This window comes from Muscardinus avellanarius (assembly GCF_963383645.1).
Source record: "Muscardinus avellanarius genome assembly, chromosome: 1".
NCBI classification, from domain to species: domain Eukaryota; kingdom Metazoa; phylum Chordata; class Mammalia; order Rodentia; family Gliridae; genus Muscardinus; species Muscardinus avellanarius.
In genome coordinates this window covers 238756840-238825333 of record NC_137786.1, presented here as the reverse complement: position 1 = coordinate 238825333, position 68494 = coordinate 238756840, and the positions used below count along the sequence as shown (strand labels likewise).

At 62.0% G+C, this 68494-nt stretch overlaps 1 protein-coding gene across 1 annotated transcript; it reads left to right on the top strand.

Moving 5' to 3' along the window:
* Positions 1–14947: 14947 nt before the first annotated feature.
* BRSK2 (BR serine/threonine kinase 2) lies at positions 14948–66843 on the top strand (the record flags this gene model as incomplete). Its single annotated transcript, XM_080693883.1, has 19 exons — positions 14948–15041; positions 47536–47630; positions 49229–49314; positions 51082–51222; positions 51346–51462; positions 51878–51911; positions 52267–52335; positions 52406–52552; positions 55287–55318; positions 55541–55705; positions 55820–55917; positions 55990–56140; positions 60340–60400; positions 61044–61251; positions 61747–61795; positions 64885–65008; positions 66216–66396; positions 66469–66558; positions 66758–66843. The coding sequence occupies 19 exons, from the start codon at positions 14948–14950 to the stop codon at positions 66841–66843; spliced, it is 2028 nt and encodes a 675-aa protein (XP_080550009.1).
* Positions 66844–68494: the final 1651 nt, after the last annotated feature.

Below are 68494 nucleotides of genomic sequence, written 5' to 3'. Positions count from 1 at the left end.
CTGAGTTGCAAAGGGCTTCACTAAGTATCTGGGGCTGGCCACAAACTGCAATCCTCCAGTCTCAGCCTCCCAAATGCTGGGATGACAAGCGCGAGCTACCACTCCCAGCCTGGAAAAAACTTACTCTGCTTTTGAGGCATTCTCATGAAAATAGATGCATCCGACGACCTTTCTGGCTCCCTATCGCTGCTGGCGTGGACGGGCAGAAGCTTGCTACTTGTACATGTCGGGGCTGCCGGGTGGGGAACAGGCTGTGGGAGGCAGCCGTGCACACCAGCGGTCCCGCTGCATGTGGGGTGTGAGGTCAGCGGCAGTGCGGGGACTGGGGAGGCAGATGTCCACGTAGGGACGGGTTCCCTGGGCCCGGTGTCGGGGTGGGACGAGGTTGAAGGGGCGGGAGGAGCCGCAGTCAGTCAGCTGCCTAGAAAACACCCCAAAACCCAGAGCCTGGTGCGGCCCGCAGTGCACGCTGGGCTCCTAGGAGCTCAGTGCTGCAGCTCCAGACTGCGGCTGGGCGCCGCTGCTCCTGTGCCCTGCTGGAGAAATCTCCCAGGACCCATCCTCACGGTGAGCGCAGAGGCCCAAAGGCCTCCGGGGGACTGGCCACTCTGGACATCTCCAGGGAGGTCCAGCCTCTGACCGCCTCCAGCCCGGCGCCTGCTCCGGGAGGCACCTGTACAAGAGAAGAGTCTGGGCCCGGCTGCCCCAGCTGCAGGCCAGGGCCGAGGTCTGGGGAGGGTGGCGGGCCTGAACCAAGCACTGCTGGGCAGCAGGTGTGTTTCCTCAGGGCCCGGGATGGAGGTACCACAGGCCGGCTCCGCCTGAGGCCGCTCGCCTCCTGTCTTCTCTATGTCTTCACGTGGGTGTCTGCGCCCAATCTCCTCTCTCCCTCTCTCTCTCTCTCTCTCTCTCTCTCTCTCTCTCTCTCTCTCTCTCTCTCTCTCTGGTTCTAGGGATGGAACCCAGGGGCATTCTACCTCCAAGCTACACCTCCAGTCCTATTTATTTATTTATTTATTTATTTATTTATTTAGTACTGGTGATGTAACCCAGGGGTCTACCTCTGAGCTATACCCTCAGCCCTATTTTTTTTTATTTTGAAACAGGGTCTCGCTGAGTTGCAAAGGGCTTCACTAAGTAGCTGAGGCTGGCTACAAACTGCGATCCTCCTGTCTCGGCCTCCTGAGTGCTGGGATTACAAGTGTGTGCCAGCACGCCTGGCTTATTTTTTTATTTTGAAACAGGGTCACAGCTAAGTTGCTGAGGGCCTTGCTAAGTTGCTGAGGCTGGCCTCAAACCCGTGATCTTCCTGTCTCAGCCTCCCAAGTATTGGGATTGCAGGTGTGTGTCACCACATCTGGATCCTTAACCACCTCTCCAAAGGCCGATCTCCAAAGACAGTCATATGCTGAGCAATGGGGGTGGGGGGATCAGGGCCTCAGCACATGGGTTTGAGGACAGGGTTCAGCCCACAAGGTAGTCAGCGGGGCTGCGGTGCCCTTCCTGTTCTGCAGCTGTAGGGAAATGTAACAGTCTTCTGCTTGAGGCATCTGGGCCCCAGTACAACCTTCTCGGGGACTTTGTCCAGACAGTCATGGCCTTGACGAGCACCCCGTCCACACACTGAGGAGCGTCTACCTGGCCCCTAGTCTGCGAGTTCCCATAGCCACACCTGCCTCTCTCTGCTGTGCCAGCCTGGCTTGACCTTGTCCTGGTCTTTTCCTAGAAAGGCTGCACTTGCCCAACAGCGAGGGGCTGAAGTCCTCTTAGACCCCGCCCCTGCGCTGCTTACCCTGGCCTCATTTGCACCCTGCATCCCTTCCCCCGCCCCTTCTCTGAGTCTCTTGATAAGTCCCCTGCTTGGACCCAGGGTCCATCTCTGTGCCTGCGTCGTCGGCCTCCCCCCAGCCTGGCCGCAGATGCGTTCAGAATCAGGCTGCCCATCCCAGGACAGCAGGCCAGGGGCCCTAGCCGCCTGCGTCTGCATTTGCTCCCACCCCCGCTGGTGGCCCATTGGTCGCGGGTCCTGAGCAGGTGGAGGTAAGAGACCAGTGCTGGCATCAAGCCCCCAGCAGGCTGCACACTCGGAGGAGTTGGTGGCCCATGGGACCGGAGACGCAGAATGGCACGTGGCTGGGACAGAGGAGGGGCCTTGGGGGCCGAGGAAGCTCAGAGCGCAGAATGCAGAACGGGAGGGCAAGGGGAGGGAGCCGCAGCCACGGGAGCTGAGTGTGGGCAGCAGCTGGACCCCGGCTGCCCCTGGACACAGGGCCCTGTCCTCCAGCTCACACAGGCCGCGCTGAGTCCCAGAAGGTGTTGGGGTCTTCTCTGTTCTGTTCTGGCCACCAAGGAGGGGAGGAACTGCCGTGGCCTCCTCAAAGAGGAGGAAAGCCTCTGGGATCATGCATGGGGCCAGGTAACTGCACCCAAGCAGGAAAGGCGTTACTCAGGGCCCTGAGGAGGATCCTGACCTAATCCACATTCCACCGGCAGGCTCTCTCTAAGGCAAGTTCCTTCTGGAAGTGCAGGCCCCAGGACCACAGCAGGGCCACCTGTGATCCTGGGCCACAGCTCCATCCCAAGTCCCCCTCCTGGGCCCCGGGGAGGGTGTGGGAGGGTGGGATGCAGGACTTCTCCACAGAGGGGCTAGAGATCCACGGATGTGGGCTCTGGGGCCAGGGAGCTCTGTGAGCCTGTGTTGGAGCGGCAGAGGCACATCCCGTAACCATGACAACCACAGACGGTCCCACACCCACACACATCACTTGGGAAATGGGTCAGGACGAGACCAAGCGAGGCTGGCGGTGTTGAAGGGGTCCTCATCAAACCGAGGGAGAATCCCTCGTGAAAAGCAAGTTTCACGGGGAACGCTAACTTTGCAGAAACAGAAGCCTGCCCGCCATTTAGGTGTGGAAAGCTGACGTGCAGGGTTACCTAGTGACAGAACAGGCACATTTCAAGAAATATAGACTCAGTCCATTGCGTCGTATTAACTTTAATAATTAACACTCAACATCATCGTGAGAGGTTTCTCTTCCCTCGCATGGAGGAAAGCTCCGTCCCGCGCGTCGGAGGCGTGTGGGGGCGGAACAGTGCTTGATGTATTTCTCCTAATTCTGAAAAGCAAGCAGTAATGATAATAAAAACCAAATTGAAGCCATAAATAAGCGGTCTCATTACAGGCAGGAGCAGACAGGGCGGGAAGGCCGGGCGGGGGCGCCTCCCCGGGCTCGCAGCAGATCCGTGGTGGGACCTTGCCACCGCCTCCAAAGATGTCTCATTAAACAAGTAAATACAAAGACGGCCACGCTAAAAATTCACGGCATATTAAGCCACAACTCACCGGCGCACACACATAATTACGTCTCGGTGTTCCTGGTATCAATCAGCCGGGGAGACCACGCGGGTGCGTTCTGCTCAATTGCCTTGGACATAATTTCTTTCTGCGTCAGGTCTTTGTGGTTTGCTCCAGAAGGAGCCAGAGGGAAGAGGAACCTGCACCCGGCACGCACAATTGCAGGGCTGCATCTACTGCGATAGCTTTACACTGTGATTCCTAGCCCCCACTTTTCTCCTCCTCTGGGGTGGACCGAGCCTGCCCTCCGCTCTGCCAATCTCTGTGTGCACAAGGCAGGGCCCGGGTGGGGGAGTGCAGGGCTGTCTCTTAAGGAAGGTGTTGATTCTCCAGAATGATCTGGGAGCCCTTCAGAGACAGTGCCCTCCTCTGCTGCTCCTCCCCTCCGACTGAGCACTGGCCGTGGGGTCCCTGGCTGTGGGAGCACCAGGCTCCCTGCACCTCCCAAGCCCCAGCAAGCACTGGGGAAAGAAACCAACCTTTTGCTTTGTTGTTGATGTTAGATGAGGATTGACCCCAGGGGCATTCTTCCTTCAAGCTACGCCCCCAGCCCTTTATATTTGAAACGGGTTTCACTAAGTTGCTGAGTCTTGTAGGTTGCGGGGGCTGGTCTTGAACCTGTGGTCCTCCTATCTCAGCCTCCCAAGTACTGGGATGACAGGCGTGTGCCACCACGCTAGGCTCATGGTCCTGCTTTTAAGAATGAGATCCGTTGGGAGGCCGAGATAGGAAGATTGCAAGTTCGAGATTAGCGTGAGACTGTTTCAAAATAAAAAGTAGAAAATAAGGCTGGGGGTATAGCTCAGAGGCAGAATGCCCCTGAGTTTAATTGCCAGTACTGTCAGAAAGAGGAAGGAGGGAAAGAGAAAGAAGGGAAGGAAAAAAAGATATTTATCTTTTTCCTAGCCTGCTTTTTAAAAACTTTTTTTTCAGTATTGGGGATGGAACCCAGGGACATTCTACCTCCAAGCTACATCCCCAGCCCTATTTTTTATTCTTTATTTTGAAATAGGGTCTCACCAAGTTGTGGAGGGCCTCAAAGTAGCTGAGGCTGGCCGTGAACCCATAATCCTCCTGTCTCAGCCTCCCAAGTACTGGGATTACAAGTGTGCGCCACCACGTTCACCTTTTAAAAATGTTTAATTGTGGTAAAATATCACCAGCCTTCGGGTTTTGAGCGGGCGCTCCAGCCATGACGTCCACATTCATGCAGTTGCAGGCTGCTTCCTGGTGGCCTGGGTTGTTTCTCTACCCTCATGGTCTCCTGGTTTGAAAGCTAATGGCCTAACCAGGGTGGGAAATGTACAAAATGGACAGAGATGGAGCAAGCTCCCCTGGGCTCCTCTGGCTTGGCCCCAGCCTGAGGCCTGACTGTCCTATAAGCTTGAGGCCATTCCCTGGTCTGTCATTTGTCAGCCACAGAACCTCGGCCACGCTCCAAGGGGGGCCTCTCGACCTGTCACCGTGGCGGAAGTCCTGCTCGGCTGCCCAGGTCCTGCCCACGGCCACCGAGAGCTTCTCTCTCTTCCTGACCGCTGCCTGGTACCACTCTCCTGGGGTCACAGCCGCCCCACCACGGAGGGCGAGCCCCTAGAGACCAGATGGGTTTGGGTGGGGCTTGGGCTGTGGTGGGAGGGGCTTGGTGGCAGGTGGCCAAGCTGCAGGCTCAGGATGGAGCCACTGGGGCCGGCTGGGGGCGGCCTCAGCATCACCTCGGGGCTCCTCTGGACTCCTCCTCTGAGACTTCCAGCCTCCCACTCAGTGAGCTAAATAAAACTTTTTCTTTTTTTGGTGGTACTGGGGTTCCTGGAAGCCCTTCTCCCTCCAGGCTACACTCCCAGACCTTTTTTTATTTATTTGGAAACAAGGTCTCTTAAGCCAGCGAGGCTGACTTCGAACCTGCGCGATCCTCCTGTCTCCGCCTCCCAAGCGCGGGGATGACAAGCGCGCGCCACCACGCCTGGCAAGACTCTTTTCTTTGTATGTCCCCAGCCTTGGGTGCTTTGTTATAGCAACAGAAAAAAGACTAATGCAGTGCTGCCCAGCTTCAGATGGCTGCAGCTATGGAGCCACCAAGACAACGGCGCGAAGGAGCATCCGGTAAAGACGTCCACCCAAGCCGCGCGCTTGCTGAACAGTGCCGGATACACGCCAGGTGGGATTCTGGCTCCTGAGACTCACCCATGAGCAAAACGAGGGCCCTATCTGCTGGGGCTCCATGGGGAGAGACGAACGAGGGCTGTTAAGAAGAAAATAAGGAGTATCTGTGGTGGTGATGCATGCTACAAAGAAAAGGAGGCCCCGTCAGCCAGCTGGGATCAAGTTGGGAGGGAGGGGTGGGGGTCATGGTGGCCTCACTGAGAAACTGTTGTGAGCTAAATGCATGTATGGAGCCGGGCGCAGTGGCGCACGCTTATAATCCCAGCATTCGGGAGGCCGAGATCAGAGGATCGCGGTTCGCGGCCAGCCTCAGCTACTTAGCGAGGCCCTTTGCGACTCGGTGAGACTCTGTTTCAAAAATAACAAGACAAAAAAATAGGGCTGAGAGTGTAGCTCAAAGGTAGAATGTCCCTGAGTTCCATCTACAGAACCGCAAAAAAAAAAAAAAAAAATCCATATATTGAAGCCTGAACCCCCAGTCCCTCAGAACATGACTGTCTCTGAAGGCAAGTCCTTGAAGATGATTCTGTTACAGAGAGGCCCTCAGGGTGGTCCTCACCACATGAATGGCATCCTTATAAGAGGAGGACTGGGGACAGAGACACAGAGGACAGGCCTGTGAGGACACAGGAGGAGATGTCATCTGAGAGCCACGGAGAGCCCGGGGCACCTTGGTCCGGGACTTGCAGCCTCCAGGGTGTGGCCAATGACTGCCTTGTGGTGCTTTGTTACTGTGGCCTGAGCAAATGAATTACCGACTGCTGATGAAGACCCTGCAGGCCCTGAGGGCATGGGCTGTGTGTGTGTGTGTGTGTGTGTGTGTGTGTGTGTGCGCGCGTGTTTATGGGAAGGCCTTTGTGGGCCCAGGGAGGAGCGGGGAATGGCCTAAGACAGGCTCGAATGGCTCGAATACCTGGACCAGTAAGAAGGAGCCAAGTAGGGAAAGAAACAGGTGGGAGATGGAGTCAGAGCGATGGCAGGGGGCCCACCTTGGCCTCTACCCCGAGAGACAGGGGCCTCTGGAGGCATCAGCATGGGAGGGATGGGACCTGCAACCCATTCTGATCCCTCAGGGCTGCACTGTCTTGGAAGAGGCCGAGGGTAAAGTTGAAGACTGCAATACACTCTTAACTAGGAATAAAAACGGTGACCCAAGAGGACACCAATCACCAGAACTAACTCAAGAAGAAATAGAAAATATAAATAGGTCATAACGGGAGATTGAATTGGTAACTTAGAAACCTCCCACCAGGACACACACTGGCCCAGATGGCTTCACCAGTGAATTCTTCCAAACATGTACAGAAGTAATACCAACTCTTCACAAACTCTTCCAAGAAACAGAAGAGGAGGGAACACTTCTTAACTTATTCTATAAGGACAGATCACCCTGATGCCAAAACCAGACCAAGACATCACAGAAAAGAAAAAATAAAGACCAACATCCCTTAAGAAAGTAGACACACACACACACACACACACACACACACACACACACACTCACTCAGAAAAAGAGTAGTGAAGAGAATCCAAAACCAAAAAAGATTATACCCAACGACCAAGGAGGGTTTAAATTCCAAAATCAATCAGTTCAATCCACCATATGAAAAGATAAAAAATGACAAAACTATATAGTCACCTAAACGAAAAAGAATCCACAAAATCCGACACCTTTTCATAATAAAAAGTTTAACAAAGTAAAAATAGAAATACGTTTCTTCCCTCTGATAAAGGGCGTTTATGGAAACCCACAGATGACATCCTTGTTAATGATGAGTGCTTCCCCACCGAGGTCAGGAATAAGAAAACGACATCGGCTTCAACTGCTTCTATTTAATGTTGTACGGGAGATTCTAGACAGGGTAATTGGACAATAAGGAAATAAAAGTAATCCAGACCGAAAAGGAAGAAGTAAAATGATCTCTATGTGTAGGTAACATGGAATAGAAAAATATGAAAAAATCCACTAAATAATTAGAACTAATAAACAATTCAGCAAGGTTGCAGGGTACAGGCCAACATGTAAAACTCAACTGTATATCTCGGTGGTATTCATGAACAATCTGAAAATAAAATTAGTAGAACAATTCTGTTTACAACAGCATGAAAAGGAATTAAATATCTGGGTATGGTGGCACATGCTTGTAATCCTAGCACTGACACAGGAGGATCACAGGTTTGCAGCCAGCCTCAGCTACTTAGTGAGGCTTTCTACAACTTAATGAGATCCTGTTTTAAAATGAATGAGATCTTATTTTAAAATAAAGAATAAAAAATAGGCTGGGGGTGTAGCTCAAAGGCATAATGCGCCTGGGTTCAATCCCCAGGGATGCAAAAATGAGAAAAGAAAATGAATAAAATAATTAAGAATAAATTAAACGAGCTAGGTGTAGTGGTGCGTGCCTGCAATCTCAGTATTTGGGAGGCTAAGACAGGAGAATCACAGGTTCAAGGACAGTCTCAGTAATTCATCAAGACCCTCTGCAATTTATTTATTTATTTATTTATTTATTTATTTATTTATTTACTTTGTGGGTCTGGGGATGGAACCCAGGGGCATTTGACCTCTTAGCTACACCACCTGCCCTATTATTTTTTTTATTCTGTATTTTGGAACGGGGCCTCACTAAGTTGCAGAGAGCCTCACTGAGTAGCTGAGGCTGTCCGCGAACTGCGATCCTCCGGTCTCAGCCTCCCGAATGCTGGGATTACAAGCGTGCGCCACCACGCCCAGCTGGCCCTCAGCAATTTAAATAAGACAATGTTTCAAATATAAAAAGTGGGCATAGCTTGGAGCGAGAATGCCCTTCAGTCCAATCCCCAGTACCAAGAAGGAAGAGGAGGAGGGGGGGGAGTAATTAAACAAAAGAAGTACCAAACTTGTCTGAAAACTACAAAACATTACTGAAAGAAATTGAAGAAGACCTAAAAACATAAGATATCCAATGTTCATGGACTGGAAGATTCAACACCATTAAGATGCTAGTACTCCCAAATAGACCTAGTTTCAATATAATTTCTGTTAAAATCTCATCTGCTTTCTTAGAAAAACTGACAAGCTCATCCTCAAACTCATGGGAAGTCCAAGGGACCCAGACTGGCCACAATAGTGTTGAAAAACAATAAGGTCAAAGGATTCAGCTGTCCCAATTTCAAAATTTATAGCAGAACCGTTTGTGGATTGCTGTTTCTGGGGTCGAGTCAGCTGCTGAAACACTGTTGTCTTGAACCCCCAGTGCAACATAGAGGGGATGGATGGGTCGATGGATAGATGGATGGATGGTGGGTCTTTCAGCCTTCAGCCTCATAAAACATATGCTGGAGCCAGGAACAGTGAAGGCTCGGGCCCAACGTGGCCCTGTCCAGAGATGGGCTTGTGGGAGGTGACTGAGCCATGAAGGTTCTGAGCCCACCAGTGGGTTGATGCATGGGGAGCAGAGTGTCCAGCTGGAAGGCTGTGGGAACTGCAGCTGGTGGGCATGGTGGAGGAAGTGGGCCACTGCGGCATGCCCTGGAAGGGCATTCTTGCACCTGGCCCTTCTTCTCCCTCTGCTTCCTGCCTGCCAGGAGCTGAGCAGACTTCCTCCAGCACATACCTCTGCCATGACCTGCCTGCCTTACCTCAGATCCAGAGCAATGGAGCCAACCACCATGGCCCCAAAACTCTGAAACTACGAGCAAATACTTTTTCTCTCTTTTGTGTTGTTTTACGCGGGTATTCGTCAAGTGGCGATGAATAGCTGAATAACACAGCCATCCTTTCTGTAACCACATCTGTGTTATGACTCTAAGCTACACCCCTACCCCTATTTTATTTTATTATTTATTTATTTATTTATTTATTTTTTGGTGGTGGTGGTACTGGGGTTCTTAGAAGCCCTTCTACCTCCGGGCTACACTCCCAGACCTATTTTTACATTTTTATTGGAAACAGGGTCTCCTAAGCCAGCGCACGCGGCTCGCTTCGAACCTGCGCGATCCTCCTGTCTCTGCCTCCCAAGCGCGGGGATTACAAGCGTGCGCCACCACGCCCGGCCCTATTTTATTTTTTATAAAAAATAACTTAGCCTCAGTAAGTTGCTGAGGCTGGCTTTGAACTTGTAATCCTTCTGTCTCAGCCTCCCAAGTACTGGGATTACAGGCGTGTGCCACTGTGCCAGGCTATGCTAATAGCGCTTACAGGTAGGCCTATGAGCCATGTCTAATAAAGCATCTGATTCAGTGTTACTATTGGATATGGCATGAGGTAGGGTTTGAGGGTCTTCCTTTGCATATAGACGTATAATTGTTGTGGTGTCTTTGTTTCAATGACTATCTTTTCCCCCATTGAACTGTCTTTGTACTTTTGTTGAAAACCAGTTGCCATAAATGTAATAGCTCATTTCCAGACTTTTATTCCATTCTTTGATCTGTATACCTATCTTTAAGCCAATAGTATACTGTCTTGATGGCTGTCGCTTTAAAATAAGACTCGAAATCTGGTAGTGGGAGTCTTTAGCTTTATTCTTTAAATTTGTTTGGAAGCTGGGCATGGTGGCACACGCTTGTAACCCCAGTATTCAGGAGGCTGAAGCAGGAGGATCACAGGTGCACGGCCAGCCTCAGCAACGCGGGGCCCTCCAAGACTTAGTGAGATCCTGTATAAAAATAAAAAATAAAATAAGACTGAGGGTGTAGCTCAGAGGTAGAATGCTTTTGGGTTCAATTCCTAGAACCACACACAAAAATTTTGATTTGGCTTTTCTAGGTCTTTCATAATTTTTTAAAAAATTCTAGAATCAGCCTATTTCTTTTTAAACTTATTTTTAACAGCTTGCTTGCTTTCTTTCTTCTTTCTTTCTTTCTTTCTTTCTTTCTTTCTTTCTTTCTTTCTTTCTTTTTTGGTGGTACTGGGGTTCCTGGAAGCCCTTCTACCTCTGGGCACTCCCAGACCTATTTTTCTTTTAATACTTTTTGTTTGGAAACGGGATCTCTTAAGCCAGCATGGCTGGCTTTGAACCTGCGCTATCCTCCTGTCTCTGCCTTCCAAGCGCGGGGATTACAAGGGTGTGCCACCATGCCCGGCTTAACAGCCTGTCTATTTCTAAGACAAAAAATAAATAAACCGTCCGGGTGTAGTGGTGCATGCTTGTAATCCCAGCATTCAGGAGGCTGACACTGGAGGATGGATGTTCGCAGACAGCCTCAGCTACTTAGTGAAGCCCTCCACAATTTTGTGAGACACGGTTTCAAAATAAAGAATAAAAGAAAGGGCAGGGTGTGTAGCTTGGAGGTCGAGTGCCCCTGGGTTCCACCCCCAGACCCCCCCACCCCCACACACAAAATAAACTCTATCTAGCTGTGCTTCTGATTAAAATGGTATTCAATCTATAAACTAGTTTGGAGACAACTATTTAACAATGTTGTTCAGAATGAACGTAGTGTGGCTTTTCTCTTAACTAGGTTTCTATGTCTCTCTTGGTGGTATTTTTAGTTTTCTGTGTATAAGTTTCATGCACATTAAATTGAAGTGCTTTTTTTAAGCTAGTGGCACATGCCTGTAATTCCCAGTTCTTGGGAGGATGAGACAGGAGGGTCACAGGTTTGAGATCAGCTTCAGGAATTTAGCACGACCCTCAGCAACTTAGTGAGACTGTTTCAAAGTAAAAAAAATAAATAAGGGCCGTGGGTGTAACCCAGGAACAGGATGCCCCGTGAGTAATCCCCAGCCCAAAAAACTCTAAGCGATTTTTAAAAATTCCATTCGTAAATGCTTCATTTTATCATCATTTCAATATTTTTAATTGTCCGCTGTTAGTGCAAAGGAATAGAATTGATCTTCGTGGAGGTGGGCTTTTTATCCTGCGGTGTTGGCAAACTCGTTTAATTTGAGTAGCGTTTCGTAGCATAGCACTCCCCTCAGACGACAATGTCACCTGTAAACAGAGATGGCTTTAAAACGTCTTCCCACCTGACTTTAAGGCTCCCACCTTCCTACACTCCCCAGTGGTGTCCCTGTCGCAGTGCCCCGGGAGCAGGGCGTGGACATTCTCCCCTGTTCCCGGGCCCGCGGGAAGCAGCCGTCTCTGCACCGTGAGGCTGGGGTGGGTTTGCGCCGCGGTGGAGGGAGTGGCCTTCCAGCCCTGGTTTAGTCAGAAGTTCTTATCACAAACAAGCCGTGGCTTTTCTCAAATGCTTTTTTAAAATTTATCAAGATGATCTGTGTCTTTGCTGTTCTAGTCTACTAGAAGGGCAAATCATATTCATCCATTCCGAAACGTTAACTAACTTGGCGCTGCTGGGGAAAGCTGCCCGGGGTCCTACGTATGCGTTGTTTTATAGAGCGCCCGAGTGGGTCTGCGGATGCTCTTTGGCGGGCTTTTGAGTGTGGGCGCAGGACAGACAAGGACGGCACTCGTCTTTTCTCATCTGTCCTCACCTGCTTGGGTTTGAGTGATGACGGCTTTCAATGAGAGCGGGGAAGGCTGCCACCTCCACTCTGTCCCGCGGGTGTTAACCCAGCAGCAGTCTCTTTCCAGCCCTTCTCCAAAGGGCAAGGTCCTTTCTTATGTGGGCGCGGGTCTTCTTCTCGGAGGCACTGGTCCCTCCTGGCTCCTGTCCCCACAATGTGGCTGAGCTAGAGGGCCAACAGCTGCAGTGTCCACCGTGCTGAGGGCCTCTTAGCTGTCCGTCACTGCCGAACGGCCCTTCTGGGGCGCCTCGGCCCCAGGCCTACTGGACCGGCTGACGGAAGCCTGCCCACAAGGGCTCATCCTTTTGACGCCACTGAGCAAGTGGAGACGTGGTGTGTGTCATGGAGGTGTTGAGTTTGCCAACAGTCCAGGACTGATCCTCTGTGGTTGTCTGCGAGCCCCACCAAGAGAGCCCAGTGCGCATCCTGAGAACCCCAAACTCAGCACCTCATGGCCCTGAGCTCACGGCATACGTGAAAGGGCCGGGCCCAGAGGCAGGCATGGTTGTCTGGAGGGCTGTCCCGCCACCTGGGCGGGCATCCCACAATCCATTGGCCTTCCCGGGGGCCCTCAGAGGGCACGGGCACTTTCCAGTCTCATACCGTAAACCCTCAGGGGTGGCTGGCCGTCGACAGCCAATGCCACCCAGCGGAAAACCTGCAGGTCAAGTTTTAGCACGCGGGAACTCAGCGCAGCTTTCCTGGTGGTCCACAGGCGTGGGACCCCTGACGCGCAGGGCCTGGCCCCCAACCCCACTTCTCTCTGCCACCTGCTGCAGCGCTAGCTTAAGGCAACCCAGGTGCTTTTCTTCTCTTTTCTCTTTCTTTCTTTTTTGGTACTGGGGATAGAACCCAGGGGCATTTTACCTCCCAGCCAAAACTCCAGCTCCCCCCTTTTTTTGTGGTACTGGGGATGGAACCCAGGGGTATTCTACCTCTGAGCTACATCCCCAGCCCTATTTTTTATTCTTTTATATTTGAAACAGGGTCTCACTGAGTTGAAGAGGGCCTCACTAAGTAGCTGAGGCTGTCTGGGAACTGCGATCCTCCAGTGTCAGCCTCCCAAATGCTGGGATTACAAGCATCTGCCACCACGCCTGGCTCCCAGCCCGGTTTTTTATTCTTTATCTTGAGACAGGGTCTCACTGAGTTGCAGAGGGCCTCACTAAGTCGCTGAGGCTGTCCGCAAACTGCGATCCTCCCGTCTCAGCCCCCGGAATGCTGGGATTCCGAGCCTGCTCCGCCACGCCGGGCTCCAAGTGCTTTACCACAAGAATGAAGGTTCCTTCAGGTCTGACTTCAGGCCCCCATGACGTCCGGATGCTTCGCTGGATCTTGCATGTCAGCGCAGCCCCAGCCCACAGCTCAGCTTCGAGGGAGAAAAGTCTACAGCAAAGGTGTGGGTGCACAAGGGCGTCCAGCTGCTGCGTGGCCGGAGGTGGGTCCTGAGAGCTGGCCACCACTGCATACCCCTCTTCATGGGAGCCAGAGCTGCGGTGGAAAAGAGCTTCCAGAAACCTACCCCGGAGAGGCAAGGGCAAGGCCGGACGTCGCCATGTGCACACTCTCGCCCGTCCTTGGCACTCCACGTTCAGAACCCCAGCCTCGTGCAGTAACGCGTCCGTGCAAGACCTCTTCCCCGCACGCTCCACCCAACCCTGGGTGTCTCACCGCCGCAAGCTGAAGCGTCCGCTCCTGTGTGCACACACCCAGCGCGCGAGCCACACTGCGGCCGGCTTGAGGCACCTTCGTGCACCAGTCCCACCCACATAAGGCACCTGTCTCTGCGTGCGTGAGCCCAGGCGGCGCGCAGCCCTGAGTGCAGCAATTCTGCTCCCTGTGCAGACCCCCGCCGGCGTGCAGAACCCCAGCCTCCCGGCATGAGACACCCACCCTGTGCGCAGCAGCCCCACCCGAGGGCAGCAGCTCCTCCCGAGGGCAGCAGCCCCTCCCGCGTGCAGCACCCCCACCCGAGGGCAGCAGCCCCACCCGAGGGCAGCAGCCCCACCCGAGGGCAGCAGCCCCTCCCGCGTGCAGCACCCCCACCCGAGGGCAGCAGCCCCTCCCGCGTGCAGCACCCCCACCCGAGGGCAGCACCCCCACCCGAGGGCAGCAGCCCCACCCGAGGGCAGCACCCCCACCCGAGGGCAGCAGCCCCTCCCGCGTGCAGCACCCCCACCCGAGGGCAGCAGCCCCTCCCGCGTGCAGCACCCCCACCCGAGGGCAGCAGCCCCACCCGAGGGCAGCAGCCCCACCCGAGGGCAGCAGCTCCTCCCGCGTGCAGCACCCCCACCCGAGGGCAGCAGCCCCTCCCGCGTGCAGCACCCCCACCCGAGGGCAGCAGCCCCGTTTCGCACCCGAGGGTGGGAAACTCCTTCCAAACCGGGCCCAGGCGGCCGCCCGCTCCCGCTCCCCGCCAGCCCGCCGTCGGCGCCGTCGGGGGGGGGGGGATCCGCCCGCCGTCCCGGGCTCCGCCTCGCCGCGCCCTCGCCCTGGCCCTCGCCCCTCCCGGGCCCGGCGCTCCAGGGAGCCTCTCGGCGCTCTCGCGGGGTGGGCGGGGCGGCGGCGGCGGCGGCGGCGCTGATTGGGCCGCGCCGCTGATGGGCGCGCGCGCGCACCACTGGCCGCGCGGGCTGCGGGCGCCGCTCCCGCCGGGCTCGGCTCGGCTCGGCGGTGCTCGGCGGCACTCGGGCCGGCTCGGCCGGGAGGCTCGGTTCGGCGGGCGGCTCGGCTGGGCTCGGCTGCTCGGCTGCTCGGCTCGGCAGCGCGGCCGCGGACGGGCTGCGCGGGGGGCGCGGGGCGCGGGGCGCGGGCCTCGGCGGCGGCGGCGGCGGACGGCCAGGGCCCCGCCCGCCCTGCTCCGGAGGCGGAGGCCTCGGCGCGGCCGGGCTGGTGCGCGGAGCCCTCGGCGGACGCGGCGGCGGCTGGCCGCCCCTCCCTGCCCGCCCGGGCGCCCACTCCCGGCGCGGGGCCCGGGCGCGATGACATCGACGGGGAAGGACGGCGGCGGGGCGCAGCACGCGCAGTATGTGGGGCCCTACCGGCTGGAGAAGACGCTGGGCAAGGGGCAGACAGGTGCGTGCGCGGCGGGCGGGCGGGCGGGCGGGGGCGCGGGGCGAGGCTGCGGCCCGGCCGGCCCGCCCGCGGCCGCGAACAATGGGCCGCCGGGCCCGCCGCGGAGCCCGCAGGCCGAGCGGCTGCGGCCGGGGCGCGGCCAAGGACACGCGGCGGGCCCGGTGCGCGGAGGCCCCGCTGCAGGTGCGCGGCCGGCCGCATTGTGCGCGAGCAGGGCGACGCCGAGCCCATTGTGGCTCGGGAGGAGGGGGCCCATCTGCCGTCTGCCGCGCCGCGCTAATAGGCGTGCGGCCCGAGCAGCTGCGCCCCGGCCCGCGCCCCCCACCGCCGGGCCCGCGCCCCGGCCCCAGCCTCGCCGGCCCTCCGCGGCGGGGTGGGAGAGCGCGGCTGGACAGCGCCGGCCCTTCTTGGGCGTCCAGCTTCAGGTCCGGGTGTCTGCGACACCGCACTCCCCCGGGGAGAGAGGGGGTGCGCGCCCCTGGGCCTGGCCCCGGAGCGGAGCTGGGTTGTACCTGCAGAGGATGGGGCTTCCCGCCCGGCCAGGCGTCTTCCGGGCACAGGTTAGCCTCCGAGGCCCCACCCTGGGCCAGCAGTGTGCAGCGCTCCCCTGCCTCTGGCCAACTTTCCAGGCCTGGCTGGGCTCTGCCAGCCCCTCATCTGGTCACGGCCGGCCGCATTCACACAGCCCTCTTTGTGGGAGGCCGGGACTCAGCCATTTTCTTTCTTCTCCCAGGACCGGCCTGTCTCTGGTGGCCCGGAGGTCCGTCTGGCATCTCCCGTTCCTCCTTTCCTAGGAGAAGTTCCTCAGAGCCGGGTGTGGGGGGTGGAGGAGAGCAGGAGGCTGCCTGGAGGGTGGGGGCCCGGGAGGCCACAGGGGGCAGAGAGAGGAGGTGGCGTCTGGTTCGAAAGTGGGCCAGCCGGCAGCCGCTGCCATGCAGCTGAGGCAGAGGCAGGAAGGTGTCGGGCCGCCGGGAGCTGCGCCCTCCCTCTCTGGAAGGCAGCCCTTGAGCCCAGTGACCAGCACAAAACACACGGAGGGCCGGCTGCGGGGTTTGAGGGGGAGGCGTGGACAGCTGGTGCTCCGCAAGTCCAGAATAGGCCTGCTTCCCGCAGAGAATAACGGCAGTATGTGCGGGCGCTCGGTGAAGGAAGGGCTCAGGATTGCAGAATGCAGAGGCAGCGGGATAATCTAATCATGGAGCCAATAAAACGTTATCACGAGGAGCCCTCAGCTGTGAGTGGTGACAGCAGAGGATCACCCCCCGGGCAGGGGCTGGCCTCCCTCTTTCTGCCGAGTTAATTGTTGTCCAGTTGATTAAGGAAGGCTTCCATCCTGTTACAAGGGGTGGGTACACAAGGATGTTCCTGAGCCTGCAGGGCCTGCCTGTGGTACTTAGAAAAGACCCTGGAGCAGCCTCTCTTCTGGGCTCGGGAAGCTGGGCTCTCCTGCCTTCCAGAAGGCTGCCATGGCACCTCTCTTGTCTCTCTTGCTGTTGGAGGGTCATCTTAGTGGATGTGGCCACCGGGTGTGCGTGCACTGAGCCTGGCCGCTTGGCACCGAACGCCAGCAGAGTCGCCGTGTCCCAGGGCTGTCCTTTACCGGAGAGGGGGCTGGCTCCCTGCCAGGGGACCTTGGTGGGAGCTCGTGGGCTGGCCCCCTCTTGGCCCCTGGAGGACCTTTTGATCCCGAGGGCCTGGCCAGGGGCACCTGAGGCAGGTGTCACTGGCTGTGACGGGAATCCGCCAGCTGGGCTTTTCTGTGGTCCAAGAAAGTGCTTGTTCAGCCCGTCCTGGGCCTGGCCCTGAAGGGCCACCAGAGCACAGTTCCTGCCACCATTGGTACCCCGGAGTCTGGACGTGTGCCCCAAGTCATGTCCCCTCCAGCTCGCTGGTAAACGGGCAGAGAACCTCCCCGCCCCAGCCAGAGCTTGGCGCCTTCGAGTGTTTCCGTAGCCTCTCGGAGAATCCTGTGGGAGGAGGTGGAGGGCCCAGGCCCCTTGGCATCTCCTGGGGCCAGGTTCCAAAGAAGCCATGGGCCCATCCTCAGAGACTACTCCCTCTGTGGCGGGAGAGGGGAGGAGGCTGGGCAGGCTCTTGGGGAAGTGGCAGCCGCTCCAGGCACAGGGCAAGGGCGTGAGGCTGTCCTCCAGCCCACCTGGCTGGGCCACAGGTGGGTAGGTGGGCCTGGGGCATCCCTTCCCAAGTGGAGCTATGGTGGCTGGTGGGCTGGAGAGGTGTCTGGGGGTGGGGAAGATAGTGAGGATGGGCCATGTGAGGGGGGGACAGGAGAGAGGGAGGGATTCGGTGGCACCGGGGAGACAGGCACAGCGGCAACCCGGCGGAGTTGAGGGTCCCAGGCCTGGGAGCGGCAGGTGCCTCCCTGCGAGCAGAGGTGGACCTGGAGAGGAAGGAGGTGGCCCTGAGGACCAGGTGGTTAGTGGCTGCTGTTGTTGGCCCTGGAGTGGGGCCAGGCTGCCAAGTAGCCACCTGGGATGCTACGGGGGGCTGCGGCCCAGAGATCGTGTGGATGGGAGCTAGTGGCCCCACGGTGAAGGTGGAGGGCCCGCGTTGTGGGCACCCTGTTGCACCTGGCGGTCACCACCCCGCCAGGTCTCTCTGGGCACAGTGCCTTCACACAGCAGAACACAGCTATTCAAATGGGGAAACCGAGGCTTAAAACCCAGCCTCTTGTCAAGGGTGGTGCTCCCTGGGGTGCAGGCAAACCCACTGTCTCCTTGCAGAGGGCTAGTTCAGAGTTGGGGTGTCAGGGGGCACACAGCCCTCCCAGCTCTCTCCTGCACAGTTCTGTTCCCTCACCAGTTACAGCCCGAGCCCTGCCCTTGTCCTCCTTCTGTCCTGTGGGAGCAGGCCCTAGGGGCAGCTTGGCACACAGGCGCTGGAAATGCGGGGCCTCACTGCTCCTGGGCCTGGGGACCTCAGGACCCAGCCTGTCTTCATGCACTGAACACCTTAGGGTGCTCTGTGTCCCTGCGTCTTAGCACCTCGTCACTGGTCATGGTGAGGCACCCTGCTGAGACCAGGCTCCGCTCTTGCTGGAAAGGGACACTGGGCAGAGGGCACGGCGTGGGCACTTGGGGTGAGGTGCCACACAGGCCTCCTGCGGGCTGCCCTGATGTGCTGTCAGGGCTACAGCAAATGGGCTCAGCCTGGGACCTGATGGCGCCTGGGCCCCAGCATAGTGGGCTTGAATAGGGATGGCTTTCTGGAACCAGCTGTGGCTGTGGCCCTGCATCGTCTGGTGGTGACGAGGTTGTCGGAGCACAGTGTCCTACATGGCCACCCCGCTGGCCCTCGCCGTGACGTGAAGCTTGGCCCTGCTTGGAGCTTTGCAGGCTCCTGGGCCAGCGAGCTGGTTTCCGGCAGATCCTCTTGCCGCCGGGCCGCTGCTGCTGCAGAGGGCACCTGGCTGAGCCTCCGAGGGGTCCTGCCCTTCCCTTGCCAAGTGTGGCCAGGCATCGTCCTGATTGGACTCCTGGCATCGCCGTGTGTCCACACCCCACACCTTTCAGCCGGCTACCTCAGGGATGGTGCGACCAACTAGGGCCTTACGGCTGCCCACAGCGGCGGCCTGCCTGGGTAGATGTGAGCACGGCCTGCTCCCTTGCTGCGGCCCTGTTCATCTCCGGTGTTTGCAGAGTGGCCTTGGAGTCTGGGGGGGGCCAGGCGGCCGCGGTCCCCATCCTCCCCACTGCAGGCATGAGCCAGTGCTGGCACTCAGCTCCTTCCCTCTGTGTTAAACCGGGCAGCACTGGGTGCAGCCCGCGCCCTTGGGAAGTCCGTGGAAGGGAGGGCACCTTCGGGGCGACCTGGCGGCTCCTCTTGGAGGGCACCCGGGGATGGTCAGGCTGCTTTTGAAGTCAGCACCCATGGGCTGGCCTGCTCCAGTGCTGGCCTGTGGGGAGCGTGCTGGGCGGTCCTGCGCTGCTGGCCCCGGAGGCCATGCGCAGCCCATGGGCCCTGGCTACTCGGTCGCAGAGGACCTGTGAGCCTCCGGCCCTGCATCTGTCGAACGGGGCTTTCTTGGCGGCCCGGAGGCTGCACCCAGCACCTGGGGTGGGGCACATCTGCTGGCCATGTGGGGAGCGGCAGGGACCTGTCAAGAACCATCTGGGATCCCACAGGAGGGGAGGGGTCCTCCGGGCTTGCCTGGGGTCCCTCGTGCTGTCCCACACTCTGTAGGACCTTAATGGTGCCAGGACAGAGCGCCCCAGTGCCAGGCGAGCCCCGAGTTGCCTGCAGAGCTGAGGATGTGTCCAGTGCCACGACTGCGGGTGATGGGCCTGCACCCTCTGTGTGCTGGGCCCAAGGCCCAGGTCCCAGCTCCAGGTGGCCAGCTGCCGCAGGCCCCCAAGGCCTCACCCAGGGGTGCTGGCTGAGCCTGGCTGCACAGAAGGGTGTTGGGCTAGGCCAAACCCCTGGGGACAAGGCAGGGATTGTGCCAGGCCGACCGCCTCTCAGAGCCAGCCTGCTGGGGCCAGGCCTTGTTCCACCGCCTCTGAGGGGCCAGTGTTCTGGGGCCCAGCAGCTGGAAACCAGGCCCCGCCTGCCGGGCACTGCCCTGTCCAGCTGTTAAAGAGAAACACCCCCTTTTCCTCAGGCCGCCTCCACTGTTCTGGCCCTAGTAGGCCACCCACCCTGGTTGGGTGTAGGGTTCTTCTGTGAACCCATGGCGGTAGTGGTGCCTCCTGGCAGAGTTGGGGTCATGTAGGTTTATGCATGTAAAGCCAGGTGCCGGGTCTTTCAAGCTGCCCAGGGGTCCTGGCCCGTGAAGACAGGCCACCTTCCGAGGTGGCCACAGAATCCTTGTGGGCTTGGCTAGGGTTGAATGGATACTCCAGGGCCATGGTGGAGTCAGGGATGGACTGGGGAAGGGTGGGAGTTCTGAGCTCCTCTGGAGGGTCCCTGAGGGCAGGAAATTTCTGGCCTGCGTGGGGAGGGGTGCCTTTGGGTACTAACACCACTGCTGCCTGCTCTGAGCGCAGGCTGGGCTTGGGTCCTGAAGGGCAGGGCTGGACTTCAGGCAGAGGTGGGAGAGCCGCCTGGACACAGCTACTGTGTGGCCAGTGACGCAGATGGGGGTGGCCACACGTCAGCCAGGCTCGGAGCCGTGGGCGGCTTGCAGGGGCAGTCTGCCTGGTTAGGAATGTGGCCTCTGAGGCATGGCTTGGCCTGGGAGCCCTGGGTGACCGTGCCACTGGGCAGCCCCTTGCGTTGGTGCAGGGGCCAGGATGGGGCTGGGTGCCCCCGCCAGTATCTGGAGAAAAGGGCTGCTGAGTTTAGCCACATGCCTGTGGGGAATGGAGGCCCGGCTAGGTGCCATGGCCAGAGCAGGGCCCACTCGCTGGGGTTGCTGGCCAGTGGGCTGGCCCGGTCAGAGGCTCACCTGGCCGCCGGTCAGTCCTTCTTGTTGTGGCTCTTAGTCCTCACACTGGCCAGCAGACAGGCACAGCCCCTGCTCAGGAAGGCACCTGGCCAGAGGATGGCTGCTGGCCAGGGGTGGTGGCTTCTTAGGGCATTCATTTTGTCCCAGACACCTGGCATCCAGCAGCCAGATCTGGGCTTTTCAGCTAAGATCTGTGTGTGGCCAGCTCACGCCCCTTTCCAGGCAGGGAGCTGCAGGCCCTGCCCGCATCCTCACTGTCAGAGGCCCCTCCTACCTGTCCTGTGTAGGAGAGGCAAGCCTGGCATAGCCCATAGCTCAGGTCTTCAGTGGGCACCGCCCATGCATGGGAGCCCTCGGACAGCGTGGCCCCATGCCTGCGACTTCCCAACCTTCCCTGCTCATTGCCATACCACCCTCTCTCCCTCCTCCCTCTTCTCCTCTCCCTCTTCCTCCTGCTCCTCCCTTCCTCCCTCTCCTCCTCCTCTCTCTTCCTCCTGCTCCTCCTCCTTCTTCCCCTCCTCCTCTTCCTTCCTCTCCTCCTCCTCCTCTTCCTCCTCCTCCTCCTCCCCTCCTCCTCTTCCCCCTCCTCCTGCTGCTCCTCCCCCTCCTCCCTCTCTTCCTTCTTCCCCCCCTCCTCCTCCTGCTCATCTTCCCCTCTTTCTTCTCTTCTTCTGGGTTAAGCACAGGGCTGCTCTACATCTGAACCACACACCTCCTGTTCCCCTTTTTTGAAACAGGGTCTCGCTAAATGCTAAACTGCAAATTGCAAAGGATCTGGCTAAGTTGCTGGGGCTGTCCTTGAACCTGTGACCCTCCTGTCTCAGCTTCCGAGCCTTGGGACCTCCGGTGTGCACCACACCCGGCTCCCAGCCTTCCCTGTTCTCCTTGGTCCAGGGGCATAGAGTGACTGTTGACAGCAGCAGGCTCCCTGTAAGCTGCTGCTTCTGGTCTTGCGCTCTGCAGCAGAGCCAGGAGCTAGTCTGCAGAGCGCCTGCCAGCCCCTCTGTGGCTTCTCCTCGGGCTGGCCCGGGGCTGTCCTCACTGCAGCGTGGAGCCAGGCAGGTCAGAGCCGGGGCAGCGGCGGCCGTCCAGGGCCCGGGTTTCAGGACACTCCCGTGTCCAGCGTGTGGCAGAGCCCTCAGGGAGGCCCCCACCAGGCTCAGGCCGAGGGCCACAGTGCAGGTGGGGAGTCCCGTGTGTCCACGCCTGTTTCTCAGCCTGTAAAGCGGCCTGGCGGGAGGCGGCGCTGTGGGAATGAGCTCACTCGCGCCCAGCCCGGGCCTGGCTTGGACCGGCAGTACCTGGGGCTGGGGGCGTGGGGGCCAGGGCCGGGGTGCAGCGGGAGGAAGGAGGACAGATGGGTCACCGTGCCTCCTCGGCCCCTCAGCTGACGGATATTCCCGGAGCCCTCATTGGAGGGGCTCAAGTGGGCGGATGATGAGGATTGTGGCAAAGCCGGCCACCAGCTGTGCCTGGCCGGGGGATACCGGGCCAGCCTTGTCCCTCAGGCTCAGGCTGGCAGCTGCCTCTGCCCACCCCCACGGGCTTGCCTGTCCCTCTGCCACATGCCAGCATGGGACCTCAGATTCGCCTCTGGGTTGCTGCCCGCCGGCTGCCCCACCCTGGGCTGCGTCCTGCCTGGCAGGTACAGAGGACTTGGGCGCAGGTGCAACAGGGCAGTTGTGGGCCTTGGTCCTCAGGGGCTGCTGAGCCTCTGCCCCATGGTTCCCCGGACTTGTGTGGGGTTGAGGCCATTGTGGGAAGTGTGCACTGGCTCTGGGCTTACCCTGGATTATGGCCTTGCCTGACACAGATAGACAGAGGTGTCTCTAAAACCCAGTGAGCCCCCGGCCTTGGCCACCGAGGCACATGGCCAGTTTTGCCCCAGCCCCTCCCCCTGCCCCCATTATTTAGAAGCAAATCCCAGACAGCATTTAACTGTAAGTGTTCTGGGTCTTTGTCAAAAAGACAGAGACTTGCCGGGCGTGGTGGCGCATGCTTGTGATCCCAGCATTCGGGAGGCTGAGACAGGAGGATCACGGTTCGCGGCCAGCCTCAGCTACTTAGTGAGGCCCTCTGCAACTCAGTGAGACCCTGTTTTAAATAGAGAATAAAGACTATAGAGCTGGGCATGTTGCCTGGAGATAGAATGCCCCTGGGTTTCTAGTACCCCGGGGCATTTCCCCCAGTACCAAAAAAAAGACACACCAGGCTGGGTGGTGTACCACTGTAGTCCCAGTACTTGGGAGGCTGTGACAGGAGGATGCAGGTTCGAAGTCAGCCTCAGCAATGTAGTGAGGCTCTCAGCAACTTAGTGAGACCCTGTTTTCAAGTAGAAAATAAAACAGGGCTAAAGGTATAGCCTAGAAGTAGGAGGCCCCTGGGTTCCATCCCCACCCCCCCACACACACACTACAGAGACTTTTAATACCATCAGCACCCTGGAAATTAACACTCGCTCTTAAACACCAGCAGAAATGCAGGCAAATGCTGAAGTTTGGGCTTTGGAGGGCTTCCTGGAGCCTGGACCTCTACCGCTGGCCACTCTGCCAGGGGAGGGTGTAGCCTCCTGGCCTCCTCCACCCTGAACCCTGACCCCTGACCTCTGAGTGGGTGCAGACCTGGGCACCATCTCCAGTCCTCCCATCATTGCTCATGGGGCTCTGATGTTGCCAGTGCCAGCCAGCCAGGGCCACGGCACAGGTGGACCTGGCCCTGCCTGAGGCAGCGGCTCCCAGACTCCAGGCTGCTCACGAGTGTGCGGGTGCTGTGTAGGTGAGAAGGGACGCCGCAGCCAGCGCTCACGGGGCACCCGGCCCTGCCCCAGGGCTGCGCTGCCCTCCCGGAACCCTCAGCCCCAGTGCCCTCCCGCGGGTGAGGACGCGGGCCCACCGGCTCCTGTGTCTGGCTGGGCGGCCGTGGGCCTGGGGGAAGCTGCCCCCGAGGCTCCTCGTGGTTCCAGACCTTGCAGCGTTGATGCCCCAGGCCCAGCTTCTGCTCAGCACCTTACTCCATGCTGGCTCCTGGCTCTGGGCGCAGCCTCAGCCTCGGGAGCAGGAGGTCCCCTCACAATCGAGGGCCTGCGGGTCCCCATGGGGGGGAGGCTACATCCTGGCCAGTAGGTAAACACGGGTGAGTGGCAGGGACCGAGGCAGGGCTGCCCCATACAGGCTGCGGCTCCAGGCCTGTGGAGTTCCCGGGCCAGCACGCCTAGCCTGTGGCCTCCACGTGTGGCCTACCTTGACACGCACCTTGGGCTGCAGATGAACAGGCACCCCGGAGTGCTGGGGCCAGGCTGCGGAGACAGTGGACTCTGCTCCTTGCCCGCGAGTCAGGGCTGGGTGTGCAGCGTTTCACGCACAGTGATGCACAGAGCCTGTGTGGTGGGGCCACCCTCCCCCTCCCCAGGAGCGTGTGGACGCTTGGCAATCCATAGCCCACACACGCCTGCACCCTTGGTGCCAGGAGCCCCTGGCTGATGGGTGCCAGCACCTGGGCGGCCCCCACCTGTCCCCATGTACCCTCCCTCATTCCTGGGGAGAGCCTAGGCGAGCCTCGGGGGTGCTGAGTGCCACCTCTGCTGTGTCAGCAGGCCTCTGCGCCTCCTGCCCGGCTGGGAGCTGTCCAGCAGGGCTGTGCTGAAGTTCGTAGCTCCTGCCTCTGTGAGAGGCTGACGTGGTCCTCAGACACCTGCCTCAGCTGGGAAGAGCTATGTGAGGACTAGGTCCCTGGCGAGTCCCAGGTCCGCCCCCAGCTGCGTGCTTCCAGAAGTGTGCAAGGAGGGCGGGAGGTGGGAAGGCGCTGGCCTGCCCGGGCCTCCAGCTGCCTGTCCAGGTCTGGCTGAGCCTCCCATGCAGGCCTGGCTGTCTGGCAGCGTGACCTCCTGGGCAGTTGATCTTGACCTTGGCCTCGTGTCCCTGGATGATACTCCTGGGCAGGACTCTTGATGGGAGACGACACTTCAGTGGGTGCTGGGGGTCCTCTTGGGCCCTACATCTCCCACAAGCCAGCCCTAGGGTTCCCAGAGGGGTCTCCAGGCTGCTCTGGGATGGGGTACTGGGATCGGCCCAGAATCAGGATGCCAGGCCCCAGCTTCTCCCTAGGCTCCACCCCTCTCCCCAGCACTGCTGTCCTGGGGTAGCCTGGGGAGGGGCCTGGACTGGCAGGTGAGGTTTGGGAAGGGCAGAGGCCTGGGGAGCCTGACCTCCCCAGAGGAGGCGTGGAGGCTGCTGACACAGCTGACCACCCCAGGGCCAGCTGCCAGGTCACCTCAGATGGCAGGCCAGGCCTGTGGCCTTGAAAACCAATTCCCAGGGGACTCACCTGATCACAGAGTGGTACAGAATGATCCCAGCAGATGCCACTGTGTGACAGAGGTGTCTGCAGAGGAGGTGGCCACGTCCAGCGGGCGGGCCTGTGCATATGCCCAAGGGGCTGTTCCCTCCCTGGAGGACTTGTTGGGGCCTGATGGGGCTACAGTGGGGACACCACTGGTGACCCGTGCCCAGGGTCTGCGGGGAAGGGGCCTTGTTTCGGGCCCCAGCAGAAGTGCTTGGTGTCTAGTGTCCCCGGTGCTTGCCCTACCGTCCTCAGCTTGCTGCCCCCCAGTGCCCTTGCCTGGGTCATGCAGGCCCCTCCCGTGCGGATGCCGGGCCCATGCACGGCCCACATGGTTGTGCCCTCATTAGCCTTAATTGTGTGGGGGAGGGTGGTGCAAAGCTCAGGGGTGTCCCCCTGGGTGTCCCAGGCCTGTCATCTGAGATATTGTGGGGTTCTTTGGGGACCTCTGCACTGGGGTTCCCAGTCCTGCCGCCCCTTCTTGGGGAGCAGGGGTGGGAAGGGGGCTGGCCCACAGCTCTTGCTACCCATCCCTCCCAGAGAGCAGGGGCCGGCAGGGGGCCTGGTCCTCAGCTTCTTGGTGCCGGTCCCTTGCTGGTAGACACATGCCCTTGGAGACACCTTCTCTGGGCAGCCCTCTCCTGGTGGGAGAATCCCAGCAGCCGTCCCTGTGCTCCAGGCCCGAGGCAGGAGCCCCTCATGAGCCTGGGGAGGAGGAAGTTCAGCCACCCTGGCGCTGGGTGCCAATGGGACCCTATCTGTGAGGCTGGTCTGCGTTGAGGGAATTCTTGACTTTGTGAGAGTGCTTCTGGGGAGCTGAGCCCCCGGCTCCAGAGCAGCTGGTAGCCCCGGGCATGCTCCCCCAGGTGCCTTTTCGGGGGTTTTGCAGTTCAGGGACCCATTTGGGCTATGGCTGGGCCCAGGCTCGTCACATGGATGCCTGCTCCTTGGGTTGAGTGCTAAGCCTTTTCCACCTGGAGCGGCCGGCAGTCCCCAGTGACGGCTTCCATGTGCAGCTCTGGGCAGGGCAGTGCTGACTACTCCCTTCCCATCTGGAGTCCAGGGCGCTAGGGCCTGGTGTGTGAGCCCAGGGGCCCCCGTGGCAGGGTGATGCCGGCTCTCTTCTGGTGAGCGTAGCCTCAGGACAGGTGGCTTCACTGGCTTCATAGGTCAAGTCTGTGCACACCCTGCCAGGCTGAGTGTGACCTGGTGTATCCTCTACCGGGGGCAGACCCCAGGCTGCTGTCTGCTTTGGGGCTTGGCGGCAGGCCAGAGGGGGCGCGTTAGCACGTGGCAGTCCCTCCAGGGTCAGGACGGGAGGCCAGCTGTAGCTTATCACTGGGTTTAGATGCCCACCGGTGGGTCCATGAGTGCCCAGCCTCTCTGGGAGTGTGTACATCTCTTGAGGGCTCTTCTCTGGGTGCCAGAAGGTGGTAGAACCTGGTGTCTATAGTGCTGGCATTCCAGGGCTGGACGCCGAAGCACCAGGCTGTGACCGGTGTCCTGGTTTGCCTTCCGGGGCAATGGGCTGGGTCCCTCTTCCTGCCTCTCCAAGTTAGACACCTGACATGCTTTGGCCCATGAAGCACGAACAGGATTCCCATTGTCGGGTGGAAGTGTCCAGAGCCAGTGACCCTCCCAGCCCAACCCACAGCAGCACCTGCATGGACACTGCTCGGCTCCAGCCATGGGTGCTGCTCCTCTCTCCAAACGGCCTTGCCCTTCAGCCTCCAGCAGCCTCAGCCTTCAAGGTCGTGGGAGTGGGAGGGGGCTCCAGGGCTGACTCCCTCCAGCGGGCCTCGCCTCTCTCCCTTCCCACTGCTGGGCCTTCCCAATTCCTCTGCCTGTATCCCAATGTCTCCCTCTTCCTGCCCCTTGCCCCCGTCATGTCCCCTCCTTGGGAACCCCCTGCCAGGGCTGCACCCCTGTGGGAGTTGGGGTTTGCGGGGAGCTGAGTGTCAGCCAGGCTGCCCCGTCTGGAGCCCCGGGAGTGACCCCCCAGGGCTAGAGACAGGGACCATTGCATAGCAACAGTGCCAGGCTGCAGACCTCCTATCCCAGCAGCCCGGGGAGGGGGAGATGAGAAAGCGCAAAGGTCCTGGAATGAGGGGCCATCTGCCCAAGCCCCTGGGGGGGAGAGGCGGCCAGGCAGACGTCCTCTCTGGGTCCCTGGTGCGGCCACCGGCTCTATGGCACCAGGGGACAGACGTGTTTGGGCGCCGCGGGGTGTGGGCCAGCAGGCTCTGCCGCTCTCCTCTCTGTCCTTCCTGCCCGCTGCCCACTAAGCAGATTCTATTATTACCCCAGGCTGAAGATTACCTTGCAGGCGCTCCTGATGCGGGGGCTGGGCGGTGTTTCTGTTTCTGAAGCAGTGGGCGACTGCAGGGCCCTGTGTGACTCCCCTCCAGGACCAGGGCCTCTCGCAGGTGTTCTGGGAGGGCCGTGTGTGTCCATCCACCTGTTTGTCTCTGGTGACGTGGACAGCAGTCTCTCTGGGGTCCTGAGCAGCATCTGGGGGCCCCAGGAAGGCTGCCCCTCCCTCCCCATGCCCGCCACACCTCCGCAAGGTGGTGGGTGTTGGAGATCCAGCCTGGGCGCTCTGCTCCCGCCCACGCCATCCACAGTCTGCTGTTCCCGGGTCCACCCCAAATGCACTCCTGCCTTCCCCAGGCCTTCCTGCTGCCCCTGCCTGGTGCCACCCACCTCCCCAGGCTGGGTTCCATGGGGTCCCGCCCTGCTCCCTGGGCTCCCACAGCCTCCTCCTGGGCCCTGGCCACCACCGCGTCCTCGCTTCACAGCTTCTGTGCACCCCTGCACCAGGCCCCGCATGGGGCTGGCGAAGCGTGAACACTGGCTAAGCCGACAGACGGGTGTCCAGAGCAGGCAGCCCCACCTGCCGGGCGTGGCAGATTTGAGGCTGTGCACCTGGCCGGGACCCTAGACCCCACTCCCCATCACTGCACTCAGCAGCAGGAAGCGGGGTGTCACTGGAGAGAGCGAGGGGGGGCCCTTGTTGCCCTTGGAGCCCTCAGAGATACTGGCTGTTCTGCTGGTGAAGAGGCCCGGGAAGCCTGCGGGCCCCCGTGCCTGCAGAGGGTGCCACGGGAGGGCGTGAGGTGTGCGGGGGCTGGGCGAGGGTGGGCGGCTCTGGTGCCTCAAGTGGCCCCTCTGGTGTTTGTACCTGTGGGAGAGGGCAGGGTGGGCTCAGCCCTGGACCGCGGCAGACCTGAAGAGAGGGTAGCAGGGTCCCAGGCAGCGGCATGCAGAAGAGGCCTGGAAGCGGTCTGTGCTTGCTGCTTCAGGGTGGAGCTCCAGTGTGTACAAGCCTGCGGGCCTGTGTTTCAGTGTGCACGAGTGTCTATAGGCCTGTGCGTGCAGGTTTGTGAGGTGGAAGTACAGTATAAGACTGTAGGACGTGCACATGTGCTTGTTTGTGTATCTGCATGATTGTGTATGTGTGTGTGTGTGTGTGTAGGTAAGACCTGTGTGCTGTGTGTGCGTGTGTGTGTGACCGCACACGTGTGTGGGCATATATGTGTGCATGCACACAGGTGTGCCTGCATGTGGGATGACAAGTGGAGGCTCCCTGGGGATGCCTAAGGAAGGCGTCCCCAACCTCATCACCATAGCAACCTGTGCCCATCCCAGGGGCCTCCAGGGGCGGGGCCTGGCCAGAGCAGAGCAGGAGGGAGCGGCTGCAGTCTCTGAGCTCTGCCAGGGCACCTGGGAATGGGTCTGTCTGCCTGGCCTGCACCGGCAGCGCCTCAGAGCCAGGCACTCTGAATCGCCCACTCTGTCCAGCCCAGTATTCCTGCCATTCGGGCCTGGGAGCTGCTGGTCAGGGCCCCGGCAGCTGGGTCTGTGCAGGTGCGAGCCTGGCCGCCTGGAAAGGCCGGGGGCTCCTGTGCCTGGCTCGTGCTGGCCCCCTCCCCGCCCTGCCCACACCTCCAGGGAAGCGGCCCTGAAGACCTCTCTCCTGCAGGTGGCTGGCCGAGGGCCTCATCTAGCTCTCCAGCCTCCTCGCCCCAGTTCTGTGCTGTGGGGAGAAGAGCGAGGCATCCTTAACTAGGACACCAGCCTCGAAAAGCAATCCCCCCAACTGAATTAAAGAGCAGGGGATTCATCAGAGTATTTCATTGGGCTAATTTTACAGTATTGAATTGCGGAAAACAGTTAATAAAAGCCTAATGGGATCACCTGGCACTGGGGATTGGAGTCAGGGTCCCCTCCCCCAGGAGGTGCAACCTTCCAAGAAGCTAGTACCCAGCTGCACTGGCCCAGGCATGGCTGGGAGGTCCAGGGGTGCAGAACTGGGGTGCAGTGAGGGCCATGTGCTGCCCGGTCCCCCATACACTCAACTTGGCAGATTCATGACACTTGTGTCCTGCAGGGGAAGGTTCCCAGGCCCTGCCCCTTTCAGGGGCCACAGGAGGGCATCTCCTGGTGCTGGAGGAGGTGGACCCACAGGTATGTGGACGCCCTGCCAGGACTCTGGCCATGGAGGGTGGGCTTGTCTCCAGCTGCCTCTGCAGTCACCGCAGCAACCCAGGGCTAGCTGGAGCTGGCCTGGCAGCCATTGGGTCAAGTGCCCAGGAGGAAAGGGGTCGGTTCTGCAGGTCCTGGGATATTCTGCATGGCTGGAGGGCAGGCACAAACCCTCACGGCCATGTTGCTGATGGTGAATATTGGGGCACGGCCAGGGACCAGCCCAGACCCTCCTGCCCCTGCCCCAGCATCTCCCGAGTCCCGCTGCCCCCTCTGCCTCCAGAGGGCCCAGGCCGGAGCCGTCCTGCTATGTCAGCCTTGGGGGCTCAGGGCAGGACCAGCCTCCCTCCAACCCTCTCCAGCACAGGCCCACAGCTCCACTGCCCCGGCGTCCTACAACCTCACGGCCCACGTGTGGACACACTCCGCCCTTCTGGTTGGTCCTCCCAGCCCCAACCTGAGTCTTGGCTGGGGAGTGAAGTCCAGTGCCCAGATAACATCACCATCCACCCCAGGAGCCTGGGGGTGGGCCCTAGGGCACCAGCCATTGGGAGATTGGAGGGATAGGTACCACGGTGGGTTCTTCACCCCTCAAGTACCGGGCCGGAGGGTGCCCATATCTTCCTTATCCATGTCCCCCTAGGCGAACACGCCCTTCCCATGGGGAATGCGGACTGTACAGCTCTTAGCAGGTTGGGATGGGTGGGTCTCGCAGGGGACATGCCCGTGGCTACCAGCCCAGTGCTGACTCAGGTGAGCGGCCTACAAAACCTCCGCTGGGCCTCCTGGACGAGGACCAAGCCAGATCCACCCAGGCCCCCTCTGCCTGAGTCCCACTCTGGTTCTGTCCCATGAGCGAGTAGGCAGGGTACAGTTACAGGGTCCCTCCTGGTCCTGGTGACTGCACGCATCCTGGTGAGCTGGGCCTCCAGGGGAGGTGGCCCTGCCCGAGGGCTGCAGGCGTGGGGTATGGGGTCCCTATGTGTCCCTATCAGGCTCGCACCCGGCTTCCTCCCTCTTAGGAGCGGAGCCTCTGGGCCTGGAGGACTGACTCTGAGGGACCCTCCCCCAGGTGCTGGACATCCTGAGCACCCAGCAGACCCCGCTCACTGGGACACAGGAGTGGGTGGGGAAGGGCTTTGGGCACTTAGGGGTGTTTCCTGGGCAGGGGACATGGACCCTTCTGTTTAGGTGTGTGGTCAGCCGCCCTCACTGGAAAATTTTGGGTTTTTCTGGAGAATCGCCTATCATGCCCTCAGCTCACTTAAAAACAATCGGGATCCCAGTACTTAGGAGGCTGAGACAGGAGGATCGCAGGTTCTAAGCCAGCCTCAGTAGCTTAGTAAGGCTTGCGGCAACTTAGTGTGACCTTGCTTCCAAATAAAAAATAAAACCTGTCTCAGGGGGTAGCTAGAAGATGGAATGCCCCTGGGCTCAGTCCCCAGCACCACACTAAAATACATACATACATACATACATACATGAAATAAAAGCAATCGAGGTGTTGTATTTTTTAATAACATGGCCAATGTATTTCTAAACATATGAAGGGCCCTCTTTCCCCAGATCAGGCAGGCAGGCCCTTCTGTGTGGGGTGTGTTTGGGTGCTTGCTTTCGCCCCCACCCGGCTGGGTCCACGGGTTGGTGCGCACATCCTAAGATTCTCTGATTCTGGAGACTAGACCGTCCATGGTGCCAGAAGACGGGTCTGATGTGGAGGGGTCCGAGGGTCCCAGGACTTGGAGGAGTAACGGCTCTCCTGATTGGGGACGGTTTTGCACATACGTGCTTGGGCTAAGGCCAAATAAGCTCTTGGAATCCGTGAAGCTCTCGTAGGGCTCTTGCAAGAGAGAGCCCTCCCCAGAGGGCTGTGACGTAGAGCAGGAGGCCTGGGGCCAGGTCTTCAGGCCGCATCAGCCACAAACACAAAAGGAAGAGCCAGGAGCAGCTGGGAATCGGTGGGACCGTGATCTGTTCGCTTGTGTGTGGTGCAGCTGCAGGCCCCCGAGGCTCAGGCACCGAGATGCCCTGCCTCGCGCCTGGAGAGCTGGGCGAGCTTGGGAGGCCCCAGGAGCTGAGGGGTGCCCAGGCTGTGGCTTCAGGCAATTCTTAGGTGCCCTGGGGCTTGCATGGGAGCAACGGGTGCAGGAGCCGGGTGCCCTGTCAGGGCCAGTCACCACTTGGGCAGCACCATGGGCTCAGCCAGGACGCCACCCTCTTTCCCCAGCCTGCCTAGGTGGGGCTGTGGGGGTGGCTGGACCTTCCCGGGGTGCCCCTTCCTTTGGGCTGGCTGCAGGTTGGTCCCTTGCCGTGGGCACAGCTGGTGGGCTGGGTCAGGGACCAGGCTGGTGGGCAGCAAAAGCTCGGTGTTCAAAGACCCAGAGGCCAGGGCAGCGGCTGGGGTGGTGTGGGGGTGGAGGCTGAGCCAGGGCCCAGTTAAGGGGCAGGAAGGAAGGGGGTGGGGAGTGGAGGATGTTGCCTGCCAGTTCTGCTCCTGTTGCCATAGCGACAGATGGAGGTTTGGCAGGCGAGAGGAGGGGGAGGGCTTTGTATGAGGCCATTGGGGTTTGGAGACCAGCAGGGATCCTTCAGATGGGGGGGGGGACCTCTGATCTCAGGTGTGGGGCTTCTCCCAGGCCATGGACCTGCCCCCCAGGACAGGAGGATGGGCTTTGGGGTGTGAGACTGAGCCTTCTTTTTAGGGCCTCCCAGCCTGGCTCCTGAGCCAGACAGCAGATTGGAAAGGGGCTGTGTCCCCATCTGGACAGCCCCGGGCTGGGACATCAGCAGGTGGGAGCTGGGCAGGGGGCCCAGGAGCTGGGCAGAGGACCTGGCTGGAACGCCAGCCTCACCCTGTGTAACCACTGACTACCGGGACACCCACCCTGGCCAGACCCACCCCTGCTGTGGTTGTGTTCCAGCTGTGCCTGCTCCCCTCTGAGAGAGGCGGCAGGCACAGGGGTCAGGTACAGGTGTTCGCCTGGCCACTTTCCCAGTCTCACTCCCTGGCCAGCTGCACTGGCCCCCTCAAGGCCAGGCTGGTCCACCCACATGTAGAATACTGTGTGCCTGGAGTGGTGCGTGAGAGTTTGTATGTACACAGGGGTGCTAGCGTGCTCAGCATGGGACGGCTCAGCCTTGTCGACAGCTGCTCCAGGGGCGGTGGGGGCTTCTCCTGCACGGTGCCCCTGGGAGGCCAGCCGCATGAGTCCTGACTGACCGCCGCGGCCTCGGACTGGGCCCGGCCTCCCAGGGTCCCCATCCCTGCTTCATGGGTCCTAATGGGGACGCGAGGAGGGGTCTGGACTCTTTTGGCAGGCCCCATGGTAATATAGTGAGAACCCAGGGAAAATGCTGGGTGGGGGTCCAGTGAGGAGGGAGAGAGTGCTGGGGGTCAAGGATGGCAGCCCCAGCCCAGATGGGACCCCACTCACCTCCCTAGAATGAGCCTTGGTGCCCAGACCACAGGGGGACCCAGGTGGCGGGGTTGGGGCCCAGCGCCCAGTGTATCTCTCACTCCCCAAAGTTGGGGGTGGCATGAGGCCTCTTTGGGTTGCCAAACAAGTCCATCTGGCAGCCCCTCCACGGCCCCCACCATGTCCAGTTCCTGGTTGCTGTAGGCCTAGGGGTGGGTGGGTGGTCATTCCCCAACCAGGTCTTCCTGGGAAGGATGGAAGGGGCAGGTGGACCCCAGGCCTTGGGCCTAAAACAGGGCCTCTGGCTGGATCAGGCTGTGCTGGCTCCAGCTGCCCCCGACACCCCTGCAGTTCATCTCAGTACCCCCAGCTGGGGTCCTTAGTGGGTGTCAGGGGTACTGATCCCCCTTTGGGAAGCCAGGAGCTTGGGCAGGGCCAGAGAGTGGAGGCCTTGGGCCTGCATGGCATTGTCCAGCTGGTGGGGCCCCTGATGGTGGCGTGTGCAGGGAACGGTGGCCTTGTCTCAGACCTGGCTGTCCACACCCCCGGGGGCTGGAGGCAGAGGGAGCAGAGGTGGCAGGGCAGCTGCAGCTGGCGTGGCACCTGCCTCGCACCCGTCACAGGACTCGCTGGAGGCTTCCCTGCAGGTATAGGTGGGCATGGCCTCCCAGGGCTGGCAGGGTGCTCCTTGAGAGCCACTGCCAGGCCCGGGCTGGGTGTGTGGGATGTCTGGGCACCTGGCCCAGTGGGTAGGCCCCCGGTGCTGCCGTGGTGGTCCCGTCTGCGTGCAGAGCTGGGTCATGGGGCTAGTGCAGGCTCACCTCCGGCCTCCCTGTGGTCCTTAGCCTGTGGCAGCGCGGGGGTGGCCTGGGCTGCCCCTGCTGCCCCCACCCGGCCTCTGGAGGGGTTGCTGGGTCAGCTGGGCCCCCTTGGGAGGGAGTTTCCTATTGGAATTGCCTACATTCCTGCCCATCGGGAGAAGTTAGGTAGAGGCAAAGGGGTGCCCACCCTTGGGAGGCGGAGACAGGAGGATCGCGCAGGTTCGAAGCCAGCCATGCTGGTTTAAGAGACCCTGTTTCTAAATAAAAATATAAAAATGGGTCTGGGAGTGTAGCCTGGAGGTAGAAGGGTTTCCAGGAACCCCAGTACCACCCCCCAAAAAGTTCACTTTAATCTTATATTTGTTGTTTAAATTCTTTCTTTCTTTCTTTCTTTCTTTCTTTCTTTCTTTCTTTCTTTCTTTCTTTCTTTCTTTCTTTCTTTCTTTCTTTGTGGTACTGGGGTTCCTGGAAGCGCTCCTACCTCCGGGCTACACTCCCAGACCTATTTTTACATTTTTATTTGGAAACAGGGTCTCCTAAGCCAGCGTGCGCGGCTGGCTTCGAACCTGCGCGATCCTCCTGTCTCTGCCTCGCAAGCGCGGGGATGACAAGTGTGCGCCACCACGCCCGGCCTAAATTATTTCTGAACAGTTAAAAAAACCAAAACACACTCTTATCACCATGATCCTAGGGGTGAATGTACTGGTACATTGACTGCACATCACTGCAGCATAATCACAGAGGTCCCGGCAGTCAGCACTTAATCTAGAGAACAAAGAGCCGAACCCACCAAAGCTCTCAGGAGACTCACATTTGTTGTTTACTCTATTATTTGAAACAGGGCCTCACTGAGTTGCAGAGGGCCTCACTAAGTAGCTGAGGCTGGCCTCGAACCGCGATCCTCGTGCCTCAGCCTCCCAAGCGCTGGGTTGTCAGGTGTGCACCACCTCGCCCGGCCTCTCACTGTTTTCTATTTAAGCAAACTGTTTTTGGAAGGCAGGAAGATGGGGCGGCCAAGCAAAGGCAGGCTTGGGCGAGGCCACTGACCAGTGACCAACAGCCATGGGGCGTGAAGAGTTTTGGGTGTGCGGAGGCAGGCGGGCAGGGACCAGGCCCCACGGTGGCTGCCACAGGGCAGTGGGGCAGCATGGCCATATTCCTGCCAGCGAGCCAGCTCCCTCCCTGTGCCCAGCCCACTGGGGACCCTGCCTCCCTGAGCCAGGGGGAAGCAGCTGGGCACCAGGGGTCTATGCACTCAGGGCTCCTGGGGCGGCCACACCCTGCGGGGCACGTCCTGGAAGGGATGGGGTTGAGGTGGGTCTCCCCGAGCCTCCCCCAGCCACCTGTGTGGCAGTATGGGGGACCACATGGTCCCCGAGGGGAGAGGAGGCCAGGGGCTGGAGCTGACGGGATGAAGGCTGAGCCAGGCGCCCATCCCGGGTCCTGAGGCTGCCCAGGGCCTGCCTGCCCACCCTTGCTGGCCCGCTGGGGCCATGGGACCTCTTTCTTGACTGGGCACCATGTCTTTGGGGGTCTGTCCATTGGCTGACTCCCCACAGTGTAAGACCACTACACAGGCTTCCATCATTGTGAGAAGGACAGAAGTTCAGTGCTGAGTCGAGGGCACATGGATTCCCTCCCCTTGCGAGCGGGATCCACCTGAGGGCAGCCCGGTCTGAGCCCAGTGTCCGCGGGCTGGGAAGCCCAGTCGTCGGGAAGTCTCCTCTGATGTGTCCGCGATGTAGTCCGTTTGCACGACCACGGCGGTCTTGAGTCCTTCGTGTTTCCTGGGGCGCCAAGACACCTTTCTTATTTCGCTGTTCACCTATGTACTTATTACAAGATTAGCTTGTGCGTGCGCATGTGCGTGTGTTGCGGGAGGTGGAACCCAGGGGCGCCCTAACTGAGCTACGCCCTCAGCACTTACTGTATTTTGAAGCGAGTCTTGCTAGGTCAATAAGAGTCTCACCACTTGCTGAGACTGTCCTCGAACCTGGATCTCATCTCCGCCTCCCAAGCACTGGGCAGACTCAGCTTTTACACAATTCAGGTCCGCCATCTGTTCTTCCTGTTTCTCACGGTGGCCCCCAGCCCAGCGCCCTCTGTGCCCTGCTGCAAGCTGCTGCGGCTGCCTGGGCACCTCCCGGGGAGGGTTCTCTAGGCCTGGCCTCTGCTGCCCGGGTGCCACCCAGCGCTTCCTTCTGGTCTGCCTTCGAGTTTTGTCCAGTGACTCCCTAGGAAAAGTGACGCCTCCCTTGGGGAGGGTGCCCAGTGTCAGTGCCCAGGAATGCCCTCTGTGCGCTCACACCCTCCCCAGGACCTGCTCCATCCCTCCACACCCGCAAAATTCACCTGCCTCTTCCCTGCCCTTCAGCCCTCAGCCCAGAAGCCCGTTCTTGAGCCCACGTCTCCCTCTCTCCCAAGCCCACCTCCGCCTGCCGATGTGACCTTTGTGGTGCCAGCCAGGGCCACTGCCCAGCCTTCCTCTAATGGCTGTCAACATGGAAGGACTGTGCTTCCCTCTTGCGTTAGCCGGGAATTTCTCACTGTGACCAGAATGTCTGACAAGAGGCACTTACAGGAGCAAAGGGTTATTCGGCTCAGCTTGTCTCGGCAGTTCTAGCGTTGCTCAGAAGTCCAAGTCCAAAATCTCCTCCAAGACTCAAACTCTTAGCGGTGAGCCCTGTAAAAACTGAGAAGTAGCCGCCATGCTTCCGGCACACCGTGCCGCACGGTGAATGTTCCCGTTCCCAAAGGGAGGGATTGGGGCAAAGAATGAGGGGACAGGCCGGGCGAGACTGGAACCCCTGGGGAAGTGTGACGCCTGCAGCCGCACAGCTGGGCTCGGGCTTGCGGCGGGCGCGGTGTGGGCTCCGGGGGCCTGCGGCCTCTCTCTTGGGCGACCCCTTTGCTGTGGCCCCAGCTCTGCTGAGCAGATGCTCCACCTCCCTAGCATTGCTGGATCCCCAGGGTCCGCTGAAGCTGCACTCCCAGCCTCGCTCCTGGCCCTTTCGGGGGCTGCTCCCAGGACTCGGGTCCTGAGACAGGTTCCCTGGCCTTCCGGACCTCCCTCTGAGATCTTGGCGGAAGCGTCCGTGATGTCTTAACTCCAGCATCCTGCATCCCGCAGAGCCAGCACCATGTGCCTGAGGCCAAGTCTCCTGCAGCGTGACAGTAGCTGTGTAGCCGTGCCCCTGGACCAGGGCTGCGGCTGCCGCTGGGGGCTCGGGCGCCTGAGCATGAACAGGTCCTGGGCAAACGACTTTCTAGGCAGCCTTGTTCAAGCAAGGAGCCATCAAGGCCTCGTCCTGAAGCCTTGTCTTGCAGGCGCGTTTTCACCTTTGACCTCCTGAGCTGGAACAGGACGGGGCCAACTGCTCACTGCCCTCAAAGCGTCCCCTATTGCCACTGTGGAACAGAAAGTGCTTCTTTCTAGGGGTGATAATTTCTCCATCCATCATGCCTTCCTCAGCCCCGATTTTACACTTTCCTGTCCAAGCTGTAAGTTTTAAAAAATCTTTCCCTTCTGTCTTTTGTTGCTGATTCTCACAGTAATTTTAGTAAAAAGCTGCCAGAAATACCCCTGCCACTGCCTGAATGCTCTGCTGCCTTGAAGCTTCCTCTGCCAGATAATTGATCCATCATCTTTAAATCCAGCTTTAAGCCGGGCGTGGTGGGCACGCTGGTAATCCCCGCGCTTGGGAGGCTGACACGGGAGGACCGCACAGGTTCAAAACCAGCCTCAGCTACTGAGTGAGGCTCTCAGCAACTTAGTGAGACCCTGTTTCCAAATAAAATATAAAATAGGTCTGGGAGTATAGCGTGGAAGTAGAGGCCCCTGGGTTCCATCCCTAGGACCCAAAACAAGCAAACAAACAAAAACCAAAAAATACATTAATTAAATCCAGCCTTACGGAAAGTCTCAGGACATGGGCAAAACGTAGACAAGTTCTTTGTCAGAAAGTAGCATGAATGGCCTCTAGTCCACCTCCCCAAAGAATTCCTCATTTCCATCTGAAACGCCGTAGCAGTCTTTACCGTTCCCCTTCCTATGGCATTCTGCTCTCCCGAGCTCCGGCCAGCATGGCCTGTTAAGCTCTGCCTATAACATTGTAAGGCTTCTCCAGCCTGCATCTCCAGACCTTTCCAGATTCCTCCTGCCAACGAGAAACCGGCTCCAAAGGCTCAGCCTGCATGTGTCAGGTGTGTTGAGGGGCAAGGAGTTGGGCGGGGCTGTGGGATGACACCTGGTTCAGGGCAGCCGCCTGGCCACTTCCAGGATGTCGGCCTTACGCTCTTTCCAGGCCTGGAGGGAGGTGCCACCCGGACAATTTCACCTTCGTGCCTTGGTAATCGCTCCTGCTGGCAGTGCCCCCGCCTGCCCTTGCCCTCCCACCTTGTCTGACATGAGTACTTGCAGCCCCTCCAGGAGACCTAGAGACGGGCAGGTTCAGCCTGGCCCCTCTGCCAACCTTCTAGAGCTTTCCAGCTGCTTCAGGATTTCTTCCGTCACTGCCGGGCTCCCTCCTTTTCTAAGACGGTGGAGGCAGATAGGAGAGCCCGCCTACCTGGAATCTCGGCTATATTCCTGGCAGCCTCTCTGTGCCCGCCCACAGCCTGGGCCCCTCTGCCCCCAGAACTCCCGCTCCGCCGCCTCCGCCATTCAGCCAGTCCTCTCGGCTGCAGCCTTCCTGCCTTGGCTTCCCCGTCGGGCTCCTTATTTCCTACAGCAGCTGGCCTGGCACATGCCTCAGGGCTCCTCTTGGCCAAAGGGGAGGTTCTGGTCCCAGCTGCCCACCTGGGAGGAAGGGTCTGAGTCCACAGGGGCCCCTCAGCCCTGGGGCCTGAGCGCTGGCTCCGGTTCACATCTCCCAGCTGGGCAGAGTGGAGGGGTTGCAGTGTCTAGGAAGCTGTCCTTAGGTTTCCAGAGGGGACTCTGGGCTGGAAGAGTGCTGAGAGCCTGCAGGCTGCCTCTGGGTGGTGGAGGGCGCCGGGCTTAGACTGGGTCCACTCTGGGGTCCCTCGGCTGGCCTCCTCCTGGGAGCGATTCCAGAACTACCCCTCGAGGGCGACAAGAGCGAGTGTGGGGTGACTGGGACTTCAGATGTGGGGGTCTCGTTCACTGTTCCTTAGAAGGAAAGGGTATTAGGAGTCCCCTGAGGCTGGAGGGGCACCCGGGTTCCCACCCCAGGAGAGGGGAGGGAGCCAGGCTCCCAGCCCCACTTCCCATCCCTGAGCTGCAGAGATGTCTGGGCTCTGCCTGGAAGGGACTTGAGGGAGTGGAGGAGCAGGGTCCTGCTCCCCTCCCCACCGCACCCCTTCCCTCTGGGGTCAGGGCCTCCCTCTGGGGCACTGTGGGTTTGGTCTGCGGAGGAGTGAGAGCCCAGCCTCAGTGTTTGGGTGCTGGGCTGGGGTGCGGCAGAGACGGCCCGGCAGCCACAGGCGTGTGAAAGATTTCAGGGCTTAATTAATTTAATTTGAGAGGTTCCTTTTCAGAGTGTGAACAGTTGTCTCCCCAGAGACACGCACCCTCCCCAGCATGGTGGGCGGCCTCACAGCCTGTATGGGGCCGGCTCCTCCCCCTGCGCACCCTGAGAGGCGGCCTCCCTGGCACGGCCGGTCTGTAAGGAGCCCCATTGCCTCCCACGTACCCCATCCACAGCCTTCCTGGGCCTGCTCAGTCAACTGGCCACTAGCTACAGCCCGGAAAAATGGGTGCTTGGGCCGGAAGGCGGTCCAGCATCCCTCAGACCACAGAAGCTTAGGGTCACGTGGACACTGCGCTGGAGGTAGAGCCAGGGTGCTGGCGTAACGAGGGCGCCAGCACTTTGATGTCTGCTACTTCAAAGGCACCCAGCTGGTCAGTAGGCCCCCGAGGTAGGTGGGGGCTCCCAGAAAGCTTGTCTTTGAAGTGTCCGACTGGGCCAGGGTACCCCCAGCCAGGAAATCAGCCTGTACCCCGAGCTTGCCCCAGGTTTCGGGTTCCTCCCCGGCAGGCAGCAACTTTGATCCCCACATGAATGCTGCCGTCTGGGCCAGGAAGGAGAGGGCAGCTGGCGCCCGAGGGCTCTGGTGGCCATCCTGTATGCTCAGAAACCCTAGTCCAACTGCAGGGCTCTTACGGGGTGCATGTAGCCGGGGCCAAGTCAGGCAGACGGAACATGGCCCCCTGCACGGAGTGTGCCTGGCCCAACGGGAGGAACCGGAAGGCCCTGAGCCACCTGTCCTGGGTACCAAGCAACCAGCGCAGTTCTTGGCTCTCGGCGCTCCCACTCCTGTAGTGAGCGCCTCCCCACCCCGCAGTTGGGGCTCCTGGCTCCCAGCCATGAGGGGCATCACTGGGTGTGAGGCTCAGGCAGGGCGGGGCACTTTGGGTCCAGCATCTACAAGGTTACCGCTAGTGCACAGGGCGCGTGGAGGGCTCGTCTACCACCCGTGGCCTGGGTATGCAGGTGGCTGTGGCGGCCACAGCCGAGGACAGCATGCATGTGGAAGAGGAGGGGTGTGGGCAGGGCTGGTGCACGGGGATCGGGCTTCCAAGCCCCACCCCCTCCAGCAGCCTGCAGCTGGTAAGAGAGTGTGTGTGGCCCTGTCCATGGTTCTGGAAGAGCTCCCCCGGCCACTGTGCTCAGGACCAGTTTCCCTTGAAGAGAGGACATGTCCCTGTTTTCACCACCTCGTTGCCCAGCACCTGTGGCCTCCCCAGGCCTGTGCTGAGGGTATGGCGGTGGCCAAGCCGTGTGCGCTGCTGGACACTGTCTGCCTGGAAGCCCGGCCAGGGTGCAGTGTCTGGGGAGTGTGGCTCTGAGGCCATGCAGGCCTGGGCTTCTGAGACTCAGTTTCCTTTTATTTTTTGTGGCACTGGGGATTGAGCCCAGGGGCATTCTGCCTGTGAGCCACCCCCCCCCCCATTTTATTTGGAAACAGTGTCTCACTAAGTTGCAACTGCAGGCCTTGAACCTGTGATCTTTCTGTCTCAGCCTCCCAAGTACTAGGATTCCAGGCATGCGCCACCACGCCTGGTCCCAGTTCTCCCTTTTGGTAAAGGGAGTGGAGCTTTTGGTTAAGGGGAAGGAGTCAGTGTTTGAGAACCTTAGTTCTGGATTCACGGGGCATCGCGGCACAGGTGGCCAGGTCTGCCTACTGCCCACGGTGAGTCCGCAGGCCCAGCTGTGGGACGGCGCCCTGAGTCTGTTCTCAGTGCCTGGGGCCAAGGGGGTGTTCCAGCACCCCTGGCCAGCACAGGCACACGTGCTGTGTGGTGGGGGGTCCCATCACAACAATGACATCATGGGTAAAGAAGCCCTGGGGGGTTGTGCTTAAAGGAGACTCAGTGTCAACACACGGGAGCTGAGCGTGCCCCATGTTAGCTCCCCAGGGCCGGTAACCGGTGCCACACACTGGTCTCCCAGACCACAGACCCTCTCACCGTCTGGAGGAATGGGCGGCGCCGCTCCTTCCAAGACTGAGGGTCCATTCCCGGTCTTAGCCCGTCCTGGGGGGTTGTGATGGTCTTCGATGTCCCACAACCCAGGTGGTCTCACATTTCAATCCATAACTTAGTGACTGCAAATCAGGATGGGTTCCAGGTTCCAGGCACTCATGCGTGGACCCTTGGGACCGCTCTCCACACTCCTGTGCGGGGCCCGGGGCCTGGGGCCTCTGCAGGTATGCTCGGTGCTTCCTCCCACAAGCTCAAGGGCCGTCAGCCCTTGCCTGCACACCCCTGAGTGAGGCCAGCCATGGGCCCCACTGGGTGAGTCCAAGGGTAAGAGCGGGCAGGCAGGGAGAGCCGAGCCGGACAGAAGTGTCCCCATGGTAGGAGCCCCCACCCAGGGGAGGGGGCCGTGGGATCAGAGTGGAGGCCCTTACTGGAGTGAGTCCCAGCAGTGGGAATGTCTCTGCTGTTTAAGGGAGAGGAAAGCTAGGCCTAGGGGTGCACACCTGTAATCTTAGTTCTTGGGAGGCTGGGATAGGAGGGTCACAGGATTGAGGACAGCCTCTGCAATATAGTGAGACTAAGCAGCCTCGAGAGACTTTCAGAATGAAAAAGAAATAGGGCTCGGGGTGCAGCTCACAGGCAGAATGCCCCTGGGCTCCCTCCAGTCCCAGTGTGTGTGTGTGTGTGTGTGTGTGTGTGTGTGTGTGTGTGTCTCACACACACACACGGATACAGGATCCTTCCCCAGGCCTAAGAACCTGGGGCTGCTGTGTGCCTGGAAGGGCCAGCGGAAGCCCCTGGGTAGTTTGGCCAGGGTTGGGCGTGAGAGCCCTTGCCCCCACCATGGTGGTCTCCACTCACAGGCCCGGAGGAGGGAGCTCGGTGTCCGGAGACGGAGGCTCTGGTCCCATGGCCATCGGGGAGGCTCCTTGAGGCCAGCCGGCCACAGGTCAGGATTCATGGACGAATGGGATGGACCATCCCTTTGAGCCGCTGCCTCCTGGTGCTTATGGACGTCTCCACGTTGTCTCCACAGGGCCAGGTGGGGGACAGTCTCTTGCTGACCCCTGCTGGAGCAGTTGAGTCTCAGAGAGAAGGGCGAAGGGCCGTGCTGGGGTCATGTGCTGCGTGGGATTGTGTGGGATCCAGCCAGGGTGCGGCTAGGGCAGCCATCTCCCACGTGTGGTGAGCCCGTCCCCAGCAGCCTGTGTGACAGGTCACCTGACACTGAGGCCCCACGCCCTGGGGTTGGGCGGCTTGCTGGCGTCCTGCTCGGTCTCTGGTGAGCTAAGGTGTGGTGGGGGCTGCCAAGGGCCCCTTCCTCACTCTCCAGGGGCTGTCCCCAGGGGCACTGGCCTCCTTGGGGCCTCGGGGTGGCTTAGCGTGCTTTGGGGTCTGCTCTTGGAAGCATGCACCCACTCTTTAGCTACGGTCATGGCTGTCTGTGTGTGGCCGCATGGGGCGCGGCTCCAACAGGCCGGGCAGTGGCGGCCTTGGAGCCACGGCGCTGAGGGCCTTACTTCACAACTTAGTGGACAGGAAGAGCCAGGACCTGGAGGCTGAGGCCAGGGCCACCTGTCCCCGAGAGGCCTGCCTCCCCTGCCCTGCCCGCATGGTGACAGGGACCCGGGCAGCCATGCCGCCCCGCCTCGCCTCTTGGGTCTGCCTTCCTGAGGCCTCTGCTCATGGGCCAGCTTCTCCCAGGAGCCCACACAGGCCCAGGTGGCTCTGAGGGCCGCCACCTCCGGCCTCCTGTCCCGGGTGTTGAGTGGGGTTTGTGTCTTGGGGATGTGACCTGTGTGTGGTGGGTGAGGTCACCGAGTTCCTCTGAGGACATGCAAGGGCCATGGCCTACAGCTCCGCAGACCCGCTGTGCCTGCTCTCACAGGCCGTCATGCGGGACGCTGAGACCTGCCCCACTGGGTGGGTCTGCCTCTCAGGTGCTGGTGCCGCATCCCGCCCCGGCTCTGCCTCTGCCCTCACTGCCTGCAGGGCAGCCTGGCAGGGGCAGGTTGGGCTAGGAATTGTAGGTCTGTTTTCTCAAAGGGCTAGCATCATGCTGTGCCTCACCCCTCATGGGGAGTCCCCGCAGGCCAGGCCGCTCCATCCTGTTACCCAAGGAAGAGGGGAACCAGGAGCACAGCCCTCAGCCAGGGGGCCCGAGGGAGAGGGCCGCTGTAGCCGCTGCCCTGTGCCATCACAGGAGGGCCGTCCTAGGACGAAGCCCACTTGGACCCTCGGAGCACTTGGGAACACTGGCCTCACCCTCTCGAGGTTGGCAGGCGCCCCACCTCCGCCCTGGCTCCACGGCGCTGACGGGAAGGACGCTGTCAGCTGACTTGTGTCCTGCCCCGTGATGGGCCTTGCTCCCCAGAAACCGCAGAGGAGGCTGCTGTCACCCCATGCTGGGACCCGCTGACTCAGCAACCGGGCCTCAGCTGCCAAGGCCCAGCCTTCCTGCCCAGCACCGAGTTCAGCACCAGGACAGCTCCCCCCCCAGCGTCCTGGTTTGCAGAGGCTTCTGCCTGCAGCTCAGATGCGGGAGAGGCGGGTCTGCTGGGCTTGCTGTCTCAGACTCCCTCCCTATTTCCCGGCTGGCCTCTGGGCAGAGGAGCTGCCCCTGCCCACTCTCTGGACTCCCCCTCTCTCTGGCCAGGGCAGGGGTGGCAGAAGCTGAGGGGGCCCCAGGGCAGCCCCCCCGGCACAGGGTTTATAGGAGGGGCACAGCAGGTTGCTGGGGGCAGCCGCAGGGCCCTCTTCTTGGGACGCGGTGGGCCCAGCTGCAGGGGGCACGGCAGTGCAGATGCCCGAGCGCTGGGCTTCCGGCTGCTGCCAGCTTGGAGGTGGCCGTGGCTCATAAGACCGCAGTGCCTAGCGCTGCAGCCCAATCCAAGGCCCCACGTGTCTGGGAGGGCACCCAGGCCACCTCCCAGCCCACACCAGCCCCGACTGGCAGGGGCCCTGGGGCCGCAGAGGCCCCATGCCAGTACCGTCCCCTGCCTGGGGCACCCTACCCAACCACAGACCGGGCCCGGCCCTGCAAGTGAGCATTTCAATACTGCGGAGTGAACCCAGGGGCGTTCGATCCCTCGACTCCACCACCAACCCTTTTTATCTTTTATTTTGAAACAGGGCCTTGGTAAGTTCCTGAGGGCCTCCCTAAGTTGCCGAGGCTGTCCTCAAGCCTGATTCTCTGTCTCGGCCTCCCAAGTACTGGAATTCCAGGTGCGTCCCACTGTGCCCAGCTTGCAGTGGCCCCTTGGTGTTGCCGGGCAGATGATGGACAGAGCTCAGGGCACTTCCTGCAGAGCCGCCCTGCTGAGGCCTCACTGTCCCCAGAGAGCAGTATCCTGCGGCCAGTGCTAGGGACTGAGTGGACGAGCAGGAGCCATAGGAGGGCGGTCAGCTGGCTAGTTCAGCTGCAGACGGGCTTGCTTCTTTCTCCTGGCCAGGCTCAGGAGCCCCATGGGTGCCTGCCAGTGCCCAGCGCCCTTGCCCACACAGCGGTGCCGTCTCTAGGTGGCCCCCGGGCCCTGATGCCTGGAGCACCTCCCAGCAGCAGTGCAGACAGCCCCACCCCCTCGCACCCGCTGCCTCCTGCAGGAGCACCGTGGGGGAGCCGCAGCTCCTGCTTTGCTCAGGCCCCACCCTGGTACAGCCCCATGCAATTATCTGTGACACAGTATACTTTCCCTCTCTTGATGTGAGCCTGTGTTTGTGTAAAGACAATAATTAGAGATAAAATCGCAATTGGAAAATAAGCCCCAGCGAGCTGGAGGGCTGGGTAACTGCGGTGACTGTGGGCTTCCCACCAGGAGCGCTCGTCCTGCTGTCCCGGAGGCTCCCAGCCTGACGGGGGCTCCTGAGAGCTCACTGAGCCCCACTGCTGGCCACCAGCAAGGTGGCACAGCTGCTCAGAGCCCAGACACCCAGCCCCAGAGGACCCGGGGGCTGCGGGAGACCAAGATGCAGGCACCAGGAAAGCTTCAGGAGGGGCACTGAGCTGGGCTTTGTGGTGTGTGTAGGAGTCCTCAAGGCAGGGTGATGGGAGGTGGGCCTCCTGGATGGAGAAGCCAGCGGGAGGAAGTGGGGCAGGCAGGGAGGGGCCAGGCTAAGCCACAGTCAGGGCGGCTCCCTGCAGCCTGGGCGCACCGCGTCAGCTGCCCGGAGCCAGGGCAGGGCCTGGTGGCTTTCTGTTTGTCTCCAGTTGGAGAGGTTGATGGCGGCCATCCCTAACAAGCCTTCGGGGGAGGCCTCGGGCCTGTCCGAGCAGCATGTCCTCCTAGCCCTTTGCCCAAAGCTGGGCCTCCGCGGGGGTGGAAGCATGGGGCTGCCTGGTGCCTCGCTGGCTCTGGACACCTCGGTGCTCATAATCGATAGCAGCGTCTTAGTGTTCGGCCCCCAGGGGTTTGGCCTAGGGCTGCCACAAGCCCTCCACTGTGTCCCCACTCACTCCTGTCCCTGAAACAGGACCACACTTCCCATATCACCTGTGGCCTGCCGCCTGGGTCATGTGTGTGGGTGGGTGGGGTGCTGTCCCCGCTGGGGCCCTAGCTCTGGGCGGCGCCTCCCACAGGGCCTGCTGGGCGTCGGGCTCTGTGTGGGTCCTGCGGTCTTAACGGCTCCTCTGTTCTGCACTCTGGCTGTGACTCCAGCTGCTGGGGCGCGGACCCAGGCGAGGCTACGCCCCCTGCCCGGGACGCGTGGCGTCCCCTCCAGCCTTGCCTTAATCACGTGCTGGGAACACGGGGCTGCTCCTTGTCCTCTGGGGTCTTGGGCCACTCCTGAGGGCACGCGTTGTTCAGGGTGTTGTGTCATCCACGGTCCTGTCTGCCTGCGTCCTTGCAGGAGTGGGCCTGTGGGTTTGTAGGGCTGGGGCCACCTGTCACTGGTCCGCGGTTTCTGATTCTCCTGAGCCTTCAGCCTTGATGGAGGACTTGTGTGGAGTCTCCCTGGCTGGGTGCCGCCTGCTGGCCTGGTGAGGTCAGCCCGGGTGCCCTGGGGTGAGGAGCAGGTCCTGGCGGCCCTGGGTGGACCAAGGATGGCAGGGGCCATCAGCACCCTCTCTCCTGTGTTCTTTGCTCCCCTGTCTGAGTGGGAAACACAGGCTACCGTGCAGGATCAAAGGCAGCCAGTGGGCCAGGCTGTACCAGGCCCAGGAGGCCCTTCACACAGGCGCACCCTGCCGAGGGCAGGCCTGCCGCCTCTGCGCAGTGTGGCCTGCGGCTGCTCCTGCCCCCACCAGTGCAGCATCCACACCCAGGCCCCCGGCCTGCTCCCTGGTGCAGCTGGCCAGGGACAGATGGGCTGGAGGGGGGTGGCCGCTACGTCCAGACTGGGTCATGGGTGTGCCGAGCCTGGAGGCAGGCTACAGGTGACGGGCTCCCTGGGGCCATGAGAGCTTGGTGGCCAGTGGAAAGTGAAGCCGGACCACCATCAGCAGCCGCAGGCAGGGACTGTGGTGCCAGACCCTGTCCCCGCACTGTGAGAGCCGCAGTGAAGGCCAGGGCCCGGAGGACACAGCATGAGCCAGCAGGGTGGGGTGCTTCCCATGCATGTGACAAACAAAAGATTAATTTCCCCCACAAGACAAAGGGCGCTTACAACAGAAAGGAGAACACGCACGGGTGTGACACACCAGCACATATAGCGGAGGAGACAAGGCGCAGCAAACCAGCCCACGTGTGGAAGCGCTCTGCACCGCGGTTAAGGTCGTGGCAACAGGAGGGCGGCCCAGAACCTGGTGCCCTCTGAAGTCAGACGTGCTCTGATCAAGTGTGCACCGTAGCGGGCACCGCCCGGCTGCGCTCACAGGGCTGGTGTTTCTGGGCTGGCCCTGAAGGGCACCTGGCATCCCTTGAGGCGGGGATGTCGGCCAGGAAGGGGGCTGTGGGCGTCCTGGGAGCCTCAGTGCGGTCCTGGGCGAGCTTGGGGGCAGCAGGCCACGGCCGTGGAGGGCGGGCCAGCATGGCCCCAGGGGTGGGGGCCAGGCCGCTGTGACTGATATGGTCAGAGTGATTTGCAGAAGCCAGGTGCGGTGGCACCGGCCTGTGATCCCAGCACTTGGGGAAGCGGAGACAGGAAGATTGTGGGTTTGAAGCCAGTCTCAGCAAGGTAGACTCTCAGCAACTTAACAAGACCCTGTTTCCAAATAAAAAATAATATAGGACTGGGGCTGTTGCTAGGAAGTAGAATGCTCCCAGGTTCAATCCTCTGCACCACACACACACACACACGCACACACGCACACACACACACACACACACGGTAATTTCCAGAGCACCCTGTCCTTTAGGGCTCTGCTCACAGAAGACTGTCCTGGTAATCTGGGCACAGAGACAGCTTGGCAGGGGCTGGCGTGGGGCTCGCGGGCCGGAGTGTGCTGGGGATGGGGGCCAGGGGCTGGCCTTGGCCTACAGGAGGGACTCGGGTGTCCTGCAAGCCCCCCAGCTCAGGAGTGGTATGGCTTTGGGGCAGCAGTCCACGGAGCCGGCCTGGCCAGCGACCCAGGAACACCTGGGCGGGCAGTGTCCGCAGTCCCGGGCATCAGTGTGGCCCCAGGGGCTGAGCAAGGCCCTGTCCCCCACAGGCCTCGTGAAACTGGGGGTTCACTGCGTGACGTGCCAGAAAGTCGCCATCAAGATCGTCAACCGTGAGAAGCTCAGCGAGTCTGTGCTGATGAAGGTGAGCCGCGGGCGGGCGGGCGGGCGGGGCCCGGGCACAGCGTGGGGCCGACGGTCCCTGGCGGGCCCTGGGCTGCCGCCTCCCCTAGGGAAGGGGCTCCCTCTGCCTGCTCCTGCTGGCCTCAGCACACACCCACAGCAGGCAGAGAAAGTGCTGTCCCGAGCTCCTGGGGCTCAGTTCCCCGTTGGAAGGGAGAGGACACTGGCTGAGGAGCCCCGGCTTGCACCCTGGCCTCCTTTACCTCACGGGCCAGGGTCGGTCACTTTTTGCACTGGGGCAACCCCTTGGGGGTGGAGGACTCCTTGGGCTGCCTGGGCTCTCGGTGGGGAGGGCGGCCTGACTTTGGGGTGGGCCGGGGCCTCTGCAGTGACTGGCACCATGGGCCCCTTCACAGGGGCTGAGGCTGAGCCTCTCCCTCGGGGGCCGGCCAGCTCTGGTAGTTTCCTCTGTCCATTCCCTGTCTTTTAAGTCGCCAGCTGCAGCCTGGCTGGTGCCTGCTTTGCAGAGCCTGGGTGCAGTGTGCCTGGCAGAGCTGGCCCCACCCTCCCAGGCCCGGGTGGGGCTGGGACAGGAGACAGGAGGACAGGGTCACACTGGAGGCTCAGGTCAGGGTCGAGAGCAACAGCCAGGGTGACAACAGCCAGGGCACATGGCTTTGGGGGCTGTTGACAGGTGAGACCCCCTTTTTTTTTCAATACTGGGAATGGGACCCAGGGGCATTCTACCTCCGAGCTACACCCCCAGCCCAATTTTTTAGTCTTTATTTTGAAACAGGATCTCACTGAGTTGCAAAGGGCCTCATTAAGTAGCTGAGGCTGGCTGAGAACCGTGATCCTCCTGTCTCAGCCTCCCAGTGCTGGGATTACAAGTGTGTGCCTCACGCCTGGCTCCTGTTAGGTTTTTAAGGACCTTCTGCTTGCTGGAGCAAGATGGAGCCGGGCGGCTGAGTCGGGGGAGCCAGGGCGAGGCGAGGTGGTTTTGGAGGGAGGCAATGGCAGCTTGGATGGAGGTCTTGGGGTCGGGGCTGGCCCTCCTACCCTGCTTGGAGGTGAACTGAGACTCCGAGGGACCAAGGGGAAGAGAGTGCCTGGCAAGGGTGGGGCTGGGGACCAGTGTCCAGCTGTACATAGGTGTGGAGAGAGCAGCGCCCGGTGGCATGGGGCCTGGCACGGGAGGGGCACTCAGGCCCTTGGTGGAGGGGCAGGGCTTGGGACAGGTGGCCGAGCAGAGGTGCCCGGCTGGTGCTCACTGTGCCAGGACTGCTCTTCCTGTCCCCAGCTCTGCGGCATGGCCCCGGGGCCAAGCGGAGGGGCCTACCTTCAGCTTACAGGGGGCGGGGTGACCTAGGTCCGGGCTGCTCTCGGCGGCTCCTGCTCAGTCCTGGGCTCCGGGCAGGCGGCAGCAGCAGCGGGAGCCTGTACGCACATCCACATGTACCCACGCAGCCCCCAGCCCAGGCTGCTGCACGCCCACCGCAGCCCTGCCCTGGCTCTCCTGTCTTGCGTGGCTGAGCCGTGCTCGGCCCTCGGGCCGACGCCGCCCCGCCCCGTGAGGGACGGCCGCGGGCGAGCGAGCGGCCTGACGCCCTCTCCTCGCAGGTGGAGCGGGAGATCGCCATCCTGAAGCTCATCGAGCACCCGCACGTCCTGAAGCTGCATGACGTCTACGAAAACAAAAAATATTTGTAGGTATTGCTGGGCTGGAGTGCCGGGGGGACCGGGAGGGCCGTGGGGCGTGGGCAGCCACTGGGCTGGGCGGAGGAGCAGGGCCCACGGCCGGGGCCTGTGTACCCTGCACCCGTGGACTGCCTTGCCCGCAGGAGCCCCCAGTGGGTGTGCTGGCAGAGGAGGGGCCTCCGTGACCACAGCCTCTTGACCAGGCCCGGGGCCTGCTCTGCCAGGGACTTGAGAGCCGCCATCTCGAAGCCAGCAGACAGTGTCTGCTGGGGGAGGGGCTGGGCGGGGGCAGGAGCACTTGCGTCCTCCCAGGGCTGCCCCCAGCCTGTGGCTCCTCTGCAGGGTGGTCAGGCCCCCACTCCCAAGGGTGCACCCCCACCCAGGGCTTGCTCTTGGGGCCTGGGTCAGCAGATTGACGGTCACCGCCGTGGCTACCTGAGGATGGATGCCAGCCCGGCACACGCCCAGACCCAGCCTGTGCGAGCTCACCGGGGAGTGGGGAGCCGGCAGTCACTTGCGGGGCCACGTTTGGGGAGTGTAGGTGCCTTCCACGTTGACGTGAAAGCCCACGCGGAGGAGCCCCTGGTGCCCAGCTGGCCCCTCCCCTCTGGCCTCCTTGCCTATGACTTGCTCCCGAGGGGCCGGCACTGGGCTGTAGTGGGCAGCAGAGCAGGTGCAGGGCTCAGCCATCTGGACCTTGGGCTGTTGTCTGGTGAGGCAGCGACCCCAAGTGCTCACTGGAGGCCAGCCTCGGCTGAGCATGGGCCCGGGTGCCGGCTGGTGTTGGTCCTGACCCCTGAGGCTGGCAAGGTAGCCTGCCGAGGCCCTCGCCCGGCACCCACTGTGCCTCTCTCTCCTTCTGTGCCCACTGGCCTGACGGGGTGGGGCAGGTGGAGACGTGGCTGCCAAGTGGCACCGATTTGCAGCACCCCGCCGACCTGAGAATTTGGTCTTAGGCCTGGCCCCTGCACGCAACATGTGTGGGCTCCAGCCCCAGGTCCCTGGTTCTGCTGTGGCCATTGACCAGGCCACCCAGGGTAGGGGGAGGGGCAGGTGGTAAAGACAGGATGCAGCCCAGCCAGAGAGCAGGACAGGAGGTGGAGAGGACCGGGGTGGGGGGCGCTGGACACCCTCACAGGAGTCCCAGCCACGGGGCCCCCGGTGGGCTGCTGCCTGTCCATCCAGAGCCCTTGGCCCGCCCTGCCTGCAGCCCTCCGGGTCCTCTGCGGGAGCACGTGCACTCTGAGCCTCCCCAGCTCAAGAGCTGGACATGCGGCCACTCTCCCGAGGTCCCCAAGCAGCAGAGCACACATCCCAGTAGCATCTCAGTGCCCCCCACCCAGAAACCAGCCCCTCAGGGTGCCCCAGCGGCTCAGCCCCAAGGGACCAGGCCCAGCGGCTGGGGCTTTGTGCAGGCTCGGCCACTCTGGGGTGGTTCCATTGAGACACTGGGTCTACTTCTCACTTGTCATGTTCGGGGTGGTCCCCATCTTGAGGAGGCACCTCCTGCCACATCCCGCAGCCACCACGCCTCTGGCCTCTGCCCAGCAGCCAGAGGGGCGGGTGGCTGAGGTGCGTGGGGTGGGGTGGACGAGGCTGGCCCCTGCAGCTGTGCTTCCTGAGGCCTGCCGGGGCCCTGCCTGCTCCAGGAAGGTGGGGGCGGGCAGAGCCCGCAGCCCTCGGGGGCCCGTCCCGGGCAGTTCTGACCCGAGCAGAAGGGCAGGGGAGCGCGTGCCAGGTGGAGGCGCCCAGTGCTGACGCCAGCCCCCTCGCAGATACCTGGTGCTAGAACACGTGTCCGGGGGGGAGCTGTTCGACTACCTGGTGAAGAAGGGGCGGCTGACCCCCAAGGAGGCGCGCAAGTTCTTCCGGCAGATCATTTCAGCGCTGGACTTCTGCCACAGCCACTCCATATGGTGCGGCCGCCCGCCTTCGAGCCCTGGGGGTCGGGGAGGGCTGCAGCCCGCCCCGGTCAGTGCGGGCCCGTGAGACCCAGGAGGGCCTGGGGCAGCGACGAGCCTCACCCGGGCTTCCCCCAGCCACAGGGACCTGAAACCGGAGAACCTGCTGCTGGACGAGAAGAACAACATCCGGGTCGCTGACTTCGGCATGGCGTCCCTGCAGGTTGGCGACAGCCTGCTGGAGACCAGCTGTGGGTGAGTGGCGGGCTGCCTGGCTACTGCCCGCTCCGTAGGTCCAAGAGGCCATCTCGGGGCCGGATGCCTCAACCACAGTCACTGAGACTCGGCAAGCCAAGTGGCCCCAGCACCTGGCAGGGAAGCGGAAGCCCACCTCCCTCCTGCCAAACCCTCCCTGGCACCACAGCCTGGGCATGGCGGAGGCAGAGCCCCAGCCCTGCCCCAGTGTGGGGCCGCTGCTCCTGCCGCTGCTGCAGGGAGGGGACGAGGAGCCAGCCCTGAGCGCAGACTTCCAGCTCCCCACAGGAGCATGCGGGGGTCTAGGTTGTGGGAGGCCTGGCCCACGCCTGTGCACCTTCTTGGGGCCCCATGCTGTGGGGGCTGGGCGGCAAGTCCTGGCCCCCTGTTCCCTGACCGGCCGCTTTGCCCGCAGATCCCCTCACTATGCCTGCCCGGAAGTGATCCGGGTAAGTAGCCGCCAGAGCCCCTGGGGCAAAAGGGCTCCCTCCCTATCAAGTGGAGCCTAACTACAGGGCAAGACCCTGGCCGGGCCCGCCGCCTCCCCAGACCTGCCTGTGCCCCGGGCCAGCCGGGTGCCTCCCTGACTCTCTGCCTGCCCCCCAAGACCTCAGTCCACCTCGCCCCGGGCCTGGCTATCGTCTCTCCCAGCCCCTTCACCCCAGGACCCTGGCCTGCTGCTCCCTGGGCGTGGTCCAGTGCCTCCCCGATCCTCTGCCTGCCCCCAAGACCACAGTCCACTGTGGCCCGGCCTGGCGCCTGGCGCCCGGGCTGAGCCAGTGCCCGTGTCACCGTTGCCCACAGGGGGAGAAGTACGACGGGCGCAAGGCGGACGTGTGGAGCTGCGGCGTGATCCTGTTCGCCCTGCTGGTGGTGAGCACCCCCCTCCCGCTGCCCCCGCCCCCCCCCCCGCCCTCGGTGACCGCGCCCCGCCTGCCCGCAGGGGGCTCTGCCCTTCGACGATGACAACCTACGGCAGCTGCTGGAGAAGGTCAAGCGGGGCGTGTTCCACATGCCACACTTCATCCCGCCGGACTGCCAGAGCCTTCTGCGCGGCATGATCGAGGTGGACGCCACCCGGCGGCTCACGGTGCGTCCTGCCCGGCCCCTGCCACGCACGCCCCTCGCCAGCCACCTGCCGGCCCGGCCCCTCACAGCCCGCGCTGTCACCTGCGGGCCGCTCCTCTGTGCCCACCGCCTGCTCCGGCAGCTCCAGGAGGCCTACCTGGGGGCAGGTTGGAAGTCTCAGTGTGTGGGGACCCTCCCTGTTCCCAGGAGTGCGCAGGTGTGAGCACGTGCCAGGTGTGTGCAGCCAAGTGTGGGTCAAGGTGTGTGCACGCGGATGTAGGTGAGTGCGCTCTGGGAGCACTGGCGTGCACAGATGTGTGGACCTTTGTCAGGTGTGTGTGTTGCATGGATGAGCTTGTGTCAGGGTTTGTGCGTGCAAGCGGGTGTGCATAGGCGTTTGCCCAGGTGTGGGTCAGTGTGTGCCAAGAGTGTATGGCAGGGTGAGTGGGCATACGCCAAGGTAAGTGTATACAGATATGTGCCCAGGTGAGGGTCAGGGCTCATGGGTGTAGGGGAGTGTGCCCTGAGGAGTACTGGGGACAAAGGTATGAGCGTGTTCCTGGTAAGTGCATGCCAGGGTAAGCGTGCAGTGCACGTGGCTGCATGTGGGTCAGTGCGTGTCAGAATGCGTGTACCCAGCTGCATGTGAACATGTGTTAGAGTATATGTGCACAGGTGTGTGGTCATGGATCATGATGTGTGTGCCACCAGGCGTGGTGCACGCTTGTAATCCCAGCATTTGGGAAGCTGAGACCAGAGGATCGTGGTTCACAGACAGCTGCAGCTAGTTAACAGGGCCCTTTGCAACTCAGTGAGATTGTTTCAAAAAAATAAAAAAATACTAAAACTTGGGTTTTAAACCTTGGAGGTACAGTGCCCCTGGGTTCCATCCCTAGCACTGCAAAAAGAAAAGAAGTGTGTGCCCAGGTGTGTGCACCAGATTTGGGGCAGGCTGTGTGCTCAGGTGTGGGTGAGCATGTCAGGGTGACTGCTCAGTGTAGGGATGTGTCAGGGTCTATGGGCACAGCCAGGGTGCATGCACAAGTGTGTAGACATGTGCTAAGGGGTGTGTGCACAAGTGTGTAGTCAAGGTCAGGATCAGTGTGTGCCAGGGTGAGTGCACAAGTGTGTGTGCCCAGGTATGTGTGCATAGGTGTGTGGGCATGTGCCAAGATGAGTGTGTCCAGGTGAGTGAGCATAGGCCAGAGTGTTTGTCCAGGTATAGGGCAGGATGTGTGTGCATGGGTGTAAATAAGCTTGTGGCAGGATATGTATGTAAGTGTGTAAGTGTGTGTGTGCAGGAGTGAGTGCATCTTGGCTAGAATGTATGTGGGCTTTTTTTTTTAAACTGGGGCATTCTACCTCTGACCTATTCCCCCAACTATATTTTATTGAATTTATTTGCTTTATTTTCTTTTCTTGCAAGGGGGCTCACTAAGTTGCAGAAGACTCTGTATGTCGCTGAGCCTGGCCTTGAACCTGCAATCCTCCTGTCTCTGGCCCCTAAGTCTGGGGTTATAGGCACGGGCCACCCTGCCTAGCTGTGTGTGAGCTTTTGACAGGGTGTCTGTGCAGAGCTGTGTGTGTCAGGGTGTGTGCACAAGTGTGAACATAGAGCACAGCGCCGCGTCTGCATATAGGTGAGCCTGTGTCAGGTGTGTGCCCAGGTATTGGTCAGGCTGTGTGTACACAGGTGTGGGTGCGTTTGTGCCAGATTGAGTGTGCTCAGGTTTGCTTGTGTGAGAGGGAGTGTGAATCCAGGTGTGGGTGAGCGTGGGTGAGCGTGTGCCAGGTGTTTTCGCCCAGTTATTGTTCATGCGTGGTAGCGCACGCTTGTAATCCCCGTGCTTGGGAGGCTGAGACAGGAGGAGCACGCAGGTTCGAAGCCAGCCTCAGCTACTGAGTGAGGCTCTCAGTAACTTAGTGAGATCCTGTTTCCAAATAAAATATAAAATAGGTCAGGGAGTATAGCCCGGAGGTAGAAAGCCTCTGGGTTCCACCCCCAGTACTAAAGAAATAAATAAATAAATATTGCTCGTGCACGGTGTGTGCATAGGTGTGCATGGGTTTGAGTGTGCTCGGGTATGGGTTAGGCTAGGCATGCACACGCATAGGCGAGCATTTGTCACGCTGAGTGTACTCAGGTATGGGTGTGTGAAGGTGTGTCCAGGTGTGGGTGAGCACATGTTCAGTGAATGTGTCCAAGTATGTGTCGAGTGTGTATAAGTACAGCTGTGTGCCAGGGCGTGGGTGTGCCAGGGTGTGTGCACAGGTGTGTGCACAGGCGTGCCCGCGCAGGTACAGGCCTGGGGCCCTGTGGGCGGCCCCCTGCTGCCGCCGTCCTGGGGAAGCCCAGGCAGTGTGGGCAGTGTGCTCGGCGCAGAGGTGGCCCAGGCGCCTCTCGCCAGCTCTATAAGATACAGCATGCCTTCCCCGAGGCTGCTGCCCCCCACCCGCAGCAAGCCGCCGGAGTCGGTGGGGAGGGGGCCGTGTCGGGCTGGGCCGAGCCTCCTGCCCGCACCTGCACCCAGCTCCCTGGGCTCCCCCGGCCTTGCTCCGCCAATCTGCTTCCCTGCTCTGCGGGGCTCTGCTTGGTCCCTGCGACCCCCTGCAGGCCCGCTCCACGGAGCCCCTCGCTCCCCACCGCTCTCTCCCCTGCAGCTCCTCTGCCCAGGCAGGGCAGGGTGCTGGCCGGCCTCCTCTGCCTTCCCACCCTGCCGTGGCCTCCACTAACTCCCGTTTCTCTTTCCTTGTAGCTAGAGCACATTCAGAAACACATTTGGTATATGTAAGTAGCTCCGCCCACTAATCGCCTGCTCTGCCTGTCGCTGGAGGGCCTGCTAGGAGGGGGGAGGGCGGCCTCGCTCTCAGCCCAAGACGCAGGAGGCCTTCAGGGGCTGGGTGCAGGGACAGCAGCAGGCCTGGGTCCAGGTCACCGGCCACCACAGGGTGGGTGGAGCACCTCGGGCCAGGCCAGGGTGAGTGACCGCGGGTGCCCTGTCGTCCACAGAGGGGGCAAGAACGAGCCAGAGCCGGAGCAGCCCATCCCCCGCAAGGTGCAGATCCGCTCGCTGCCCAGCCTGGAGGACATCGACCCCGACGTGCTGGACAGCATGCACTCGCTGGGCTGCTTCCGAGACCGCAACAAGCTGCTGCAGGATCTGCTGTCCGAGGAGTAGGTCCCGGGCCGGCCCCGCCGCTCCGCTGGCGCCGGGCCCTGGCAGGAGCGGGGCGGGTGGGGGCATCTAGGTGCACGCTCACTGCGTGCCCGCGCCTCTTCCCGCCACAGGGAGAACCAGGAAAAGATGATATATTTCCTCCTCTTGGACCGTAAAGAAAGGTACCCCAGCCACGAGGACGAGGACCTGCCCCCCAGGAACGAGATAGGTATGAGGCGTCCTGACGCAGCGCAGCCCCTGGGCCAACCACCTGCCGGGCCTCACCCCTGTCCGCACACAGACCCCCCCCGGAAGCGTGTGGACTCCCCGATGTTGAACCGGCACGGCAAGCGGCGGCCCGAGCGCAAGTCCATGGAGGTGCTCAGCGTGACGGACGGCGGCTCCCCGGTGCCCGCGCGGCGAGCCATCGAGATGGCCCAGCATGGCCAGAGGTGTGTGCCTGCCTCAAGGACTCGTGTCTCCTCCTGCTGCCAGGGTCTGGCTTGGCTCGTTTCTGCCCGCTGGCCCGGGGCCAAGGCCACTGGCTGCGCTGGGCTGCACTGTGCTGGGGTAGGCTGGACTGCACGGCCGCGCTAGGCCCACTGGGTCGGGCTGGGCTGGGAGTAGGTGGGCTGAGCTGGGCGGAGCTGTGCTGGGCTGGGCTGGGATTAAGGGGGTTGAGCTGAGCTGGACTGGACTAGGCTGAGCTGGTCTCTGGGCTGAGCTGGGCTGAGGTGAGCTGGGCCGAGGTGGGGTGACGTGAGCTGGGCCGAGTTGGGATGGGATGAACTGGGCTGGACTGGGTTTGGTTGCGTTGAGTTGAAGTGGGCTGGAGTTAGGAGTGTTAGGCTGAGCTGAGTTTAGCTAGGTTATACTGGGTGGATCTGGGATGGCCTGCGCTCTGGGCTGGCTGGGCTAAACTAGGCTGAGCTGAGTTAGGTTAAGCTGGGTTGAGCTGGGATGAACTGGTTTGGGCTGGCTGAGCTGATCTAGGCTGAGCTGAGCTAGGATAGGCTGAGCTGGTCTAGGCCGGGCTCTGGACTAGGTTAGGTTGGGCTGAACTGGTCTAGGCTGGGCTGGGCTCTAGGCTGAGTTGGGCTGAGGTGGTCTAAGCTGGGCTGGGCTGGGCTCTAGTCTGGGCTCTAGGCTGGGCTGGGCTGGGCTCTAGGCTGGGCTGGGTTGGGCTGAGCTGGGCTGGGCTGGGCTGAGCTGGGCTAGGCTCTAGTCTAGGCTGGGCTGGTCTGGGCTGGGTTGAGCTAAGCTGGGCTGAGCTGGTCTAGGCTGTGCTGTGCTGGGCTATAGGCTGAGCTGGGCTCTAGGCGGGGCTGGGCTGAGCTGGGCTGTAGGCTGGGTTGAGCTGAGCTGGTCTAAGCTGGGCTGGGCTGGGCTGGGCTGAGCTGGACTGGGCTGGGCTGAGCTGGGCTGGGCTGAGCTGGGCTGGGCTGAGCTGGTCTAAGCTGGGCTGGCTGGGCTGTAGGCTGGGCTGAGCTGGGCTGGGCTGAGCTGGTCTAAGCTGGGCTGGCTGGGCTGTAGGCTGGGCTGAGCTGGGCTGGGCTGAGCTGGGCTGAGGTGGTCTAAGCTGGGCTGGGCTCTAGTCTGGGCTGGGCTGAGCTGGTCTAGGCTGGGTTGGGCTGAGCTGGGCTGGACTGGGCTAAGCTGGGCTGGGCTGGACTGGGCTAAGCTGGGCTGGGCTGAGCTGGGCTGTGTGTACGTGGTCCGGTCATTTCCTGAGCCTCCAGCCTAGCTGGATCCTCCGTCCCTAATGATTGGCGTCTGCCCCCGTGGCCGTGTTGTGAGCATGGACACTGGATTTGGGGTTGCAGTGAGCAAGCCCAGTGTTCCAGCTGCACCGGGAAGGAGGAAGGGACTGGACGATGCGGTGCGGCGGGCCGTGGAGGGCCTGGTATTCGTGGCGCAGGCCGCAGCCTCCCAGTGGGGGCCGGCCTTCCCTCAGCAGTGGGGTGTCAGCCATCTGGGACAGGCCTGGGCTGGGGCGGTCCCACGAGCCCCGGCTGTCCTCGGTCAGCTCTGCAGCCTGGCAGCGATGTCCTGTCTCCTCTGTCGTCTGGGCGCTGGGTACTTGGGAGCCTGGCCGAGGAACTTGCCAGAGACCCCGGGGAACCGCTGCTGCATGGCCATCAGGACAAACCGCCCACTCCAGCTCTGGCCCTGGTGCCTGTGTCCCAGCCCTGGCTCCAGACCTGCCCGAGGATCAGGGCTGGCTCAGCCTCCAACCCCAAGGCTCCGTCCGGTCCTCAGCAGCCGCCTTCAGTTCTGAGCCAAATGCTACTCACTGCCGGTGGCTCCAGCACGAGGCTGGCGCCAGCCCCTCCTCAATGTGCTGCCTCACGCTGACCTGCTGGGTCCTGTTTGCTGGGCATGCCTCACCTTGGCAGCCCCTGCCGGCGGCCCAAGTGCATTCTGCTGGTGGGCTGTCACCCGCCCTGCCCTCCCGGGGCAGCTGGAGGCCACAGCCGAGCCCTGCCCTCCTGTCCCGCATGGCCTGGGAATTGCTGGCTTTTGCGCCAATTTCCCGGCCCAGCTGCCTGGGAGCGAGAGCTATCCCTGAGGGTCTCCAGCAGGCCCATCCTGGCACGGGCAGCCTGCTTGAGCTTCCGGCTTGTCCAGTTTGTGCTGGACCACGGGCCACCGGCTGGGACCGGAGGGTGCTGGGGTTGGGGCGGGCGCTGGGCATCCTTCTGGCCTGGCCACCTGCCTAGCAGCTCACCGGGCAGCATGTGCCGTGGCCCCTCCTCTTCCTTTCTCCCCGCGCTGCGTGCTGGCCGTGGGCTTCGCCCTGCTGTGGTGTTTCCTGGAGGTCTTGCCAGTGGAGCCGGGCAGCGGTGCCGCGTGCCGGCCGCGGCAGTAACTCTGTTTTCTCGCTTTGTTCCTGCCATAGTAAAGCAATGTTCAGTAAAAGCCTGGATATCGCTGAAGCCCATCCCCAATTCAGCAAAGAAGACAGGTATACACCCTGCCGTCCGCCCCGCCCTCCCAGACCCAGACACGCCGCTGCCCCTGCCCGCGCCAGGCAGGCAGAGGCGGGCCAGGCGGCAGGGCTGGGCTGCAGAGGCTTGCCCCTCTTTTCTGGGAATGGAAGTATCCAGCAAGCCAGGGGAAGGGCCTGGCCCACCGTGCTGAGGCCCATGAAGAGGGCTGGGTTGCTGGGGCAGCCCGAGAGAGATCCGCACACTGGCACTTGGGGGCCCAGGGTAGGGGCACTGCTATGGCATGCCGTCCCCTGCTAGCTCTCGACCTTTGTCTGGTAGGCCTGGCTGTGGGCATGGCCCTGCTGCCTGCGAGGGCAGGCTGGAATTGAAATGGTCAACTGTCCTGTGCCCGGCAGGTGGCGAGTGCGGGCTGCCTGGCCGGGACCCCTCCACTGCACCCGCTCCTCCTCCTACCTGGCTGTCCTGGGCTGGTGCCACCTTGCCCGCCTTGGACAGTCGGGCAGTCGTAGCTCAGTTGCAGAGGCCTGCTGGCCAGACAGGAGGGCCGTGGCGGGGTCTCCTGGCCTCGAGCCCGGCTTCTGTTCCGCTCTGCGTGTGCCTGCGGCAAGCTCCCGGCTGGCCTGACATGCTCGTTGCTGCTGCGCCTTTTCCCCCTGGCCCCTTCCCAGGCCCAGCACCCATCTCCGCACCTGGGCCCGGCCCCAGCCCTGCCCAGGAGGTGCCCTCGCCTAGGTGGGCTGCAGGGCATGGAAACAGGCCTCGCCGCCTCTGTCTCCTTTGGCGGCCAGGTGGGGGACCTGGCACCTATGTCCAGTTGGGGGCCGGCTGAGGGCCCAGCGTGGTTTAGGGTGCCTGTGCCCTCAGCTGCCCCCAAAGCCAGGAGCCGGGCCTGGGTGTGGACCGGAGAACCTCACGGCCGGAGTGGCCAGTGGCGGGCAGGCAGGGCCAGCGTGGGACGATCTTTCACTCTTTTCTGTCCTCTTCTCTCCTGTGGCTGCCTCGGCCCCTCCCACTTCCCTCCTCTAAGGATGGCAGGTGCCGCTGCCCAGGGGTGAGCGGGCGTTTGCTTGTCCTCTCGCGGCGTGGTGGCGTGGAGACCTGGCCCTGCCCGCGGGGCTGCTGCTCAGTGTGCCAAGACACACCGGGCAGTGGCTGGCCCTCAGCTGTGCCTGAGGGGGCAGAGGGGATGAGAGGAAGCCATGGGCTGGCCCTGGGCATCTGTGGGCATCTGCGGATGTGAAGGGCTGGGCTGTGCCTGTCTGGTAGCCCACACACTGGTCGCTGCAACAGTTCAGCCTTCTTCGGGGGCCGGGCTCAGGCACTGGGGGAGTGGACCCAGCCAGAAGTGTGGCAAAGACGGGGCTGGATTCCGTTCACAGCCCTCCATGTTCCTCCTTCCACCCAAGTGCCTGCAGACCTTAGCTGAGGGCCCCTTGGGGCTCAATCCTGTGCCAGGCGAGGACTGAGTGGGTGGCTCCATGTGTGGGAAGGAGCTCAAGGACCCCAGCTGCACATTGGGCACTGCCGGGTGAAGTCAGCAGGCTGGCCCTGGGTGCAACCACGCATCCAGGGTCCCTCCCGGGCGCAGTGGCTACACACCAGGCTCCAGTCTCGGGGCCCGAGGCCTCTCGCAGGTCCACTGCGGGGAGCAGACCCGGGCGTGCCTTGCTGAGTCACCACCCTGTGCTTGCGACCCTCAGGTCTCGGTCCATCAGTGGCGCCTCCTCAGGCCTTTCCACGAGTCCGCTCAGCAGCCCCCGGGTGAGTGCCATCGCTCCCAGCCTCGACTGCGGGGCTGGCCTCCCGCAGCAGGAGGCCGCCGCGGGCTGCGTGGGGTGGCCGTGGCTGCGCCTGGCCGCTCTTGCTAACTGCACGTTCTCTTGTTCTGTGTTGTTTGTCTCCCGTGTCATTTCTTTTGCCCCCACCTTCCCTGTCCTGCTCGGGGTTCTGCCTATGCTTGTCTGCTCCTCTGCTGCTGTGGGCATGGGGTGGGGGCATGTGCGGGGCTGCAAGGTCACCCCAACCCTCGTAGCCCATTAGAAAGTCCATCCTGCCTCCCCCGCCCCCCGAGCTCCTCTCCCTGACCCGCCCCCTGGCCACCTCCCTGGAGCCTGAAGCTTGCCGGAGCACCTCGAGGCCTGGACTCGTCCTCCCTCCGCAGGCCCCCCCGCGGCCCAACCCCAAGACCCAGACCTTGCCGTGCAAGGCCAAGCTGACCGACAAGCCGCTCCAGGGCACCAAGTCCAACCCACTTCCTGCCTGCGCTCAGGCGCGGGCTCCTGGTGCCAGCCCCGGCCCCCCGCTGGCTCTGCCCCCCAGCCCCCCGGCCCCGCCGGCCCCTGCTCGGCTCCTGCCCCCCGGGACTGAGCCAAACACCAAATCCAAATCTATCCCCACCATACAGGTGACCCCTCACCCCTCGCCGAGGGGCAGTCCCCTCCCTACCCCCAAGGGAACGCCTGTCCACACGCCAAAGGAGAGCCCGGCCGGCACACCCAACCCCACCCCGCCGTCCAGCCCCAGCGTCGGAGGAGTGCCCTGGCGGACACGGCTCAACTCCATCAAGAACAGCTTCCTGGGCTCACCCCGCTTCCACCGCCGGAAACTGCAAGGTCAGTGCCAGCTTGGACTGGAGCAGATGACGGAGGTGGCACGGGGCCCCAGCCTGCTGCGCACCCCTGGCCAGTGTGGCCTGAGTCTGTCCCACACTCCCTTCAGCCCCCCATGCCCCTCAGTGGCTCCTTCTGCCAAAAGCCACAAGTAGCTGCTGTGTCCGAGGCCCACATAGGCCGGCCCGCACTTCTGGGTGTCTGTGTGCCCGTCTGCCTGTGTGGCTGCCTGAGCTAGCCCAGGGAGAAGGGCCAGCCACGTGTGCGGATGGTTAAAAAGCCTACAGAATGTGGGCTGCGCTTGGCGGCCTGCCCCCAAGGGCCGGTGTCCCTGCTCAGTAGAGTCTGGGGCGTGCTGGGGGAGGGAGGCGGCACAGCTTGACTTCAGCACCAGAGGCTGGACAGCTCCCGGCCGTCCCGCGCGGGTGCGGACTGAGGGTGCCGCCTCAGCGGGGGCCGCGCAGTCACCTGCCTCCTCTCATCCTTCCCGTGCTGCAGTTCCGACGCCAGAGGAGATGTCCAACCTGACCCCAGAGTCCTCCCCAGAGTAAGTGGCTCCCGCTGGCCAAGGCCTTGGGTGTCTGGACACCAGGCTGGCTGGGGAGGGGTGTGGGAGACCCTTCCCACAGGGCAGGAGGGGTCCTTCTCCAGGAGGCCCCTGCTCATCCTGTCGGCCCATGGCGGACAGGGCCTGGCTTGCCTGCGGAGCCGCTGCGGCCTATGGACCCCAGTCAGGGGTGGCTGGCAGGGAGGGTGCGCTCAGCTCTGTTCAGAAGCCCTGGCCCTCAGGGCCCCTGTGGCTGCACTTGGCCTACCAGGGGCTGGGGGATCGGGCAGTCAGGTCTCAAGAAGTCAGCCTGCGCTACTGAGGAGCAGCGGCAGGACACAGGGCCCAGGGCGGTCTGGGCGGAGGCCCGTGCGGATGGCTGGGGCAGGCTGGGGTCCAGCCCCGAGGCGAGGCCTCCTGCGCGCTCAGCTTGAGAGAAGGGAACCGAGGGCCGGGGCCATGTCCACTTGCAGATACCAGATGTACAGATGGCACAGTTCACAGACAGGCCACCAGGCCTCCGGGGCGTGAAGGGGCCCCTGCCGAGACCCTGCCCAGTGCCCGGGCCCCTCTCTGCCCTTCACAGTGGCCTCTGTCACTGGCCAGTTCTGTGGTGGTTGGTGCTGAGTTGGGTGGGGACGCCCCCACCTGGACCCCGTGCGGCTCACGTGTCCTAAGTGGCCAGGCGGAACCCCGTGGCCTCATGGGCCTCTGCCACAGCCGTCAAGGAAGGCGTTGCCTGAACAAGTGGAAAGGCCCTGACCCTGCGTTGGCTCCGGAAGCGTTCTGGGGGAGCTCGCCGCTCGGAGCAAACCCACAGGGAGCAGCACCGCAGGCCAAGGCTGCAGGGTGGGCCTTGTGCTGGTGCTGCGATGGCCTCCCGAGCCGGTGCCGGCCCGGGGAGGAGGCACGCCGCAGCCGGCCTGGCCTCTGGGTGCGGGGAGTGCCCTTTAGCTCTGCTGTCTGGCCTTTAATGCGGCCACGTTTGCTCTTATCAAATGCTTTCCTAAACATATTTGCAATTCTGTTTTTCGGAGGGGTTGGAAAGCAGCCTACAGCTAGGCATAGTGGTGCACACCTGTGATCCTAGTAAGTGGGAGGCTGAGATAGGAGGATTGCAGGCTTGAGGACAGCCTCGACAACTAAGCAAGGCCCTCGGCAAGTTAAGGAGACTGTGTTTCAAAAGAAGAAATAAAAATAGATAAGCCAGGCATGGCGGTGCACGCTTATAATCCCAGCGTTTGGGAGGCTGAGACAGGAGGATCACAGTTCTCGGCCAGCCTCAGCTACTTAGTGAGGCCCTCTGGAACTCAGTGAGAGCCTAAGAATAAAAAATTGGGCTGGGGGTGTCGCTCAGAGGTCGAATGCTCCTGGGTTCCATCCCTAACACAAAATAAACAAATAAATAAAAAAAATAGGCCTGAAGATGTAGCTTGGATGTGGAACGCCCCTGGATTCAATCCCCAGTACCAAAAAAAAAAAAAAAAAAAAAGACAAGACAGCAGCAGCCCATCGGCGGCAGCTTGATGCCAGCGCACTTCCTGCAGGACCCTTTGGACACCTGTCCCCCTGCAGGGGCCTGCTCAGACACAGCCTGGGACCTCAGGACTCCTTCGTGTCTGCCCTCCTCAGAGCCTGCAACTTGCTTCCACTGCCACCACCCGTGTCAGCCCCTGGGGCTTCCAGAGAAGTGGAGCTGTTAAGGGCACATGGGGGTGCTGCAGAAACTGCCCCCCCATGTCTGCCACAGGGGCGGGCAGGCTGAGAGCTCAGGCTGCCTCCACACTGCTATCTGGAGAGTTCCTCTCTGCTGGGAGGCCTCGGCCTCTTCTCCCAAGGCCTAAGCTGGTCAAACAGGGCCACGTCCCTCTGCCAGTGGTCTGCTCCCCTCCGTCCACTGACCTACGCTGCTCGCTCTCAAGGCGCCTCATGTCCCAGCTGGGTCCCGCGGCCCGGCCGTGCAGACCCTGGAGCTCGAGCCACGCCACCCAGGCCCTTCTGCACATCCGGCCTTTAGACCCTGCCCCGAGCCTCAGGCCGGCGCAGAGCAGGCACTGCCCAGCACAGACCCAGCTGCCCCCGCACCCGCCGTGGCTGCTGGGGCCACATCTGTGTGGCACCCGGGTCTGTATCCCCGGTATCTTCGACTGGCATCTCTGGCCACGTGGGCACACTGCAGCTGATTCAGTGCGGTGGGAGTCTGGGCATGGCTTTGCTGGACAGTCTGCTTCTGGACCTCACAAGCTCATGAACAGTGTCAGCCAGGCCGTGGCCGCCTAAGGCAGGACGGGGAGAATGCCTTCCCAGCTCTCTCTCCTGGCAAGAGCAAGTCAGACCTTGCCTAGTCTAAGGGCAGGGACCCCACCCAGTACAGTGACATCTCCAGCCCCTTTGGGCGAAGGAACGCCTGTAATTTGGGGTGGATGGGAGGTGGACTGAGACGCGGGGTACAGGTGGGGCTGGGTGGCATAGGTCCACGTGTGCCCGGGGCCTGTATGGCCAGGCAGCTGTGCCAGCTGGGCAGCTGCAGAGCAATGGCAGCTGGCTCTTGCCAGACACCATGTCGAGCCGAGTAAATAGCCCCATGGCCGGAACTTCACAGTGAGACATCACGGCCTTGGGCCGGGCCGTGGGAGCTCGGTCCCACAAGGTGGGGAGCAGCCTCCCGAGGATAACCGCACAGCCCAGGACGTCCCCCCAGGAGGGGGCTGTGACTCGGCTCTCTCTGCAGCGTCCCCTAGGCGGGGACAGCTGGAAAGGCCAGACCAAGCAGGCTACCCTAGAACTCCCGACCTGCCTCTGGTTCCCAGCATGGCGCCCAGGCGCGGGGCGGGGAGCAGGTCAGAGTAGCAGGGGCAGGCTGAGGGCGCCATGGTGAAGCTGGGTGTCTGGGGGGGGCTGGGGGCTGGGGCCTGGGCTGCCGTGGTGGGTCAGTGAGGGTTGGGCGAGTTGGGAGTGTGCTTAGACGGTGGTGTTGGCGTGGTGACTGGCGTAGGGTGAGTCAGGGCGGTGGAGTCAGCCTGCCCTGCAGGAGGGTGGGGGAGAGGACCAAGTGTCACTGGCCAGTCACCGCAGCCTCCGCCCCTCAGGCTGGCCAAGAAGTCCTGGTTTGGGAACTTCATCAACCTGGAAAAGGAGGAGCAGATCTTCGTGGTCATCAAGGACAAGCCCCTGAGCTCCATCAAGGCCGACATCGTGCACGCCTTCCTGTCGGTGAGGCCACGGCGGGGCCGGGTGGGCACCCCTTGCTCCGTGGCCTAGCCCTCCTGGGCAGGCTGCAGGGGCTCAGATGGGCCCTGGACACTGCTGGCCCATGGCCCGTCGTCCTGGACAAGCACAGTCCACCGGGCCTTGCGGCGGGAGGTGCCACGCAGCCCTGGGAGTGGCTGCAGGTGACCACGCAGCTCGAGGCCATGACCCCAGGGGACTGCACAGGGCCTGCCAACCCTCTGCACACTTCGAGGCTTGGAGCCGGGCTCCTGTGCCCCCCCAGCCCCAGCCTGCCTAACCCTAGGGGCCTCCACAAGGCTGGGCTAGGCTCAGGCTCAGGCTCCTGGGTGGGCTTCACACGCTCGGGTTCTAAGGAGCAGAAAGGCGGCTGAACATTTGAATGGAGAGACTTTTCCAGCCAGGGTGGGAGTCCCAGAGTCTCCTTTAGGGGGCCCCTCCTTGCTGACCCCCCACCCAGCCTGCTTTGTGCTGGGGCAGGGTTCTCTGGGGCCTTCTTCCAGCCTTAACCCCCTGGCCCAGCCCAGGCTGACCTCTAGGTCCACAGAATACCGGCACGCAGCCCAGGGGATTCGGTCCCCCGCACCGAGGGTGCCCCGAACACCAGGATGAGCTGGCATGGCCTTGCCCCACTGGACAGTGGCCTTGCACTGGGCTCCGTGGCTGTAGTTCCCTGATGCCCTGGGGGTAGCTGTAAGATCCTGCCAGAGACCTGAGGGGCCAGGAGAGCTCAACCAGGCAGAACAGTCAGGCCTCAGGGTGGACCCAAACACTGGTCCATGGCAGTCCCTCAGAGGGCCTGGGCCTGTTCCCGCCCACCACATCCCTTCATCACTGGGCCACAACTCTGCCCCCCCCCCCCGAGCCACCTCAGCTGCAGAGCGAGCAGCTCCTGTGTGCGCCTACGCCTGGGAAGCCCGGGCAGGGATGGTCCCCGTCAAGAGGGAGGCTCTGAGCTGGGTTCCTGGCCCAGCCTCAGGCTGCAGGTCCCTGTTGGCTGCCACAGTGCTGGGCAGGGTGGGGGCTGCGGAGGGGTCGGCCTGCCACCTCGCCGTGCTCGCCTCAGCGTGACACCTGGTCACACAGAGTCAGCGGCTCAGAGGGCTGCGCGGCGGCGCTGGCCCGGCGGGCTCCTCCGGCCCGAGCGGGCCTGCGGGCTGCCCCGCTCAGGCGGCTCCCGCGTGCCCCGCAGATCCCCAGCCTCAGCCACAGCGTCATCTCCCAGACGAGCTTCCGGGCTGAGCACAAGGCGACCGGGGGTCCGGCGGTGTTCCAGAAGCCCGTCAAGTTCCAGGTAGACATCACCTACTCAGAGGGCGGCGAGGCACGGAAGGAGAACGGCATCTACTCCGTCACCTTCACCCTGCTCTCAGGTGAGCGAGGCCCCGGGCACCGCGCCGCCGTGCCCACGCGCCTCGCGGGAGCCTGACGCCTGTGTCCCGCAGGCCCCAGCCGCCGCTTCAAGAGGGTGGTGGAGACCATCCAGGCCCAGCTGCTGAGCACCCACGACCAGCCTTCAGCCCAGCACTTGTCAGGTGAGACGGGGCTGAGCGCAGGCCCCTGCAGCGAGTGAGTGGGGCGCAGCGCTGCGCGGGAGGTGCGAGGAGCGGGCGGCCTCCTGGCCCCGCTGAAGGCTGCCTGCCTCCTGCCCCAAGCTTGGCCGCACCCTCAGGGAGCAGGGCCTCCCGGCTCGGCAGGCCGCAGCACACTGAAAGCGCCTCTTGTCCACCGTAGAACCCCCCCCGCCAGCGCCAGGACTAAGCTGGGGCGCTGGGCTTAAGGGCCAGAAGGTGGCCACCAGCTACGAGAGTAGCCTCTGACGCTGGCAGGTAAGGTGTCCGGGCTGCTGCCGGGGCGGGGCGGGCTGCGGGCAGGGCCCCTGGCGAGATCCAGGCTGGCCCCGAGAGGGCACCAATCTGCCCACTCAATCTGTCCTGGCCCGGGACAGGCCAGCGGGCCCAGCACCCAGGCAGCCGGACACGGGGGCAGCCTGAGCAGGCTTGGAGTAGTGGCCCGTTCACCACCTAGGGCCCTGTCTGGAGCGGGCCGGGGCCTGAGGCCCCAGCCACAGCAGGGCTGCCAGCTAGGCCTGGCCCAGGGCACTCTCGGGAGGGCTGCCCGCCCAGGCCAGCCCGGCAGTGGGCCACTAGGTGTCCAGTGGGAGAGGTGACCTCTGCGCACCTGGCCCTGGCACGGGCACACGCATGTGGGCTGGCAGGCTGGCAGGGACAGGGGCAGGGCCCACAGATGCATGGCTATGCCTGTAGCCAGGGGCGCGCTGAGTGCTGGCGTGGCGTGGATGTTGAGTCACACAAGCCGCTCTTGGGCCCTGGCCGGCGGGCCCCAGTGGCCTTCTTCCCAGCTGCTTGTCTCCAGAGCGGGGTGTGCTAGGGTTACTTCCCGTGCGTGTGTGGGGCAGTAGGGGTCCATCCACCCCTCCCCATCTTCATTCCATCCTCATCCCATTGCCTGTGGGTGTGCCACCCGTGCCGTCCCCCATGGTGGGCCCAGCAGCGCTCGTCTGGCCCTTCCCAGGGAGCCAGGGGCAGTCCCTCCTGGAGGCCAGGCTGCTGTGGGCTAGAGCAAGGCGGGGCCCGCGACAGAGGACACGCAGTCAACCCGTGCAGCCTCTGCCTCCTGACACCTCTCCCCATCCTAGAGCAGAGGGAGACTGAGGCTAGGAACAGTGGACAGTGGACAGTGCTGGAGAAACTGAGGGCCAAGGAGAGGCAGCGCACGGTCGGGGAGGCAAGCTTTCCCGGGGCGAGGTGGCTGGGCTGCCGTGAGGGCTCAGCCTGCGCGCCTGTGCAGGCAAGCCTGAGAAGCCCCAGCCCCGTCCACGCGGGCGCTCCTGTAATGTGCAGCCCAGGGCCGCTCAGTGGCCACGGTGCCTACGCGGGGCCTCCTCCAGCGCTTGCTGTGTGGAGTCCTCGGGCCCTGCTGCCCACTCCGGGTTCATCCCACCATCACCCCCAGGCAGCTCTTGTGCACCAGCCCTTCCTGGTGTCCTCCCCCACTGGACACACGTCCAACTTAGCTCCAGAGCCCCTGCAGGGGGTGCAGAAGTACGGTTCCTCAGTCACTCCATCCTCCAAGAGACCTGGTGGTCACCCTGAGGGACCCCAGCTCAGAAAGGGGAAACTAAGATGCTCCAGCGAGGAGGCCAGGAACAGGCCCAGCAAGGGCTTTGGGGGACAGTCCCTGTCCATGGCTCCTGCTCCAGCAGAGGCAGGGAGGAGACCAAGGGAGCGCCAGGACAACCTGAGGGCGCCTGCGTGAAAAGCGGAGCGAAATGCACAGGGCCACGCAGACCTTGGCAGAGTGGCCTTGGTCCTGCGCCTAGGGCTCGGGGATGGCAAGCCCCAGAACAGGGCCATGCCCAGCCTTCCGGCTCCAGATGCCAGAGCGGCCTCCGCCACCCACCTGGCGGCTCCACCTAAGGCACCAGGCACTGCTCTGACACCTCCTGAG